Source organism: Saccostrea cucullata, unplaced genomic scaffold (genome assembly GCF_032062105.1).
Source record: "Saccostrea cucullata isolate Sc308-1 unplaced genomic scaffold, CSIRO_AGI_Scuc_v1 ctg423, whole genome shotgun sequence".
Classification (NCBI taxonomy): Eukaryota; Metazoa; Mollusca; class Bivalvia; order Ostreida; family Ostreidae; genus Saccostrea; species Saccostrea cuccullata.
In genome coordinates this window covers 319,299-387,500 of record NW_026930750.1, presented here as the reverse complement: position 1 = coordinate 387,500, position 68,202 = coordinate 319,299, and the positions used below count along the sequence as shown (strand labels likewise).

At 32.9% G+C, this 68,202-nt stretch overlaps 5 protein-coding genes across 7 annotated transcripts in view; 3 read left to right on the top strand and 2 right to left on the bottom strand.

Moving 5' to 3' along the window:
• The window catches only part of LOC134229952 (anoctamin-4-like), a 25,543-nt gene extending 15,497 nt beyond the window's left edge, over positions 1-10,046 (top strand). The window contains exons 18-25 of the mRNA XM_062711732.1: positions 387-520; positions 4,134-4,214; positions 4,320-4,411; positions 4,938-5,105; positions 5,637-5,702; positions 8,682-8,737; positions 9,089-9,118; positions 9,378-10,046. Of these exons, the coding sequence (XP_062567716.1) occupies positions 387-520; positions 4,134-4,214; positions 4,320-4,411; positions 4,938-5,105; positions 5,637-5,702; positions 8,682-8,737; positions 9,089-9,117 (626 nt within the window). The 3' untranslated portion in view covers position 9,118; positions 9,378-10,046. The remainder of the gene's footprint in view (positions 1-386; positions 521-4,133; positions 4,215-4,319; positions 4,412-4,937; positions 5,106-5,636; positions 5,703-8,681; positions 8,738-9,088; positions 9,119-9,377) is intronic.
• A 5,045-nt stretch (positions 10,047-15,091) lies between these two features.
• On the bottom strand, positions 15,092-30,218 carry LOC134229937 (anoctamin-7-like). Its single transcript, XM_062711719.1, is given in 25 exon segments — positions 15,092-15,294; positions 16,257-16,368; positions 16,673-16,749; positions 16,845-16,961; positions 17,084-17,179; positions 17,280-17,320; positions 20,946-21,026; positions 21,156-21,289; positions 21,495-21,624; positions 22,010-22,190; positions 22,524-22,651; positions 23,107-23,216; positions 23,371-23,407; positions 23,591-23,836; positions 23,972-24,093; positions 24,205-24,278; positions 24,417-24,470; positions 24,679-24,818; positions 25,035-25,219; positions 25,546-25,629; positions 25,877-25,958; positions 26,092-26,192; positions 26,470-26,554; positions 29,684-29,963; positions 30,214-30,218. Coding segments are annotated over 25 exon segments (2,721 nt in total). The 3' UTR covers positions 15,092-15,275.
• Positions 30,219-32,629: 2,411 nt separating this feature from the next.
• LOC134229949 (WD repeat-containing protein 47-like) lies at positions 32,630-46,218 on the top strand. Of its 3 annotated transcripts, none has more exons than XM_062711728.1 (10): positions 32,630-34,223; positions 34,750-35,145; positions 35,254-35,502; positions 40,347-40,450; positions 40,663-40,829; positions 40,936-41,102; positions 41,280-41,450; positions 42,649-42,771; positions 42,942-43,160; positions 43,410-46,218. In XM_062711728.1, exons 1-10 carry the CDS (start codon positions 32,762-32,764, stop codon positions 43,553-43,555), a joined length of 3,204 nt encoding a protein of 1,067 aa, XP_062567712.1. In that variant the 5' UTR covers positions 32,630-32,761; the 3' UTR covers positions 43,556-46,218. The 3 variants fall into 3 exon arrangements, with proteins under 3 accessions (XP_062567712.1, XP_062567711.1, XP_062567713.1); XM_062711727.1 differs by having other exon boundaries at positions 35,242-35,502; XM_062711729.1 differs by lacking the exon at positions 35,254-35,502.
• LOC134229951 (negative elongation factor E-like) lies at positions 45,981-50,601 on the bottom strand. Its single transcript, XM_062711730.1, has 10 exons — positions 50,475-50,601; positions 49,660-49,732; positions 49,189-49,247; positions 48,554-48,625; positions 48,327-48,407; positions 48,184-48,238; positions 47,522-47,711; positions 47,276-47,330; positions 46,862-46,970; positions 45,981-46,366 (listed from the first exon to the last, which is right to left on the bottom strand). Exons 1-10 carry the CDS (start codon positions 50,556-50,558, stop codon positions 46,290-46,292), a joined length of 855 nt encoding a protein of 284 aa, XP_062567714.1. The 5' UTR covers positions 50,559-50,601; the 3' UTR covers positions 45,981-46,289.
• Positions 50,602-50,843: 242 nt separating this feature from the next.
• LOC134229934 (queuine tRNA-ribosyltransferase accessory subunit 2-like) lies at positions 50,844-59,695 on the top strand. The gene is made up of 11 exons (XM_062711717.1): positions 50,844-51,066; positions 52,590-52,671; positions 52,839-52,902; positions 54,145-54,249; positions 54,454-54,624; positions 54,988-55,087; positions 55,188-55,276; positions 55,484-55,584; positions 56,179-56,304; positions 57,324-57,449; positions 59,383-59,695. Exons 1-11 carry the CDS (start codon positions 50,934-50,936, stop codon positions 59,489-59,491), a joined length of 1,206 nt encoding a protein of 401 aa, XP_062567701.1. The 5' UTR covers positions 50,844-50,933; the 3' UTR covers positions 59,492-59,695.
• The last annotated feature ends 8,507 nt before the right edge of the window (positions 59,696-68,202 follow it).

Sequence of the window (68,202 nt, the reverse complement as noted above, 5' to 3'; positions counted from 1 at the left end):
GACATGTATGCGGGAAAATGTCGCTATTTAAATATGGATTCTCATTATCTGCACAAAAAAAAAAGAATTATCACTATTTTGTACTTTAAAATATTTTTTTCTCCAGTTTGGTCAGGGCTAGTGGTTAAAGGGTCAGGGCTAGTAGAAATTCACCAGAGTAGCCCGACTGGTCTAGTATTCCAAAAGCTTAATGTCAAACCCTGCACAGTGTGCAGGACATACGTATGGCTGGGTCAGAATTACTATGTGTATACACATAATACTTAGTAATGAATGAAAGTAATTGTGCTGTTTTAATTTTTCACTTCACTTATCAACTTTACATAAAGTTTTTAATGTATTGCTTTTAACTCTGGAATATTAACATTACCTGGAATATCCTATAGGTAAATGGTATGGGATTCTTAACTTGGTGAACACAATAGGAGTGATAACCAATGGATTCCTGATTGGGTTTACATCCTACTGGGCCTCTGACTTTGACACAGCCACCAAACTCTGGATTGTGTTAGGTTTTGAGGTAATTTCTTGCCATACCAACAAATTGAATTTGAGGTCAATGTGATTATTCTGTGTTCAGGTTAAATAAGTTTTGCCTGTAAGCATGCAGCAATCTTGCAAACACACTGTGTTCTGTAAACCAACTATTATTCGTGTCATCTCTTGTTCACAATTCATCAGTTTTCAAGCATTCCAAGATGATTAATTTTCGCGATGAAAGAAATATTCTATACCAATACATAGCAAAATAAATGGTTTGCGGCGATTAATGTCTGGGAGTTTAAGTAAGTAGCAAAGGGAATATTTCTCGCCGGGGAATAATACACTGTAGTTGGTTTACAGTATTAGATGTTTTGATTGTGGACAGATACATTATGTCAACTAGATAACAAAAAATAATATATGCATACTTGTAGATATATACTATGTATTACTTATAAGGGTCAAAATTTTGTTAATCAGTATTTATAGCAAAGGAATTAGCATGTAATTTACAAGAACTTAATTTCTGAACTCAATAGGATGAATAAATTAAAAAAAATTTTACTATTATATTTAATTATGGTCTTCCGTCTCCGGGAGACCCTTCTATTATTCTATTGTTTCTTTTTCACTTTTATTATTAAGGTCTTCCGTCTTCAGCGGAAGACCTTATTGTTTTTCTTAGGTTTCTTTTCCACTATTTTTATTATTATTGGTTTTTTTTCTTACCGATTTTGTACGCGCAATTTCTCGAGAACGGCTCAATCGATTTTCATGAAACTTTCAGGTCTGATAGAACATCAAAAAATCTAGATATGTATTTTTTTATTTTGATGACGTCACTTCCGGTTCGGAGTTTTCTGCGATTTAGTGATTTTTAGAGGGTCACTTTGTCCGGCAGTTTTCTCAAAAAGCACTTAACACAGAAGCTTGAAATTTTCAGTGATGCTTAAAGCAACTTTTGGAGAAGTGCACTAAGTATATCACAACTACCGGAAGTACGAAGCGCCGACGCTCGCTATGGCCCGAAAATAGTCCTATTAAGAATTTCAAAATTTTAAGCACCTTTTCAACGATAACTTTTAACCTAGAAATATTTTGTTAAAGCATATAGAACAAAAATGGTGTAGAATTTCACGATCTTTCAAATGATACCTCGAAAAAAGGGCTGGACCCTTAAATCAGGGGCCGAGAGGGGCCGAATGTTTTTCCTTTATATCTCAAAAAGTATTTAGAATTTGTAATACGTCAAAGAAGCAAAAATGTTCAAAATGTCAAGCTTAATCTATTGGAGTCATCAAAATACGTCCGTCGTCGTCACTTCCGGCCTAACCGGAAGTAGTCGGAAAACGCGTTTTTTTGCTGTTCTTGACAAGTTTTTGGGTTACATATATCTCTGGGAGCATAAAAAGTAATTTTTCCGTCCGTCGTCGTCACTTCCGGTCAAACCGGAAGTAGCAAAAAATGGCTTATTTTGAAGGTTTTGATGCAAAATTGAAATTATAAAGTCAGCGGAGACTACTTAGCTCATTGCTTTCTTTTGTTCCGTCACTTCCGGCACTTCCGGTCAAAACCGGACGGAAGACCTACTCGTTGCTTTGCAACGAGCTTTGCTCTAGTTATTATTATTATTATTCCTTTTTTTCTTACAATTTTTGTGCAGAAGATATCTCGGAGATGCATGGACGGATTTCTTTGAAATTTTCAGAGATGATGTATCATGATCTAAACCTGATCCATTTTTTTTAATTTTTGAAAAATCACTTTCGGTCGGAAGTTATCGCCCTTTAATTGAATTTTTAGTGACCATTTTGTCGACTCAAAAACTCAAAAACGATAAAGGCTAGAGTGCTGTAATTTTCAGCGAATATAGACGACATGTTGTAGTTGTGCACATATATTTTCAAATCTTCCGGAAGTGCCTAGTATGGAAGCTCGGTAGGGGTCAAAATTTAGGACATGAATCATGACTGAATTTTTGAGACATTTTGCATCATATCTTTTAAAGTATAATTATTTTTTTAAAACATACTGAACAATATTTGTGCAAAATGACAAGGTCTTTGATATGATATCAGCAAAAAAGTGCTGAGTCATCAAATTAAGGGCTGAGAGGGGCCAAAAGTCTTCAATCGATAACTCTTTAGCATTCAGTATTTTGTTATACATTACTGAAGCAAAAATGTTTATCCTAACAATCTACAACTATATATTATAATTTTTATGTCGTATGGTACATAATTAGGGGCCACAAGGGGCCAGAATGCTCAATCTTTGACGCTTTATATCTCAAAAGTGAGAAATATTTTGATAAGTAATATTGAACAAAAGATGTTCAAAATCATGTTCTTGACAATATGCAACCTTTCATTTTTCGCTAAACGACCCCATTAAGGAGTTGAAGGGTTGGCCCCCAAATATTTCTTTTGCAAATAACTCGAAAACTAAAAAGAATTTCTGAATAGTTGTTGAACAAAAATTGTTCAAAATCCTGAAAGCTTTAAGATGAGATCTATAAAAAGGGGCTGGGCACTCAAATTAAGGGCCGAGAGGGGCCAAAAGTCTTTAATCGATAACTGTTTAGCGTCAATATTTTGTTATAAATTACTGAAGCAAAAATGTTTATCTCAACAATCTACAACTACATATTATAATTTGAATGTCCTATGGTTCAAAATAAGGGGCCACTAGGGGCCAGAATGCTCAATCTTTGACGCTTTATATCTCAAAAGTCGGAAATATTTTGATAAGTAATATTGAACAAAAGATGTTCAATGTAATGTTCTAAACAATATGCAAGCTTTTATTTTTCGCTAAACATCCCCATTAAGGAGTTGAAGGGTTGGCCCCTAAATATTTCTTTTGCAAATAACTCGAAAACGAAACAGAATCTCTGTATAGTTGTTGAACAAAAAGTGTTCAAAATCCTAAGACCTTTAAGATGAGAACAAGAAAAAGGGGCTTGGCACTCAAATAAGGGGCTGAAAAGGGCCAAAAGTCTTTAATCGATAACTATTTATCAGTTAATATTTTGTTAGACATTACAGAAGCAAAAATGTTAATCTCAACAATCTACAACTGTATATTAAAATCTTAATGTCGTATGTTATATAATTAGGGGCCACAAGGGGCCAAAATGCTAAATCTTTGACGTTTTATATCTCAAAAGTGGGAAATATTTTGATAAGTGATATTGAACAAAAGATGTTCAAAATAATGTTCTGAACAAAATGCAACCTTTCATTTTTCGCTTAACGTCACCTTTAAGGAGTTGAAGGGTTGGCCCCTAAATATTTCTTTTGCAAATAACTCGAAAACGAAAAAGAATATCTGAATAGTTGTTGAACAAAAAGTGTTCAAAATCCTGAGATCTTTAAGATGATATGAAGAAAAAAGGGCTGATCCCTAATATAAGGGGCTGTGAGGGGCCAAAAGTCGAATTTTTAAGTCTTAATTTTCAATGTCTGTTTACAGATTATGGAGGCAAAATCGTTCTTCTTCTTAATCTTTATCATTATTTTAGAATGAAAATCTCAATCAAAGTCTTATCTCATCTTATCAAGAATCGGACGGAAGACCCACTCGTTGCTCGCAACGAGATCGTATCTAGTTGGTTTAATTTTCATTAACTCATTATGCTTAATTTACAGCATATTGTGTTTGCCCTGAAGTTTCTTATAGCATACCTGATACCTGATGTTCCAAGGGAAGTTCAGCTCTCTATACGAAGGGTATGTTGAAAACAAAATAGTGTGCACAGAGTATGAAACTGACTACAAATATTGTCTAGAAGCTTCTAAATTCCAATTCTGATAAAACAATTAATTATATTACAGGAGAAATATCAAGTTGCCAAAATCTTGGAAAATGCGATGTACACTGAGTCCATTAACTACAACGAATTGGTTCCGAAGCACAAGAAGAAAAGGTAATTGGATTTAATTATGTCAGTGTGTGTGGTGTGTGTGCTTTTTTTTTTTACTAACGAGTGAAATTTCATTTGATCCAGATTCTTCTGATGACTGATATATAACAGGTATTAGCTGGGTGTTAGAGAATTGAATTGTCCCAACTTTGTTTGAGTACCATATTATTATATTAAGATCAGCTGATGATGGATATAAACATGCAGGTGTACTTCAGAGAGTGGTTCTTTGGCAGTTATTTTCCATATGTAGAGTTGAGTTTTATTCAAATTTGCATGAAGAGAATTAGTTTTAGTAATATTTTTTCTATAAGGGCACACCTATGCTGTATAGTGCATGTTGAAACACATCAAGGAATGCAACTATGGAAAAGTAAATTTCTATATAAAGCATGGGAGAATGTCCCTGAAATTTTCTATATAAAATCTTTAGGCTTCCTTTCTTTTGCTGAATCCTATAGTTATTGAAGCTTGTTGCACACTCATGTTTTTTTCTTTGGCTAATGCTTCACTCCTCACTTCTTAACAGAAAGCACCGATCATCAAATTATGATACATTCGTTCAGTTGGATGAAAATGTGGGAAAGCCAAAGGGAGATAAGGCAGATTTAAAAGAAGCAGCAATACCAGAAGAAAATGTGTTCAAGGAGACTAGTTCAGCCCCTCATGAGATGGCTGAATTCAGTCGCCCGGCATCGTATGTATAAAGCACATAATCCATCACCTAGTGTTATATTTTCCCCCTAGATTTATCTCTGTTTGATAAAATAATCAACTTTTAATCTGATTTTTTGTAACTCCTTTAAATTAACTTTAAAATCTTTTTGTCTATTTTTGTGTTGTGCTGTATTAATTTGAGAGATTTTTAGACATGCTTAATGATCTCGTGAAATAAAAAATGGTGGTCATGTCTTACGCCCTTTTGTTACAGATCTTATAGAATAATAATTGATGCCCCCGATCTGGCCACGGGTAAATTGATTAGACAGAAATCCAATTAAATTCACAATAGTTTGAATCTTAACATTCTGAAAAACAAAAAGGAGTATTTTATACTGATACACAAAGTAATCCTCAGCATTCGTTGTTCTAATTCACACCCCTTGCACAGACACTAAAATTTAGAAATATTAAACTGTCTCATTAACTATATTATTTCTTTTAATTTTCCTTGCTGACTGATTTTTTGAGTGGTGTGTATCTACTCTATGCATGTCTTCTCTATCAGGGCCCAGGATAAATCTGATCAATGGTATATTGTTAAGAGAGATATATCTACCCCTACCATTGCCAGGTAGGCATTATAAGACTGCATGAATTAATTATTGTTGCTTGTTCTACTCTGTTGGATGTTATTTTACTTTCAAGCTTGTTACTTGCATTTATATTTACCAAAATACAGTTATAGCCAGGCCACGAAATATTATCTATCAATATTCAAATTTGTATTAATCCATTGCTTGAAGATCATCAAGCTTACCTGTCAAATACACCACCATGTTGCATTGTATTAATTACCAAAGACATGGAAATCTTATGATATGACCTTGCTTAATGGGGACATTCCACTATCTGTACACTTGGCAACCAAATGCAGAAAATTGCATGTACATAAGTATAGACAGTGGTATGTTCTAGTTAACCCCCTAGTAGTCTGATTTGTTATAATAAAAAATAAACATAAATGGGAAAAGCATATTAATTCTTAGCTTAACTGATCCAAAGCTTACATGTAATATACGAAATCATTTCATAGTGTAGATTCAAGTTTATTCAAATCATGATCCAAAGGAGTAGGATTGGGCCACTGTAGGAGATGAAATGTTTACATTGGAAGATTGGAAAATCTTTAAAAATCTTCCTGAGGAACAGGTTGGACATGATTAGTCATATAAATATCGAAGCATTCTCAGATAGTGTATATTCAAGTTTGTTCAAAATGCGACCCCAAGGAGTAGGGCAGGACCCCAAAAGGAGGTTTAACTTTGAATGTCAGCAGGGTCATAGTGATTCAGATGAGCATTGTGACCCATGGGCCTCTTGCTCATACATTAGGCTTTTTGTACCCCCCGCAAATGAAGTTTGGGGGGGTATATAGGAATCACCTTGTCCGTCTGTCCGTCTAGCTGTCTGTCCATCTGTCTGTCTGTGCAATCGTGTCCAGTCCATATCTTTCTTACCGAGGAACATTAGAATCTACTACTCCACACAAAGATTGCCCATGACCTAAGGGTGTGTCATGATCTTGACCCAAGGTCATTTGAGGAATTTCAAGGTCACTGGAAGAAAAAAATTCATAATTCGTGTCTGGTCCATATCTTTCTTATGGAGAAACCTGGTAGGTTCTAATTTCACACAAAGATTGCCCATGACCGAAGGGTGTGTCATGACTTTGATCCAAGGTCATTTGAGGAAGTTCAAGGTCACTGGAAGAAAAAATTCATAATTCGTGTCCGGTCCATATCTTTCTTATGGATAAACCTGGTAGGTTCTAATTTCACACAAAGATTGCCCATGACCTAAGGGTGTGTTGTGACTTTGACCCAAGGTCATTTGGGGAAGTTCAAGGTCACTGGAAGAAAAAATTCATAATTCGTGTCCGGTCCATATCTTTCTTATGGATAAACCTGGTAGGTTCTCATTTCACACAAAGATTCCTCCTGACCTAAGGATGTGTTGTGACTTTGACCCAAGGTCATTTGGGGAAGTTCAAGGTCACTGGAAGAAAAATTTTATAAATTTGTTTCCGGTCCGTATCTTTCTTTATTATGGAAAAACTTGAATCTACTACTTCACACAAACATTGTTTATGACCTGAGGTTGTGTCATGACTTTTAACCAAGGTCATTTATGCAAGTTCAAGATCACTGACAGAAAAAGTTCATAATTCGTGTCTGGTCCGTATATTTAGTCTAATTTTTTTATTAGGCTGCGCCTTCGTTTCATTTATAAAAAATATAATGAGCAATTACATTTGCACTGAAAATATTTTAGCATTAATTCTCTCTTCTCTTAGATCCATAAAATATTCATGATTTAGCACTTCTGAAAAACCCAGCGGGGGGTATTTTGTCCCGTTTGGACAGTTCTAGTTTTTCATTGGATTGGCTTGAACTTAGAACGAAAACCATTAAAACCATTCAACAATAATCTGTAAACAGATATTTATTTTTTCTAAATCGGCAAAAAATCACAGGTTGGGGAAATAAGTACTGACCATTATGTAATTTAAAGATTTAACACAAATTCTATGAACTAGACAAGACAATTTATGTATCAAATATAGACTTTTATATGACTCAAGGTGGGGTTTTACATTAAAATTACATGCATGTATGTACTAAAGAGTAACATTTTGAAGTTTTATTTGTAACACTTGTATGTTCAGGCCTGTTACAAAGTCTTTCATTTAATTATCATTATGTATACATGTTTATGAGAAAGAGGTGAACTTTGCAATTGAAATTTCAAATGATTGTTTATATTAGGATATTTTGTGCATTTAAATATAATCAAGCATATGCATGCTGAATAGAGGGCAGTCACCAGAAGAATGTTAACAATCTGCTTTTAAACATAAAGCTGCTTGTATTTTGAATGCATGATTCAAATTGATTTGAAGACCACTTCACCAACCTAAACTTTGTGTTTTATATTAATTAACTTGTTTGGCCTATCTGTTACATCATGTGGCTTTCATAAAACTTGTGCAGTGCTGCATAAATTTGAAAAAATAATGTCAAAATGATCGAGCTCATGCTTTATACATCAACTACAATGACCTTAGTGGTATTGCATGACCTTGACACAAGGTCACTAGTATGTCACCAGTATGGTCTTTTGCTTTGTTTGATTATCATTAAAGAAAAACTGAATGCGCCTTAATTCTGAATTTGTACTGTTTGATTATACTGTTAACCAGTTCTTAAATACAGGGGTAATGATTTTGAATCTGTTCAACAAAAAGAAGCCATCTTTTAAAAATTGTTTGGTTTCCCTCTCCTGACAGACTGACTAAAAATGGCCCGACTCAAAACTTTTCTTTTAGATTCCAGGGCATGAAATATTTTTTTTCTTTTTTTCCCTCTTTTCTCGTCAACAAATATGTTGAAATTTTCAGGATAGGATCGATCGATCGAGTTTCCCACCTATCTACCCACCTAATAATTTTTTTCCAAGTTGGGAGAGGGCAATCAAATATTTTTTTAAAGATGGCCCCATGAATTTTTTATATACATTATACTGTGGAGTCAATATTTTTTTTTATTTACAGTGCTGGAACAGGAAGGGGTGTGAGTATATCAGGAGTGGATCCAAAACTAAACAATGGTATGTCATTAAGGATGATGTTCATCCTTTTGTTCACACTTTTAAAAAAAATTCATGATCATATCAAATTGAACTTTTTACGTGCATTAATTTTCATGGCATTTGTTTTCCTGTTTTAGTAGTCTTGAGTTTGTACAAGTATGGATCATGCACTGAAATGTACAAATGACATTCCTTTCATGTCAAGAAAATTTAAGGATATCTACTAAGAGCTTTCAATCACAATAAGCCCGAGACAATATTATATCTTATCTGACTCACCTGCAACGATCAGAGCTAAATACATTGTATGCAAAAGATAATATTTTTTGAAGACTATTCACTGAGTAAACAATGTATTCTATGTTACAGGAACCATAACAGCAGACTCCAGTGTCTAGGGTGAGATTTTTTCAAACTTCTGTAAAAGAAAAATAAAAATTGTGTACAATGCATATACATGCATGCATGTTCACATTTGAAATATAAATTTGATTTTTAAAGACTTGAGGATTTACAAAATGATTAAATCCTGAGAAATATGGATATGTTTGTAGTCCTAATAAGGAATTCTGGTACGGTACTAATTATAGTGATGAGAGTAAAAGTCATTTTACATATTGTTTGTTTAATTATAAAAGTAAGTTTTCTTTTCCCGCAGTAGCTAAACATGTGATAAAGTGGTCTGCGCTCGCTGACAGTCTCAAGAGAGATGGCAGACAGAAAAGGAAGAACCACAGTGGAATAAAATTTCCAGGCACTTGTAATGAGTGTGTGACCAAGAGATTTCCTTAAAAATTGTAGGTATATATTAAGGGTTTTAGATCATTATAGAGTGAAAAAGGTGTACACTTTCACATATCTAACACTGTAAATGAAAGTATTTCATGACCCTTGTTACTATTTTATTGGATTTCTTAGATTATATTTTTAATCTAAGTGTTCTTTTGTTTTAATTAATATGGCAGGAACATGTAACGTACAGAAAATAATACCAAAGACATTATTATGTAATTGCGTTATAAAGTGCTGGTTAGGACTTTTTAAACAAACTGTGGTAATTAGAACACAATTAAATGCATACACGTAATTACATGTGCATAAATGTAATTACATGTATTGCTTTTTAGAGTGATATAAACTTTTAAGTGCATAATAGTATGTCTTTACATGAATAAGTAGAAATTTTAAGCATAAAATAACAATATTTTCAATATAGTGTATATATTTCAATAAATGATGCAGAAAGTATTGAAGTGCTATATATAGATAGTATTTTTTCTTTAATAAGAAACCATCTTAATTGTTACCAAGTTTCTTTGACATATTTAAAAATGATATATTTTTTAAATCTAAATTGATGTGTCTTAAATATATTGAAAAGCATCCTTTATTATCAGAAGACATATTTATAAACTTTAAAATTTTCAATACTGTGTTTTTGTCAATACAGTGCCTGATCTTTATACTCAAGTTTATTGTAATCTAGGTACAATATACTGTTTGAACCCTCCAAAAGTTGTATTTTCATCAAGTTGTATATTTCTTTTTTATATAATAAATATATTGTGTATTCCTTCCAATGGGTATTCTTGACCACAATTTTTTGTGGCTGTGATTGATATTAGATTTTAATTGATTATTTTTTTTTTCTCTTTTATCATTTTTTGGTCACATGTTACAATGCAAAACTTGCTGTATGTATTATTGTTGACTTCCTTCATTTATGTGAATGTTATGTTAAATAATTCTCATAGATTTTGTTAACATACTCTTAAATTAATATAAATTCAAACTTCACAGGCAACAGAGGATGGAGGATTTTTAAATACATCCATTAACGAGGCTGGGGTGTGGCAGCCATTTTCAGACCATTTTGATCTCCTGTAAAAGAAGAGCTCCATATAAAGATATATAAAAATGATCAAATTTTAAAACTAAAATATATGATTTTTTTCTTTGCCAAATGATAGATGACAGCTTAAGATACCGTATCTAAAAAAATTAGTTGAATCTGGTGGTTAATTTATGATTAATTTGTTGACCCCCCAGCCTCCTTAAGGCTTTCCTTGGCCTTGACCTTTGACCTCATTACCTATTTTGTCATGATTTACTCTGTCTAACATCTTTGAACATAACATATGAATATATCAGGATGATATTTTTCAAATACATCAAAGTATATGTTATATACATGTGTTTGAAAAAGAATTATTGGATTGTAACATCTTAAATGAATAAGTCTGGAAAAGATGTTTTAAAAACTTACCGTAAATTGAAATTTGTCTTTGACCTTGAGATCACAATTTGTACATTTATCTTTTCCACTGGCCTTGACCTGTGACCTTGAGTTTTGTAAATGAGATGGGCATTAACTGATAAGGGTACATTTCAAGGTTTTAAATTACCACAGTAGGATGAAATTTTTTGAACAAGCAAAATTGACAAATAGAAATGGTAAACAACTTGCAGGAATATTGTTTTTGTGTTTTCGGTAATAAGCTGCTAATTCAAGGATGATCAGGAATAGAGATTTTGTGTTGTTGAATTATCAATTTCACAGTTGGACCATTTCATCTTTATTGATTTTTATAAGGGTTAAATTTAGGTTCCTTCTGGACTCAAGATATACCAATGATCAAAGCTTAACTAACTCAATGCTGACAGGATAAAAAAAAAACAGGTTTGTTCCTACTTAATGGGAAAAAGGAAGGGGGAAGGGGTTATTCATGTTGAACTTATGAGTATGTAGTATCTTTTGGTCTTAAGTTTCCGTCCAAAACATATCATTTTTTATTTTTTCCTCTTTTTATCTGTTGTATTATACGATGCCTAGCAGGTTGATTGTAGGGCATGTCCATGTGCCAAATATATGTATAATTGTACTAAATGTTTCCACTGAGCTGTTTTGCTTTTCATATAATTTTGGGTTGTGAAATATAGTGTAAAAGTTTCTACTTTAAATTTATTTCAAAATGTGAAAGGTAGGTTTATTTTTAGTAAAACTGTAAATTTCATTTTATTCAATTTTTGGTGTTTTATTCGTAATTATTTGAATAATTATTATATTTACGTGTTGAAGGTTGTAGTGCTGTTAAATCACAATTTATTATGCCCCCTTCGAAGAAGGGCATATTGCTTTTCTGTTGTCTGTCGGTCAGTCAGTCTGTCTGTCAGTCCATTTAGTTACCGTTCATTTTCTTCACAACCGTTGCACATACTGAAATGAAATTTGGTATACAGGTATATCAGATGAATATCTAGGTCAAGTTCTGTTTTAGGAATGATTGCGCCATTTTTGACAGTTTTGCCGCTTGGACTTGGAAAAAATTCCAATTATTTTCAGTTTCCGTTCATTTTCTTTCCAAAGGTTGCACCTATACTGAAATGAAATGTAGTATACAGATTTATCAGCTAAACATCTACTCCAGGTCAAATTCTGTTTAGGGTACAATTGCGCCATTTTTGACAGAGTTATGCCCTTTTGGACTTTTGGGGGAGGGGGCATAAGTGTTTTACAAACATCTCTTGTTTTATTTTAATTTTTTTTACAATAAGTGGATCTATACCATTCATTAGTGGTTTTAGAGGACAGTGATGGTTGAAGATATAATCACTTTGTATCATTCGTATTTTTTACCAACTATAGGTACATGCAACTTTTTTTACTAAGTCATGCACACATGGTCTTAGGATAAATTAATGAAGCTGTCAAACCTTTACATGTAGTATTAATTCAAATTACTAGTACATGTGTATTTTTTAATCTTTTTTTCTAAGATGAATTCTGCATTTATAGATAAACACAGCATATCTGATAATGGCGAATTTTTATGGCATAGTTTTTCCTGCATGTACTGGGTTTATGCTCAAATATTGTGTCCATTAATAATGATAATTTTTCATAAGTCATACACATGATGTTAAAATATATTTTTTACACTTGTTAATTATCCTTGTAATAAATTGTAGCAATGAAATCTGTGTTATATTATGACATTTAGTTTGGAAAAAAAGATACTGTAAAAGCAGAAATATTCTCTGGGGATTAAATTTATTTCATTATCAACAAAATTATAATCCCACACAAAATTTTATGGGACTATATAATGAAAAGAGTTACATTTTTAACAATAAATTTAATGCCCACGGAAACTCTTTTAGACGGCAAATGAATGAAATTTCATCCCCATGAAAATTTGTTCTTCTACAGTAATCATGTCATTCTATAGAAATGGTTTTATATGATAAAATCCTTTTTTCTCTCTGTATATGCTCCCTCCCTACCCCTTCCCCTTAAAAAATGGTTTATATTAATATTTACTTGAAGCTGTCGGAACTCGCCTGTCCATTTAATGGACATCTTGACATTGTACTCCTCTGTGCATATGCATGCACTTTACACTGTAAATGCACATTAATTGTATTGAAAGTGAAACTGACAGACCTAATAGCTATACATTCATACAATATATTTTCTAAATGTCCAAAAAACAGTTTTCATTACTTTTTACATGGGTTCTTAAAAATGGAAGTCTTGCAAAATATGCATTGATTTCCACTTTATGTCAACCAAAGTTCAAGGTTATTCTGGATTGTCTGAACTGTATATGCTTAATATCCCAGGAATGTCAAAGAAACAATTGCCTCATGATCAAAGAAGTCTATTAATCATCTTTATTTCATGTATGTATATGCAATGAACTTAGATACCTCTATTCTACCTGAATGTTGTTGAGAGATTTGAATTTCTATTGAAAAGTTTTCTTGAGGGCTTTACATTTTGAATAGAGTTTTTAAGTTACGGCTGATGAAATTTGAATGCGGTCACAATTACTTATCCACATGAAACTCCATACTATGAAGAAAAAAAAACACTGAAAAACATACAATATATTATATAGAAACATTTTTTTAATAAAAAGGTTTTACTATATGTTTAACAATTTAATATCAAAACAAATCCTAAAAAACAACAAATTTATAAATATTTTATCTGTCACAGAATTGCTTTTAAAGAAGACATCTTTAATTATGGAATTTGAGTCCAATCACAACTATAAATGTTTAAAAACGATAAAAAAAAATACAACTATACATTCAAATTAATTGCCTAAATGTTAATATGGACGGAATTAAAAAAAAATTATATAGAGAGACAAACTACATAGTTTGCAAAAATATTAAAATATTGATTTCTAGACTGATATTGTTCAACCCATTACCTGTGGTAAAGTATTTTCTATTTACATATTGTATTACAGAAAAACAGTGTGTTTAAAACTAGATCTGACTAGGTTGTACACTAAAGGTGGTCTATACCAGGTCCTCGCTCCAAAATCTGAGTATTCTCTATTTCATTGATATTAGTTATTATTAGTTGTTGAAATATGTTATCCATTAGTAAATTGCTAACTCTTTACAGTGGATTAAACATTATATAACTTAAACATTGTGTATCTACTGCAGTTTTTATATTTATCTAATTTTTCATGAGTAATTTATAAGCACTATCACATATTATATTCATTAAAATTGTACAACATTGAGCAATGGTTCAAATAATAAAAAAATTATAAAATCAAATTTAATTAACATCTACTATATTGAAATATAAAAATTCTAAGCTTTGAGGACATTACTTCAAGATGTTCAAAATTTGATTTAAAATTACACAGACATGCACCTTTTCAATATATATATTTATGTCTTGTGCACTGCTATAAAGTCATGGTGGTTTGAAAGATCTCATATAACATATAACTGTTAAATAAATATCAAATGAGCACCAGGGTGATTAATTAAAGACAATGATATTAAACAATGTTTTCAAAAATACACATTGTACATACAATGAAATTATCTCAAAGTAAAACATAATAATACATTACAAACAAATATACATGTACACCTTTCAGTCTAACAATATTGTTAGTGACAAATAAAAAAGATAATTAACCTCAAACAAATATAATTTTAATAAAATACAAAATAACAAATAAGAAAAAAGGTTATAAAAATATGAGATATATATATAAAGAATGTAGTATCAAAACAGAAAGTGCAATACTCTACAAGAAAATATGAAATTTTTTGGTAGAGTATTTCAGTATATTTTACTTCAATTAATGTAACATGTAAATTTTATTTTGTCATGCATATTTTACTTTGTCATGTAGCATAATGTATATTTTAATTTGGAATGTAATATATATGTCTACAGCAGATGTAAATTTAGGTGTCAAAAATGTTATAATTTTTCTTAGTCTGTTTTATATTATGGTAGAGACAATAGAAAAACATATACAGTCAGACAATATCCTTTCATAAAAATAAATATTTTTTTTAAAATAAAAGAACATTTAAAATGCTCAGTAGGTAAAACTGTGGAAGATATATGCAAAAAGAGCAGTGATGATTGATGAAATATGTGTAGTATAAAAAAATAAATAAGTAAATAAATGCGTAAAAATCCTTATCAGAAACTAAACAGTTCTTGTTGTTATCATTCATGGAAAACACTTGAAAGGTTATAATTTCTTTGCTGCATTTTCTTCTTTTAAACATCTATATCTGACCTGAAATTGGACCAAAAAAATTCAAAGTTAGTTTTCGTGTGACTTAATTTGGTCATTTATCAAATTCAGTGAGTTGAGATGGCACTAAGAGGGCATTTGTCTTTTATAAAATGCTTTCTGGAAGTAATGAAAGAAAAAGTGAGCTAGCTCACATACCCCACGCTCCCCCAAAACTTGACGGTGAAACACATAATGAAAGGCACAGTGCACTTTAAATACATAGTATAGATCAAAAAGGGCAATAATTGCAAAAAAATCTTCACATCAAAATGTCTTGCATATGAGGACATTTAAATGTGGAATGAAGTTTCTAGATAAATAATGGAATCAAAATTTCTTGGCATTATACAAATCCAAACATTAATTTGAAGTGGTTGGGGGGGGGGGGAGGGGAGAAATTTTCTTGAATAATTGGCAAAACTCTTTGGGATAAAATGATGGAATGTGTCCTAAATATCTGCATAGGTTGACGAAACTATGTACAACAGTTTAAGAGGAGTGGTGCTGACAAACTGTGCATCTCTATATTCAAAATATGGCCAAAAAGTCTAAGTTGGAAAGTGTGGAAATTCCCGGAAAAAATAAAGGAATCAGAATTTCCTGGTAATATGCACATCTACATATTGTGTCCTAAATATCTGCAAAGTTTGACGAAATTCTGTGCAGGGGTTTATGAGGAGTTGCACTGACAAACTGTTCATCTCTATATTCAAGGTATGGCCAAATGCCTAAGTTAAAAAGTTTTAATGGAATGGAATTTCCTGGTAATATGCACATCTACACATTGTGTCCTAAATACCTGCAAAGTTTGACGAAATTCTGTGCAGCGGTTTATGAGGAGTTGCGCTGACGAAAAAAAAGGACTGACTGACTGACGGACTGACTGACGGACGGGTCAAAAACACTATACCTCCCGCAACTAGTTGCGTGGGGTATAATTACTGTACATTTGATGCCTTTACCTGTCCCCGAGGACCACCCTTGCTGAGCTTCCCACAGGTATGTTCTCATTGTAGTCCCCTGGATTTCTGTATCCAGAGTCAACATGTTCTCTGTCTTCTGACAGGTCCTCCACTAAAACAAAAACAGGTCAAGGTCAGGTCTAAACAACACTTATTAAATGTGAGAGGTAGGGAGATACATTGGAAAAACTAAAACTTGTATCAATGATCTCCAATTAACTGAGCACCTAAACAAAAAACTTGAACCCAGAATATCCAATAAACTCTACAAGTGCTCTTCAAGGTGAGCTTTTCAGGCTTTTATGCAGAATCCCAGTAAATCAAGCTGGTAAGTCCAGTTCTATTATTGCCAAAAAAGATGACTGAGTTATAGTGTCGAAACCATTGACTGGTTCCAAATAAATACATGTATATACCTGAATTTTTCCTGGTCCTTTTCTTCTTTCTCTTCTTTAGTTTCTTCACAGGAGTGGTCACAATGTACTCCCTCGGTCTGAATAAAATATAAATGATTAGAAACACAAACTGTTTGTGGATCCGAGTTGTTACAACCAGACAAATTAAGACCTTGTTCACTTAAATACTGACTCATAATCCCTGTCATATGCTCTGTTGTCATATCCACCATCTTGGTATTCATAATATGTCACCTCCCTTGGTCTCTCTATGATGACATCTGTAGCTGTCGTAGCAGAGGGGGGAGACCTGATACACAACAAAATAAACCCTCGTCAAAATCATAATATAATAGTTGTGTGATCTAGAATGACCTGTAAATGACACATCTGTGTGATCTAGACTGACCTGTCTGTGTGATCTAGACTGACCTGTATGTGACTCGTCTGTGAGGTTCTTGTCTTGGTACATCTTCCCATTCCTGGTCTGCATACACATACTCTCTTTGGTTAGATTCCTCTATTGATCTGTCATTGTGTAAAGTTGACAATGTGAATGACAGTATACAGAAATCAGTATTGTATTTACTATTGTTAAGATACTGTTTACATTTTTTATATGACTTACCTTTGCAAATTATCAAGAGCTTCCTCCATTTTATACTTTTTCTGCAAAAATAAAAAAAAATGAAAAGAAGCATGTTTTAGCATACAGTAACAATATGAGAAAAGATTAAAAGAGTATCATTTAACAGTATTTGGTTTAATACCAAGCAACTTTATCTGTTTAGGGCTCAATACACGGATGCAATGTACACAGTTCAACACTGGTTGTTGGTGCAATATTTCCTTCTCAAAAGTAAAAATAAGTATTCAATAACAATATTTAAAAGATCACTGTGAAATGGACTTGGTTGGAAAGTAAACAAATATTTGGTCTTTAAAGGATTTGATCACATATTTCCAACCAAGTTCATTTCCCTGTGAACTTTTAAATATTGTTATTTCTGAAATTTGTATGGTTTATTCCCACTTAGCCAACATTTTGAAAAAACCTATTCCCACATAGCCAACATTCTGATTTTTACACCTGAGCGATCAACAGGCTATAGTCTGTTTTCAGGTAAGCGTATATATGGATTACCTGAGAACTACTGTACTACCATTGAAAAGTGTAAAAATACATAAATCAAAATTTTAATAATTATAAAATTAGAGTAATAAAATTAAAGTTCCAAATATTTTTTTTTTAAATAAATGTACTAAACTTCGCACACATCTGCATTTTGAAAAAAAAAAATTAAATATTAAAAAAATCAGTAAATATTGATTTTAAAAAAAATAAATATCAATAAAAATTATAAGAGTGATTTTTATATAAGAAATAAAGTATTTAATGATAAAACAAAAAGGAAAAGTGAAAGAATTTTGAATGCTCTAATATGATTAACATTTGAGATTAGAAATATTTATCTGAGTATGTCATAATATTTGATCATGGTAATGCATGAACAACAGTAAAAGAAGCCCACACAAAGTGATTTATTATCTGATGAAGAAATCAACTTACATACTGTTACAGCTAGTATTCATTCCATACTTGATTTCACAACCCTGCTTATTTAATTATATATTGAGTTCCATTTTGTCCTCAAATTTACTTTTTTGAATTCCTGTCATTTTGTTTTATCTGTACATACACTATAGTTTTACTCTACTATATGGAAAATGTACAAAAATTATTTAATTTCTAGTTAGAAAAAATCAATGTTTGTACATTAAATAATCCATTGTGTAACATATTCTGTGTTTTTCATTTTTAAAACAATAAAAGAAGGAAATACTATAAACAATTTATAAAATTTATCTATAATCATACATTTTTATTTTATAAGAATTATACCTAAATTTACATGTTTATACACATATGGCATATCTATTAGCTAAAATATTAAAAGAGATTAAGTGATGATGTACATGATAAATGCTATTTACATTCAAACATAAATTCTTACCCATTTTGAACTTGTAAAACCTAGCGTTTCTAAAGTTTAACTGACTTAATTTTATTCTGTTTACTAAATGTAAAGTCGAGAAATAACTGGGTTATTGTTTTAAATTCTTGATATCTATAATTTACAAAAAGGCCTTTTTACATAAAATAATTTGAAAGACCTTTTTAAATTTGATTATCTGGTGTAACTGTTCTTTAATACATGCCTCAAATTAATAAAGACTAAAATTAATAAATAATTTATTCACCTTAAAACAGACTATAGCCTACCTGTAATTTTTTTCTTTTGTTCTCTACCTGTACCTTATTCCCACTTAGCCAACACAGATTTACCTGTGTTTTACCTGTATTTTTTCAAAATGTTGGCTAAGTGGGAAGACACCATTTGTATTGCATTCTTGAGAGGGTTTCAATTTGCTCAAAAATAAGTGGTGCAATGCAAGTACTATAAAAGTCTAACAGTATTTAACACAGTGATTCAGCAACACATTATTTCTTAACATATGTAATGCGAGTACCTGCATAACAGACATAACACTCTACATGTGTGATTTGTGACTTCTGCAATATACATGCAGGTTTCTCTAGAAATTTCAACTTTGTGGGCTCCAGGAATTTCCAAAGGTATGTGTTGTGTTCAAAAATGAATAACAATATCAATGCAGCATAATTGTGTAAGTCTTCTGGGAATTGTAGCTCATTGTTCTTGCATTATAACTTGGTTCTTAAGGAAACCTATGAATGTTACCTTACATCAGAGGTGATTTATTGGTATCTTTGGCCCAGGTGATTAAGAAAATAAATGATCAATAGGCAAATGCAGATTTCCATTTCTTGCTATTGCATAAAACAAAATGTTTAACCATAGGAAATCAGACATTGTGTCACATTCTTTCAAATTTTTATAAACTGCATAAACTGCAGTGAAAGGTGAAATTTTGCAAAACATGATCTGGATAATTGAACATGCACCACTTTGTTTTTTTAACATCGATATGTTTTTTTTGTTACCCTTAATTCCCTGTAAAAGCATTAAAGTTTAATGGCATATTAAAGCTCTACTGTTTAGTAGAAATACACATGTATTTCTACTTAGAAATACACCTCAATTATGAACTTCAAATATCAATGAAAATGACTACATTAAGAGGAGCTTAGAATTAAAATTTTGACTAAAAAAGATTTTTTTTAAAAATTAAGAATTTTACTAAAATAAATCTGATTTAATGTCAAACCAAAAAAAGAATATATACATGTACCAGTAATTCAAAAAATGAATTAAAGCTATTTCCAGATGAATGAAAACTCCAGAATATACTAGATTCAAGTCATCATTGAAACATCACTATTCAATTTTTTTTTCTGAACTAAAATTAAACAAGAATTAAAAGTGAAAAAAAAGAAACCCAAAAACATATTCCTGCAATGAATTGGGTGTTGTGTTATGAATAAATCTAAAAAGTCTCTTATGTGTTTTGTTAATTGACATGATTCAGAGGGGGTAAATGGAATTCAGGTTAAAAAATTAAAAGTATATACAGTGTGTATTTATATACCCAGTTATCTTCTATTTAAATACTAACACATAAGTCATATATACATATTATTATGATGTTGAACCTTATACATGAAGAAATTTTATTGGAAAAAAAATCCTTATATGCATTAACATGTATTTTGTGGCACCAATAGGTTGGTGAAGATGTTAGTCTGTAAATATTTGCTTGCATGGTTTAACCTGAACTCTCAAGCTGCCAAAATTACATAGATAATTGTATTATGTGCAAACAAATCAAAACAGGTAAAAAGATTTGCTTTTGCTAGGCACGAGAATTTCCATGAAACCCACAGTCATAAAAGGCCAGGAATTTGCCTGGCTATGGTTTTACAATGAAGATTAAACACAATGATGTGCTGATTAAAAGAGCTGACATTTAGTCACATGGCGACAGGAATATATTCTAGACAAAGACATACAGAATACTTGTGAAGAAGTAAAGAAGATTATTTGAATTTGAAAAAAAAAATATTAACATCTCTACTCTGTAGGTGCTTTTTCTGAAATATAAATGAGAACAAACTTTCAGGCACCTTCTCATATGACTGAATTTCATTTTTTTTTAAAACTTGCCAATTACATAATTTATTTTTTTTTATTTCTTTTAAAATATAAAATATGTGGGGTACCAGAAATAAAGCTGTAAAGTATCAAAAGGCAGAGAGTTTATTTCTCATGTCAATCAGTTAAGACACCAGAGTTAGAGACAGCTGGGGTATTACCTTTCTCTTCTTTAATTGGATGTCTGCTGGGGTATCAGGTACAATATAGGCAAACACAAACATGATGATCAAAGCGATGTGCTGGAAAAAAAATTATCTGTGTCATCTATCATAATTTTAAGAGTTCATTTGATTGGAAGAAAGGAAATGAAAGAACACTAGGAAAGTACATGTATTTTGCATGTATTCCTTTGTTGTCTCTTTCTTTACCTCAAACCCGATGACAATCCAGAGTTGTCCCGTTATGGAGAAGGAATTTCCCCAACTAGAAGTGAATGCCACAAGGAAACCATTAGAGACAACACCACAAAAATTCATAAAGCTCAGGATTGTGTACCATGTACCTGCAATGTAAATCATATGTGAACATGATGATAGTTGAGATGCTATACTGATGTAACATTTACATGAAAACCATGTTCACAAAAAAGGGGGACTATTGTGTTCAAATACCTGGTCACCTTTTTTTCAGCTTTCTCATGCCTTTTTTTCACAAAAAATAAAAAAACCCAAACATCTGTTAAAGAAGAAAAACCACAGTTTACGTACCTATGTCCTGAGCCATGTAGGCTATGGGTCGTTTATAAATCCACAGTAATCTCCAAGCATCTATCCTGATGTCTATGGCTCCAGTAATAAGGGCCATCAAAGGAGCCAATGGGAAAGAGGCAGCAAATAACTGAAATTGTCAACCTAATGTTAACACAGTATCTAGGAGCATTATGTATGGCAATTAAATAAGAAAATTAAAACTATATACAGATCAAATATGATGTGTTTGTGAATTGATAATAGTCTTTGATATTTTGTCTACAGATAGCATATGAATCTTTAACACTGACATTTTTTAGGCTATAATTATGAAGACTTCATCTTGGACAGTTTGAAATTGATAACCATGGTTTAAGTTTAGAGAAAATGGACAAACTGGTTAAACTGATTAAAAACAAAATTCCATCCTTGCTTCATAGGATATACAAAGATACAAGCATAGTTACTTATTCCCTTGTTCTGTAAATCTGTAAGAGGGAATCAGTGTTCCATAACTTTTGATCAATGTTTACCATAAGGAAGCCGAAGATGATGATTTTTTCTGTGTATTCCCCGAGTGTGAAATCCCCTAGGTTTTCTTTTTTGACGTGTTTCTCTAGGAATGTCTCCTCTCTCCTGCTTTTCTGTGGTGGCTCCCCACCAAAACAACGGCAGCACCAGGAGGGTCTCTTTCTCCACCACTTCTTCAAAGCACTGATAAAACGGGGGATAAACATTATCAAAAAACATTTCTGGTAAGTCATAAGTCTACACTAAGGAGGAGTTGACATTCATCAGCATACATGTAACAGGTGCAAGTAAAACAAAGTTCTAATCAAAAATGCAATTGAATTATCTAGAAAAATGCCATTTGTACGTACATGTATAATATGGGGACTGATTTAGTGGTTTTCAGGTCTAATGGCATCTTTACATAACAAACATTGTTTGGTTTTTTATCCAAATTAAAGAAGATGTATGCCAGAATGGCATCTGTTTTTATTGGCATCAGCTCAAATTTAGGAAGAATAGAAGATTGACTTATGCCATAACTTGGGCAGTGGTTTAGTGATCATCAATGTAAGGACTTGGAAGGAGAGCTGAGACATACAGGTCCCCTCACACTGGTCCTGGAACTGTGGTCCAAGTCCCACGAGACCATCAGCATCAAATCGCTGCAAAACATCACAAATAAGGAGGTCGTTAAGAAGCTTCATTTCTCTAAAAATACTAATTAGGCCATTCCAAGTTTTTTCTATGTTTAGCGTCCACCCATCTTTCAAAAACCTACCTACCTATTTGCAAAAAACACACAGGAAAACACAGTAGTCATAAAAGTGAAGATTGATTGACTTACGGCAGAATTTTATTGCATCTGTACATAATTTTCTTTTTTCCAAGGGAAGTGGTTTTTTTAGTGATATATTTCATCAATGTAAGGACTTGGAAGGAGAGCTGAGACATACAGGTCCCCTCACACTGGTCCTGGAATTGTGGTCCGAGTCCCACGAGACCATCAGCATCAAATCGCTGCAAAACATCACAAATAAGGAGGTCGTTAAGAAGCTTCATTTCTCTAAAAATACTAATTAGGGCATGGAAAAAATTGATTTAACAAATTTTGACTTACCCCTCTGAAGAAAGCAATGTAAAAGCAGGAGGAATAGTTATTTACAAATTGGAAGGCAAACAGTTTCATGATTAACGAATCATCATATTTTGTCTGTGTTCTGTGGTTTTCTAAAAAAAAACAAAACATTTTAATAATTAATTCAATGCTTTTAAATACATAAGCTCAATGTTCTAAGACTTGAGTGAGAATTTATCATGTTATTTAAAATTACCGGTAATAGAATCTTGAAATTTATTTTGCAAATGTATTATGTCACCTTACCCCAATCTGTTAACTTCACAGCCAAAAAGTCATAAAACTAAAGGAAAAAAATGAGTAAGTAGGAAGTGTTCTTCAAAGGATAAACCTTTCTGCTTGGCAAATTAAAAGACTGATTTAAACCTTTTTTTTGTTACAAATGTATCTAGATGTACATGTATGTATTACTTATTCAAAATACAAAGGAAATCATGGAATAAAATTTAAAAATCTTTTTACCCACCTTGCCAAGTACAAAAATAGAGAGTGCGTTGAGTAAGGAGGAGACAACTGTGGTACTCAAAAGGCACTCCTCAGGACTGACACCTGGACAATAATCCACAGTAACGAGTACACGATAAATGATGACACCCATCACACTCGCCATGACAACCAACACCATAAACAACAAAGTCACACCTGAGGTAATGTACTTCATAAACTGGTATCTCGCAGGATATTTCAGGATCTTAAAGCCATCCACAGGATTCTGAAAAAAAAACATCAAAAATGTGAAAAGTTAAGAGTTACAAAAATAAATATCCCTTAATCCAAACAAGGAGAACAATTCCATCATGTCTAAAAAGTCTGCTGAAAGATTATATCTATAAGAAATTTCACATACTATTTCTGTTGTGGTTCCATAAAACTCTGGTCGGTCAGGCTCATTTACTTCATATTCTGTCACGTCCCACAAAAAGGCCAGTCTCCTCTCCTTCCGCTTCCAAAATTCCAAAAATATAGTCCCTATAAAAACAGCATATCATTTTTACCCAGGACATGTATTAAAAAGGATTAAAGTGAAAGAGTGATTCAATTTCAAAGCCTCAGAATAGTATTGATAATTTAGTAATTTACCCCAAATACAGATGACCATAGCAAAGTATGGAGTGACCTCATTATCAAATGACTGCTTTATTGTATCCAGTAATCTGAAACAGAGGTAAGATAAACATTTTTTAATAATTGTCAAAACTTTCAAAGAAAACAAATAAGGGTAACATGCAGTGAATACATGGAAAGAAAAAAGCTGACCTGAAAAACTTGACAAAATATTTCCGATCTCTTACCCAGTAACATTCCCATTTGAATTGCTGGTTTCATATTGATATCTTCTGTTGATGCTGAAATACATCAAGATAATTCATATGCTGTTGTTCACTAATAAATACATTGTATTTTCATTTTGTAGGACATATATATCAAGATAACAGTTTAAAATAGAATCTCTGCAATATTTAGGCATGAACAGTTTGTGACGTACATCAGTGTTTTAAAAAAATGTCAAATTTTATACAAAATATAAATTTCAGTACAAGTCTTTTTATGCACCTTTTGACTAATCCATAGATAAAAATGGCAAGTCCAAACAACATTGGGAGCCAAAGGGAGGTAACCAAGTGTCCACACCATGCAAAGTACAAGGCTATCTTCTCCCCAAAATAGTTCCTAATCCTCCATATAGGTTGAAACTGGAAAGCAGTGCTGAACATTAACTCAAAAAATATCTTGCTGTCTCAAAAGTGAAAATTTTTTAAATAATTAAGCCCCTTTAACGTACAAAATATCTTAAAATAAAAAATTCATTCATTTCTAATATTTAAAAAAAAAAAAAATTTCTGACTGTTTGTAACATCAATTCCTTTGAAGATCAAAGAAGGAGATGGACATGATAGACCTACATGTACCTTGAACAATTTAGTCCATGACCTGTTGAGCTTAGCCCGGGGGTCATCAGCTAATCTCTCCTCCTCTCTGGGGTCAGGGTCCCCCTCATCAGCTGAATCCTCGTCGTTGTTTTTCCCGACCGCTGAGGCCTCGTGAAGCACAACTGACTCCTTGTAAACCTTCTTCATTATCAAAAACGGAAGATCTATCGGAAGAAGATCACAAAAAGATGAAAATTATATTGACAAAGACAGACAGATCTCATTATTTCAAACTCAATAAAAATCTTTAAAATATCTGGGGATTCCGGATATCAAGGGTAAAATACCGAAATAATAAATGGTTGGGAATCTCCAAATTACTTCAACATATCCATGGTATTTCAGTTATTAGTGTTTGACATAACGAAGTTCAACTGTAATGAATAGTTTTCTAATTTGCAATCACAGTCAATCTTCAATTCAAACACTGAGGAATTTTGTCAAGCTGTTTTGATCCCCTCAGATCATACACCTGATGCTTAATTCTTACTGATTTTCTGAAGCTCCTGATCAGAATTTTCAGCTTCACTCAACTCTCTCAGGGTTTTAGCTCGACCACAAGAACAGCAGTGGTCTGAAAACAGAAACAAAATACCATTTAGTACATACATACATACATGTATACATTAAAATCAAGAGGTTTTTTGAAAATCAAGTTCTTTCATTTTTTTTTTTTTCAAAGGCATAAAATGATATGTGTTTGGTATATATCTTCAACTTTTAATTTTGTTCCTAATTATATTTTTCTCAATCTTGATCAACAGCTAGGGGGGAAACCTTCTTATAATTTTGATTTTTTGTCATGTTGGAACATTTCTCACCTTGACCATCTTCCAAGGAATCAAAAACATTGTAGTCTTTTAAGTCCTTTGAAATGTCCATATTTATAAGAATTTTGTGGACCTGTAAAAAAAATTATTTTATAAAAAAGCTTAGCTCTTTTTACGTAAATTTTAAAATATAACTACTACATGTATACACTAAAATGCAGATCTAAGAGTATTTGACTGATACATTTTTAAAAAAGAATTCTTACGAGGAATGAGCGTGTAGCAGGACGAAAGAATTTGGTGGGGTTGTTATAATTTTTATACATAGTAATTCTGTCCATGTCAAAAAGGCCTGTATAGTCATCCTCTGAAAAAAAAGAAAAGGAACATTAACATGATTCAAAGACAATGAATACAGACAAGCAGGGTTGCAATTTTAGTAATTAAAGATGGAGTTCCCCAGTTACTGCCCAGTGTTAGTCAAAGGTGTAGCTGGAAGTCAAAAGTAATTATAGCAATATCAGAGCTGTGGGTTAAATTTTGGTAAAGTTTTTCAACAGGTTGGGTTAAAATTGGGCTACACAGAGATGCTGTGGACTAGGATAACCTGATAAAGAGTATACTTAAAAATAGTAAAAGCTAACCTGTTTCATCATCAAAGAAGTAATCGTTGATAAATTTTTCCAACCAAATACAACAGCCTTTTTCTTCAGGGTTCTCATCAGGAGGCTAGATCATGTTAAAATTTAAAAATATTAATTATGTGAAAAATTGCAAGTTTTTTTTGTTTTTGCCTGCTACCTGGCCATTATGACAGTCAGATGCCATTAAAGAAGAAATAAGATTAAACAAATATATTTCTATATAACACATTAAACATAAAAAAGTCTGACAGGTATACTAATTAGCATTTTCATTTTGTTCACCATTAATTTCATAACAAAGCATAAAAATCAACACATGTGACAGTGTAATTGGGAAAATGAGGTCTGTGTATTCTGTTATTCTTTCTTTTATCAGCAAAAACTTTGACATAAAAAAAATAGTATTACGTAGATCTGGTTAAAAAACTATTATTTGTTTTCTTAGACCATCTTCTAGATATTGATAAACAATTATATCTAGGATTAGTACAGGCATTGAAATCTTTGAAATAAATTCATTTGAAGACTTCATACCTTATATATAATGAGTTAATTAATCCTCTAATGCATCAACTCATTTTAGAGCTGATTTCAATAGACCTAACAGATTACGCTGTTTGTGACGTGCTAATGCTCTGCTTGTTGAGAGATTTAAATACTACGTCACATTGTCACCACATCAAAGGAAGTGGCCGATATCGCTTCTCTCCCACACTAAAGTCGGTTAGCTGCAACATACAGCTTGTTTCTTGGGTAAAAAAAGTGGAGCACACAGTCCCGATCTCGTTTTCCTGAATATTACCAGCATAGTTAAATGTCTTGAACTTGAATTAATCAATGAAAGCATTAATTTTTATGATTTTTTTCAGTCCATTACGAATATTTAAATTGGTCGATTATTTCATTCTATCGCAAAATTTATCTTTTTCATATTTGCGTACATGTATAAAAACAAGTAGTACATAAGTCATTGATCATTGCACTTATTGGTTACGGTATCAATCCAAACCATGCATTCTGAGATTGTTGCAATTTAATACAAAATACTGCTGAAAAATAGACTCCCCTCTCTATGCATATATTCGAGAGAAATGGTAAAGAAGGAAGGCCGGGAGAAACGCTAAAATTTTATTGATTAAAAATGCATATAATATAAATAATGCTCTTTTCCAACTGTTTAATAAGATTTGTGCTGTTTGGCCCCTTTTGTAAACCGTTTAATGTCGGCGATGTGTATTGCAGCTGACCGACTTTAGCGTGGGCTAGAAGTGATCTCGACTACTTCCTTTGATGTGATGTCAATGTGACGTAGTATTTAAACCTCTCGACAAGCAAAGCGTTAACACGTCACAAACAGCGTAATCCATTAGGTCTATTGAAATCAGCTCTAAATTTATACCAAGCACAGATACTTTTCATGAACTTTAACTAGATACAAGCATTTGCAGAATATCTCAGAGGATTAAATGATATAGCCATATTGGAATTTTAACGGCTATTATTTTTTATTGATCAATTGTGCTAGGTAAATGGTGACTTGCCATGCTACCATTCTAGTGAAAGCCTTGAGGTGTCATTCTGATAGCAAACCAAAAACTTGACCAGTGAATTTCACATCTATTTTCAAAGCTACATGTATACTAAGTACCTTTGAGCTTATCAAGGGGAATAAATAATACTGTAATTAAACAATATTTGATTCATGATTTAAGCTACATCAGTATAAAGTGAATTTTCTGACAATTTATTTCTTGCATCATTGCATACATTTGTTTCTCAGCAGTAGAATGCACATATAATGTGCAAAACATAGACATTGATTATCACTGTACTTTGTTATTTTTGATATCCTTCAAGCTAAAAATTTTCTCCACCTACAAAAATTTCAAAGGACTTAATATTTTAATAACACAAATTATAATTCTCTAACAAAGTACACTGTCTGTAAGTTAAGGTAAATATTTAATTTAGTCCCTATTTGTCATTTAAATCATACTGGGAATGTATACACAATGATGTTGCTTGGTAATTTAAACCTCAAGTGTTAAGTTACAGAACAAGTCTTCCATTTCAATTTTAAAATTTAGAGATGATAACATTATTGGAAAAAATGTTTTTGTTTGTGTGTACTAAGAGTACATGTAATAGAAAAAAAAACTCAATCATGTAACTGCCTCTCTCCCTCTTTCCCTTCATTCGGTATGTTTAAATCTAAGATAGTATCTCCATGAATGTATAGTTCACCACTTTGAATGTTTTTAAATGTGTGGGTTTTTTTTTATTTTTATTTATAAATGTTATTAACTTTTTAAAAATCTACCATAAAAGATTCTGAAAAAAAATTATGAAATAAACTGTAATTTGACTACATCGTTAATTTAATATCTACAGTGAAACCTGTCTAATCCTGATGTTGTATATCTCAAAATCTTGTGAAATCTGATGTAAAAAGGCTCTATAAGTAAATTCATTATTGTATACACTGTTATTTAATCTGTATATGTAATGTTGTCATCCGGCTGATTTCTTTGGATTGATTGATTCTATGTTGTCTCTGGAGAACTTTTCACTCATATGGAGATACCAACACTTGCCGGTGGAGAGCTACAAATTTTGTCCTATACTCGGGACATAGGGTCATTGATCAGTGAGGTATCTTTTTTGTGCCAGCACCTACTGCAACATGGGACCTTGGTATATACGGTCTAATCTGAAGGACTGGTCTCCATGTCCCAGAGTGGGAATCGAACCAGCAACATAAGAATCAACTCCTTACTTCGCGACTCTAGAGCAGACGCTCTAACCACTGTGCCATGCAGGCAACAATTTTTCTGAAAATATCTTTCTTAATTATAGGATATTCTGAATCATGTCCCTTAGACAAGTATACAGTGTAGGAAGAATCCAAACAAAAACAGCCGACATTCTTAAATCTTTGCATACCATCATGGACACGAGCAAAACAACATAAAATTATAACGAAATGAAACAGTTTGTGACCAATAATGGGATCTTAATTATCTCAAGCACTGTGAAGACTTACCACAAATTAAATGCTACAAGTATTTGCAAGACCTAAAATATAATATCTGAAATTTTACAAGTAAACAATAGTCTGATCTGATAAACCTCTCTATCAATTTGTTATTTTCAAGTAGTACTACATATAAGCATGAAAAGTAAGATATGGCATAAAATTTTAAAATGACCATACCTCATTTAATGGCATTTCTAGATTAACAAACTGAGCGATTTCACAGAGACTCATATAAAAGGGCATTGTAAAAGTTGTGTTAAGTATTCATATATAATGGTTTCTTTTATATAAAAAAGTTTTTCTATCTCCTGTCTTTTTTGTATAACACTTCATAATGATTGTAGCCTCATCACAAGTATCATCCCTGTCGTGGATCAGAACCATGTCTATTCGCTGTTTTTCTGGCAATATACCTATGTGGGTGCCTCCTTTTTGATTGAATAAAATAATGTGAAATCTGAATAAAATCATTTATTCACATGTTAAATTTCTCTTATATTTTCTTAAATTTCTTTTTGCATGGCTTTTTGACAGATTTTACACACGTCTTTCGGTGACATTCGTATCTTTTCCATGTTTTCTTTCAAAAATATTTGTGTTGAATTGGTGACTCTTCAGGATTCAACTGTTAAAAAATTTTCAATACATTAGTACTACATATAAGCATGAAAAGTAAGATATGGCATAAAATTTTAAAATGACCATACCTCATTTAATGGCATTTTAAACCCCCGCCTCGATTTTTTTTATTTCTGTTTTTCTTCATCTTAAGGGCAGTGTAAAAGTTTGTAATCTAGTTTCCCAATGGTTCCTTTTTTGATAACAAAGTGAATGTCAACATGATTTTGACAGCTGAAAAGATTGTAATTGCTGTAATACATGCATATATTTTTTAAACAAGGGTCATTGGTTGAAAAAGATTGGTGATGATGTAAAGTAAGAGTTAATGGAACCTTTACTATGACTTTTATTCTGGTTTTATCAAATTACACCGACTGATTAGGTCAACAAAAATTCTGCAAAATTTTCTTAAAATTTTTGCTGAAATTTAAAATTTTAAAATCTTGCTCTTCTTTATCTTTTCCATGTTTTCTTTCAAAAATATTTGTGTTGAACTGAGAATCTAGCAATTTATTTATTATGGCCTTATTTAGAATTTTTTAAAAATTATGAAAAAAGTAACACAGCAACTATTTATGGTAGCTTATTATACACAAACTTAAAAATTCAAAGCACTTTTGAGGGTTTTCTTTTTTCAATGAATTGTTTGATTTTTTTTTACCAGGCTATCAAGAGACTGTAACAGGTATGAAGAATGCAACGGGTGAGACAGAGTCAAACAAGGGGCCCCTACACACCAGAAAGGTGCTCTGACACTTATAATTTATTAGGATTTGGCAAAATGAACTTTATCTCTTATCCATAAACAACTGATTTGGGTTTTTTTTTCCTAGTAAATCTGATGAGATAATATAGAGTGGGACAGAATGGGATAAAATGCATTGGACCAGAATTTGAACCCAGACTCCCTGAACTCTACACTAATATTAACTAAGCCATTTTGTTCCATCAAAATAATCTGCTGAGCTGAGTGTTTTAAAAACTAGAACTATACAATTATCTTCAATTAACCATTTTAAGCCTACATACATCCAAGAATTCCTTATGTTAGAGATGGATAGTTAGAAATGTTTGATAGCTAACAGATCTTCTTCCTATGTAAGAAGCACTCTAGGAGGAGGAAGGGGAATCCAGACGGTGAGCAGAAGCAGGTCGGGAGGGGGGGGGGGTCAGACCTTGGCCTTTTGGATTTTCACAGTTACCAAATTTAGGCCATAATAAATAAATTGCTAGATTCTCATCCGACTTTTTTTAAAAATCGGGGCAGGCGGGCGGCTTTTATTTTAAATTTTTTATTTTTTCAATTTTGCAGAATTTTTGTTGACCTAATCAGTCGGTGTAATTTTATCTATAAAACCAGAATAAAAGTCATAGTAAAGGTTCCATTAACTCTTACTTTACATCATCACCAATCTTTTTCAACCAATGACCCTTGTTTAAAAAATATATGCATGTATTACAGCAATTACAATCTTTTCAGCTGTCAAAATCATGTTGACCTTTTAGAATGGTTTCACAGTTACCAAAATAAAAAAAATCGAGGCGGGGGTTATATATATAATTATGGCCTTATATATATAAAAAGGACCAATAACATGACTTTGGACTGTTACCTCCCACTCCCTTGGTTTCTTTGTGTTTAAGTATATAAGATTAAGATAATTCATTTTTTTAAAAAAGAGAGAAAACTATAAGTGTTGAAATACATTCAGTTTCACAAAAATTAACGTGATTTAGAGGGACAAAAAGTTAGAATAGATTATTAATAAGAATGATTATAAAATGTTAAAATTTTAGACATATTTTTTTTTAAAATTCCTGGTTTATATTTTAGAAATTTATTATTTGCATCATTTACAGCTAATATACTGATATAGGTCCAAAAGTATACCCAGTAAAGGCATCCATTTTTGTGGCATCTGTCATCAAAGCAGTTAGGATAAAATTATTTCTAGATATTATCAGTACTTCAACAATATTATGTATATGAAGGATTTAAACATACACTCCACTTATTGATTTCTCAACAGGCACCTGGCTTAGGTGCCTGAGATTTGTATAGGCAGATAGGTGGCTACATGACCAAAGCAAACTAAACTGAAATCTACTTGATCAAAAATGATACCTGCCTTAATGAATGCAATAATTCACATCCTCATTTTTTTGCAGTCTCTGCATAAAAGGCACTGAGGCACGATGCCGCTTTTCTTTGTAAAACTTTGTTTATCAGTTGCCACGATGAAGGGGACATAACTCTCATGAACGGAAGTCGTTCTCTACAAGTCAAACAGTTTCGGTGACCTGTATGAAAATAAATCTTTTAAGTTGAATGAATGAAAATTAAAATTCAATAAATAAATGAAAATATATCTCCTAGTATAAATTTCTGAAGATAGCCTTTCAAATTCAATTTATTAAAGACGGCAAATTATGCCGGAAAAATATTTTCTGTTTTAAAAAAAAAAATGTTTACGAGCGCCATCTATCCTCTATCCTAAATATTATTCAAAATGGTGGAGAAAATTCAGACGAAGACGTTGAATGGGCTATAAATTTACTTTCGTTTAGAAAATTTCTATACCAAAATGTAAAACTCGTACAGACAGGTCGTCTATCTTACAACCAGTATTAAATATGCCTGCTCCCAAGGTAATCGTTGACGAGACTGATGTCGTCAAACTAGTATCAGAATTTCTCCTCAACAGAGATCTGAATATCTCCATGCTTTCGCTAGAGCGAGAGACGGGCATTATCAATGGCGAATTTTCTGATGACATGCTGTTTCTTAGACAGCTTATTCTGGATGGCCAGTGGGACGATGTCATTGATTTTATTCAACCTCTGAGTTCCATTGAAACATTCAATTACACCAGATTTCAGTATATCATCATGAAACACAAGTACCTTGAACTTCTGTGCATCAAGTCAGAACCTAGTGTGATGCAGAATTATGACTTTACAGTTGAAGAAGTTGTTAAATGCTTAAACAGCTTGGAGAGTCTTTGTGTATCCAAAGAAGATTACAACAATTTGTGTCTGCTCTTAACCATTCCTAAAATATCAGATCATCCAGAATATCAAAACTGGAATCCCAGTAATGCTCGAGTTAAGTGCTTCAGAGATGTGACACCCCTAGTGGAGAAGTACCTGACACCTATGGATAAATCAAAACACAACTCTGAGACAGCTGAAGAAGACCGCCTGCTTCAGTTGGTTCTGAAGGGAATGCTTTATGAGTCATGTGTGGATTATTGCCAGCAGCGAGCAACAAGTTCTGATCCTTGTGATGAAATGACTTTTCCCTCTCTACTCACAAATTCTGGCTTTAGTGATGCAGACCTCAGTCTTATTTCTTGGTTACAGAACATACCTAATGAGACATTCTCTTGCCCCTTTGAGCAGAAATCTCTGAACTTTGATATTAAACAACTGATAAAGCCAACCTTGGAAGCTTCATGGTCAGAGCAGATCTTGGTGACACCCATCAAGCCTAAGCTGTTCCCACACTCAGCTGTCCCCAATATTAGACCCCGTTCTGCTGATGTTATGACAAGATCTTTGAATCCACAGTTCGATGGATTAAGCAGAGGGCTATGGCAAGGAAGAAAGGACATGTCAGCTTCCATCAGTGGACCAAGTCTTTCTCAATCAATATCTGTTGTGTCAGGTGTTGGTTTGAATGCTGCTAAAAAAGATCCAATGCAGATGTCAATGGACAAGCTATTTTCAGAGGGAGAGATGGTGAACACTCAAAGTTCAGTTGTATTTGAGGAGACTTCCCCAAGACAGAAAGTTCAGCAAGGAACACCCCCAAAAAATAAAAACGAAGCAGAGGAAACTAAACCAAGCCCACCCATTGCAACAATAGCCCCACAGGATAAAAATAAACCAAACCCAAAGGCCGAAGATGAACTGAATGAGAATAACTCAAACTCTGAGCTATTGAAGGAATTTCAGAGACAGAAACAGGTTTGTAGGGAGCAGATTGAGATGTATGAACAACAGAGGGAGAAGATGATGAAAGAGTTAATGACAATCGAGAGCAAGAGTAGCATGATTGACAATAGGGAGGGGCCTGCTGCGGAGGAACAAACAGGTATGGATTGTGAAAATGTTTGTTTATGAAAAATTCAATGTCAGTATACCATTTCAATGTTGTTGTTTTTTTTCAATGTTGATCATCAAGTAGACTTAATTTTTTTTTGTTACCATGTTTTTTGTAGACCAACTTTTCTTTTTAGCTACTTTGCAGATTTAAACAACTTTCTTCCAGAATTTTTTCACCCTACTAAAGTTGTTTTTACTTTCAAGAGATAGATAATTGGTGTTTTTTTATAATGAAAGTTGCTTTTCTTGAAAAGAAAGTTGGTTTGCAATGATTGTTGTTTTGTTATTCATATTTAGTGGAAGTCTCTTACATTCTTAGATTTGTTTGCTAGATTGAAACCATGTATTATATATAAACACAAGCACTGAAGGTGGAGGTGAATTCAACATATAATATTATGAACCTGCTAATGACAGACTTCTCAGTCTATTTAGAAGTTGTGAGTTTGTATGTAGACAAGTGAAAGTGCATGTATTTCAATTTTGTTGGTTATATTTGACATTTTATTTTACAGCATCGGTTCACCCACAAAATACAAGTTCTCATCAAAAACAAACCAACCATACACCGCATTTAAATCAGTCAAACAATCATAACAGTGCACCTATCCAAAAAATGTCAAATAATCAAGCAAACATTATCAGTCAGAAGCCCCAAAATGTCACACCACCTCGTAATGGGACCCCTGTCACTAACAAACACATGGACCCAGTAACCCCCATTTACCAGGCCGATAGTCTAGCTAACACCCCGACCTGTGACTTTACTGTTGGTGGTTATGAGCTGGGGTCAGAGAGGAGCATTCTGACACCATTAGGTATAGAGGAGGTTCCCACAGGGTTACAAAATCCTTCAGCAAGCTTAATTCCTAGAGAGGCTGGTCCAGTGGACTCCTCAAAACAAACTGCAGGTAATTTTGTGATATATTTTTAATTGTTACATATTCTAACATCACTTAGTATATAAAAAATGTACTTTCACACTAACAATTTAATATGGGCTTTAGCTGTTGCCACAGGTCGTACCCCTAAAAACCCAGTCAAATCTGTCAAAGCAAAAGAAATGCCCACTAATCCAGGTCGTTCTAAGACTGCAGCTGTCAGAAAAAACAGCAACTCAAGCACAGTGGGTAGAGGAAAACAACTAGAATCGAGGCCCACTGCTGTGTCAGGTTCAAAATCTGTGGGGCGGGGCACTGCCACAAGGCCCACTACTCTGAACCCAGGAGGGTCCAGTAAACTAAGGAAGTCCCCAGTTTGCAGTAAAGGTGATTGCCTGGTGCATGAGTAAAGGCATTTGATGCATATGAGGAATTGCTGATTGAATGCAATTTTAACATGAATGGCATCTTAAAAATCATTGCAGAAATTTAGAGTTTTAAGTGCACAGCAACAAACATGTACATGTTATTTGTAATGCAGTAAATGATATTCATACAGGTTTACCAAGGTTGCACTATTGAAAGCCTTGGGAAATATCTTGCTTCAAAGTTTACCAATACATTAACAAAATATTAAACCCCTACAACAATGTATTATAACCTTGAGTATTTTTGTTTGATATGGTTTTTAATGCCGCCCAGCTAAACACAACTAAACACAAAAAATTACTAAACTTGAAAAATATACTTCCATCTGAAATCAATGAAAGTGATGGTATGATTATTATATGAGTATTCTAAATTAGATTTTTGTGTAATTTATGATATTAACTGCTATGTTTAAAGCTTGTTAGTTCCAGCAAGTTTTTTTCCCTTTTGTTTGAATTTTTTGTTGTGACTTGTCTGTATGTACAGTATATGTGTTGTGTGTATAAATCAATATATCCTTGCATATGCTCTATCAAAGGCTCTGTCGGAGTCTGTCCAGTGTTGTTTAATATCAGTGCTCAGGTAATCACTCTCCTTTTGGGAAGGGAGACAGAGTAACTTGTTTATATTAAAAGAGTATGTTGAAATGTATTTAAGCTTATGAAGAACAGTAAAATGTGCAAGTTTTCTGAGAAAATATAATATTTGGAATATATACGAGAGTCATTAAAAAAATACGTAGACAGTGTTTCTCATCATATTATTATTATAATTATTACAAGATTATAGATCAACACATTTTCGTAAATAAAAACGTAATTTGTCGAAGTGTGAAGTTTCATTCCATTCGATTAAATAGAACCCATGTTAGCCAATTTTTAAAGCAACATGTTTTGTTACCACGGAGCGCGGTTAACCAACATTGTAATGTCAACAACTATGTCGAGAAATTTTCTCAAAATTGCTCTGCTTTTTAATTTCACACACGGTTTGTTGCGACTTTTCCATTCATAAATTAAAAACGTATCGTTAACCAGTGGCATAGCGTCCATTAAGGCAAAAAGGCAAAACAATGCCTACACATAATTTTTGGCAAAATTGACGGTCATGTTTTTAAAAAAATAAATCAATGAAATAAATTAATTGGTCAATAATAAATAAATTTTAAAAATAAAATTCTGCATATTTATTTTATAGCTGTAAAACATAAATTCTAATGCAATTGTTTTGTAAAACGTGTTTTGATTGGCTAATGCACTGGTGTTTGAAGCAGTAAAACGAGCATTAACGAGCATGAAAGCTTTTTCATTGTGACGTCATAATAGAGCGACGCAAAAACACAATGCTCCGTGACGTATTTCATGTAACAAAATTCAACAAAATAAGACGTAAACAACAAACAAAATGCACGGATTGCATTAGAATACGAGTAATTTGGTATTTGCGACCGTTAATGCTGATTTAACGGTCGCATTACGCGTCGCCGGTAAAACTCAGTTTGCGACCGTTAAATCAGCATTAACGGTCGCAAATACCAAATTAGAAGATAGTTATTCCCTAATTTACAGTCTTGTTTCTTTTAGTGGCATTAGCAGTCAAACTGAGTATCCCATACAAAGACCCTGGGACATTCTTGCAATCCTCTTTGACAAATAAAGAAAAACTCGAGTTTCTCACAACAAAGTGGGAACCATTTGATGTTTTAATCCCAACCAAGTTACTCTAGTGTAATGTATTACCGTTCAAATTAAACCGAAATTTAGTATCAAACTAACATGCAGTTCAATCCCTTAAAACTTTCTTTCCCATATATTTCCGTTCGCTCAGCAGCATTCCTGATATATTAAAATCGGCTCAGACCGATCTCTCTCTCTCTCTCTCTCAGTAAAATTTATCTGTTTCTACAAAACAATGACAACACACAGGGGTATTAGTTAAACACCATTTTTTTTTGAAAATATTAATTTAAATTTAGAACAAATAATATAAATGCCTAAATGTATCATCGTGTCCAAATATTCAAATCACGGGGAGGGGTATCCAAAGATAGTAATCTGCTTAATAAATTCTTTCTAACTACAATAAAGATTTACTGGTATGTACATTGATGTACATGTGATATACATTTTGGGGGTAATTTCTAAAATGATAAAATAAATACTGTAAACCAACTTTTACTCACGACGACTTTATTTCGCGATTTACCGGGGTTAAACTAGTTCGCGACGATTAATTTTCGCGATCAAATTTTTTTTGATCTGGTGTTAATAGACAAAGATACTTTAAGGACTGGTTTGCAAAGAGAAATATTCGCGATTACCAGACTCTCGCGAACTTTGTGAAAATTTCTCGCCCGCGAATAAAAGTTGGTTTACAGTAATTTTAAACTAGCACCACATATTTTGTTTAAATTAATTTTCTTTTCTCAAAAGTGCTAATTTTGCGTCTAATTTTCAAAATTTTCTCGGGGGAGGTCCCCCAGATCCCCCCAGCAGGAGGGGGTGACCCCCTCCCGCATCTTCCCCCTTTCCGCGCTTCGCGACTCATTTTTTATGGTGCCTACACATATATTTGATGCACGCTATGCCACTGTTAAAGGGGGAGGAAATAAGCACCTCCTTCAAATTTACCTGGTCTTAGAACCCCTGTCAATCATCTGAAATTAAGCATGGGATTGGATACTTTGATTTGATTGACATTTAGTTTGCTGCTGTTGTGTATATCTTGTGTACCTTGTCTGGAGATCGTACCGACCATCGAATTAACTTTCAGGCTTTTGATGCCTACCGCACATGCACAGGCGCTTGTTCGCACATGCCAACTTGATAAAGAAGCAATCGTTCTTTTCTTTTTTAATTCATAAGAATATGCCATAAATATAATCAATCTTTCAAATAATTAAATAAATGACAAGAAAAACCATGGCTAAATAATATATATTATAAATTTAATTTTAAAAGGGAGGATTTCATATCAATATTACGATTACAATCGATAATTTTAATTTCCGTGTCAAAACATGAGTTAACGTACATTTATTCCTCCAGCAAACCGACCTGCGTTTGAAGCTAGTATCATGGAATTAAATAAAATTATTTTTTAAAACAAGTATGACAACATTGTAACATTGGTCATGTGTCAACATGGTCAAGCGAATTTATATTTATAAGACAAACCTGTACGTGTCGTTTTTCTTCGAGATATGGTGACGAAGTTGCGGTATAATAATAAGTTTTAGAAGAGAAATTACTCGGAATATAACATCTCGCTTTGTATTAATGTTTGAAATTAATAATGAATCACGAAAGAAAAAAACGATGCAGATGATTCCATTCCCGTTTCATAGCTGTCGGGGAATCAACCCCGGTCCGAACCCTGGCCATTTTTACCGACCATGCGTTATGGAAAAATCAAGTATGTTTATCTTAAAAAGATATCTGTTTAGACAATAATATTTCTACTTCAACATTTTATTCTCAAAACATCGTTTCTAAGTTTCATTGCTATTTACCGAGAGACTGTTTTATGATTCACTTTTTTCTTTCTTTTTGCGTAGACGACGTGTAATTTGAATTACTTCCCTTTTTGTCGCCAGAATACAACGACAGATTTAGGTGCTAAATGTATTTTCGTTATAACACTTCACTAAGAAACACACTGTATATAAAAATGTCGAATTATGAAAAATATCAATTATTTTTAAAGAAAGAAATTGAGAAGGATTCTGTCTGCAACAAAAAATGCTTTATTTCGCATTTCAATTCATGAGCTAAACGTGAAAAAAACGTCCTCGGTTAACAAAGTCGTAGGAAAACGCATGTACAGGTAATACATTCAGGGGCTCAGGTAACGTCCTGTGTATATAGATAGTATACACAATCCAGCGTCGTTCCCTCGGGGCTTCTCAGCCGCTTCGATTAAGCTCCACCCCACACCCAACTTACCTGAGGAAAACCGTACGGTTGAAAACCTCGGCCTTTAACACTTCATACTTAATTTGCTAACAATTGTCCAAATAGCTTTGAACTAGATTGTCAGTGTTTTCAAATTCTTAACCACGTAACTCTATTAGTTCCACAACAGTGAAGCACACATCAGGTTTAATGACATTCCTAACTCTTTTGACAAGATTTTTAACTATAACCTGTTTCTTTGCAGACCATCCCTCGTCCGATTAAACTCGCCACCACTCAAAAATTGTATTTTCCATTTTATACAAATACACGGCTCATTTTCATACGTTTCCTGGTTTATACAGAATTTTTTACTTCTGTTAAAGAAGTTTCCCGAATGCAAAGCAAAATTTTATTGCTACTGGCTGTACTGCAATGTCAGGTTTTTTACCTTTTTTTAATCAAGTCCATATGTATTTAGAAACTGATATCTTTTAAACAGAGTGATAGATTACATTACCTGATAGCATCTTAAGTTATACAGCAAGACTTAATCTAAACATGTAAATTTTATTTTGATTAAACTCCATTTATTAGAGGTATGACTATAGAGACTATAAAGTGAAAATTAGTAAATTACTCAATTTTGACATTGCTCTGTGACCCCATTTTTGCTATTCTAAATCTTTGATAATTTTCATAAATATGAAGATATATTCCAAATTTTTTTAATCAAATTGTTAAAATATGTATACCAACTTTGGATATAATATGACGTTAAATAAAAAAGTTAGGACAAATGTCTACGAACTTTTGGAATGACTCGTTTTTGATTCTCTCTCTCTCTTTGCTTAACTTCAATGGAGCCATAGTATGACCTGTTTTGAATATATGCTATAATTTTGCAAGACAATAAACCAGCTGTCAGTGGAGGTGTGGAACCCAAACCAGTGGGACCCGTCGTATCCCAGAGTCCCAAAAAGACACCCCGACCAGTCAGTCAGGCAGGAATTGTAAGTAGAGTCATATAGCTTCATCCAGTCTAGGGAATTCTGCAAAAATTTATTTCAGTTTTTGTACAAATACATAGAATGATTTAATTTTTTACAACATAAATATGATCTAGAATGTTTAAGAGTTGAAAAAAAAATATCATTGAAAAATGTTGTCAGTTGGGACAAAAAAAATATATTATAGTATGTAAAGTTTATCTTGACATTACCAGATTGGAGATCAGAAGATTTCTAGTCCCAAGTTTGTCCCCATCTGTACTCTGGAGGACATTCAGGCCATCAGAACTGTGGCCTACCATCCATCTGGAACCATGTTTGCTGTGGGCTCTAACTCCAAAACTCTGAGAGTGTGTGCCTTCCCAGATGTCTCTAATCTGAGGTACGATAAAACACCCATAAGAACAAGAAACATGATTCTTAAAGGGTTATTTCTGATAGAGGACTTCGGATGCCTTCTTCTCAAGAAAGAAATTTGTGTCTTTCAGTGAGAATCACCAGACCTTTGAAACACAGACAATGTACCTCAAACACAAACACCATAAAGGTTCAATCTACTGTGTAGCATGGAGTCCAATGGGGGACCTCCTAGCCACAGGTTCAAATGACAAAACCATCAAAATGTTCCAGTACAACATGGATATGAACTCACAAGGTATTCCAACACACAAGAATAATTGTTGCATTATTACTTGTAAACTTTTAAGTTAAAGAATAAAGTTAATTAAAAGTTTTCCCAATAATTGAGGGTATCTGTGTGGTATTGTTTTCTTGCCATTAGTTCTGTTTTCAGTGATTGGGTTAATCTTTTCTGTCTGTATTGTACCTGTAGGTCCTGAGATGGAGTTGTCCTTCCATGACGGTACGGTGAGGGACATTGTCTTTATGCAGGACACAATAAATAGGTCATCTCTCCTGATAAGTGGAGGGGCAGGGGACTGTAAGATTTACGTGACAGACTGTGAGACAGGGATGCCAGTCAGAGCCATGGCAGGACACTCAGGTATGAAGAGTGCCGAAAATCATTGTTTTCAGTAATAAGTGTTAACAAAATACATTACAGTTAATTCTCGATAAACCGCCACCTTTTGTAATTTAGAAATCATGGCTTTATAACGAATTTGGCGATGAATTGAATTTCCCATCTTTTAGAAAACAAGAGGTAGAGTTATCATTCTTAGAAATACCATTTAGCGTTTCTATTCTTATTATTACATGTACATGTATATAAAACATATTTCTGATTGAAAATACTTTAAGTAATTTTTTTAATGTACAATTTCGCTAAAACAAAATGTGCAGTTATGAAATAAAGACAAATATTTGTATATGAAAGTAAATGCAAATATGTGTTGCATCATATATTGCCGATAATAAGTAAAATGAATTCTTGAATATGTTCATTGTTTATGGTATCATTGTTGATGGAACGTTCACAATTTATACCGTATAATTATTTTTTCCAGCAAACGTTGCACTGTTTAAAGCAGAGATCAAAATAATATTGTTATCGGCGTACTTTTCAACGACCGCTTTCCTGGCGAAGCCATGACTAAATGATTTTATTAAACAGAAAACAAAATTATTATAACAGTTCATGTTAGAATTATTGTTTTTCTAATTCTTGTTTAATTACTTAATTGCATGTACCTTGTCTGCATTTGCATGCTTTACAACAGGAATAGAGTCAACTAATTAGCCGCGCTTCACTGACCACATGCACCTGTGGCGGTATATCGTGATAATTGACACTTAAAAATGGATGTTTGTTGTGAAAACAGGGTGGCGGATGGCGGTATGCAAATTTGGTGTTATAAAGAGAATTTTATATATCAGGAAAAACGTTCTTGGGAAATCATGGCGGTATTGCGAAAATGGCGATGAATCGAATGGCAATAATTCGAGAATTGACTGTACTTTACTCCCTTCATAGATTTCATTTGTCTTATTGATATGTACCAAAAGCATAGTTAAAACATGTAATAGGGATATTTCAAAATGAGTTGAATTCCAAATCACTTTTCCTTTATGTATTTCAACCTCAATGTCTCAACATATAATGGATATCTCAAAGTTATTTTCTGGCTTACATGAAATCCAGAAAACAATGTTTGACTGTACTAAAAAAATTTGATATTGATTATATTGATGCTACCTGTGTGGTGAGCTTTAATGCTTCAATAACATCTCGCCTACTTCAGGACATGTGTACTCCCTGCATACCTGGGGTGGTTGTATGTTTGTCAGTGGGTCAGCAGACAAGACAGCAAGATTCTGGGACCTCAGGGCCTCTACTGCTATTACAGTGGTCCCCAGCTCAACAGGTAATGTAGACAATGTTCTTATAATGAATCAATATAGAGACAGAACTTCACTATCCTCTTCTAAGACTCTGTTTTTAGTTTTTCTTTTCTGGGGAAAGTTTCTGGGAGAAATAGAGTATATTTGATTGTTAAAATATATTAGATTAAAATTACAATTTTACTTTTGGTAGGAAGTGCTTTTGCGTCAGTGTGTGTTGACCCCTCGGGTCGTCTCTTGGCCTCGGGTCATGAGGATGGGAGTGTGATGCTGTATGACATCAGAGGTTCGCGGGGAATTCAGAGCTTCCGCCCTCACACCGGGGAGTGTCGTACAGTACGATTCTCCATGAATGCTTTTTACCTGTTGAGTGGATCATATGACAAGAAGATCATCATGACAGACATGCATGGTAGGAATAAAATCAGATAAAAATGACAATTTTTCTACCAAAATTACCAAAGTACCAAAAGAAATTTTATTTTAATGAAATTGAAGTAATAAATCTATGAATCAAAATGTATTAATATTTGTTGGAGGTGATAATTTATCCTACAATGTACTAAATCTATAAGTCCCGGCTGATATTGATATCATCGTACACATTGTGAATCTATCTGATAAGGTTGATATTATATACATTTGTATGTATTTTATCCAGGTGACCTACTTAGGCCATTGCCCAGTGTGGTGGTTGCAGAACATGAAGACAAGGTCATTCAATGTCGCTGGCACCCAACACAACTGGCCTTCACTAGCACCAGTGCTGATAGACATGTCACATGCTGGGGACTTCCTGTGGTGTAAACAGTCACATGATCAAATCACATGACAGGCACACCACCTGATGATAACTTGCTGTGGAGTGATTTGAATCTGTGAATGCTGGGCTAGATATTTAAGGAGTATGTCATTGATCCAAAATATGTTATGTTGTTATTTGATATACATGGCAAAATTATCTGATTCAAGTATTTATACAAGTACACTTTAACATTATACAAGTATTGACTTTTGATGAGGTCTACTCGTAACTATACAGACCTGGTCAGGTATTGGTTGACCGAGGCCGAAGGTCAAGGTTAACCAACACCTGACCAGGTCTGTATAGTCACGAGTAGACCAAATTCAAAAGTCAATAACCGTTTTATTAAATGATCAGGAATTTTACAACACTTTTGATACTTTCAATCTTGTCTTCCATCAAATAAAAACACCCATAATATAATTGTCACGACTTATCTAATTAACAACTAGTAGTTAAAAATTGAAAACAATATTATTAAACAATAAATACTCAACCATTTACTTTCAAAAGCGTTTAATCTCCTTGGTACTGGCGTCTGACATGTTTACATTCACACCGACACATGCTTTGAAACCCGCAATCTGATTGGTCGAAAAAACTAAGCAAATATATGGTTGGTCAGGAGGGAAAACCCGAATAAACCTCATATGAGGTGAACTCACTCTGACGTACATCTCAGGAAAAGGCGTCTAGACCAATCGGAGAGCACTAAAATTCCTGGTCATTTATTAAATACAAATGTAATTCAAAATTAATACATGTATAGTGGATCTGTGGTTTTGACTTAACTTCAACTTTGATATCACAAGCCTTTTAGCTTGATGTATCACTCCCAAGGAGTTCAGGACTTGGAGGGGGTATGTTGTACAGGTTTTATTTTTTGATGATGATTATGAATAAGCACACCAACTTCTTAGCCATATTAAGAATCCTTCTTATTATACCTGTACTTCAAATTGGATATTTTCTCAACACATACTTGTATTATCAAGGATAGTTGAATTTTTTGACATTGATAAATCTTTCTTCACATTCAGTATACATCTTATATTTCAAAAAATAATATTGCTACTGTGCTTCCCAAGTGCTTCATTTCACCCATAGAATCATTAATATACATGTAACAGATAAATTTAAGCTTTACAAATACATTTATAAGATATTTTGGACTAAAATTCTGTTACAAGGTATTTGTGGAACTGTTCGATAAAATTTTGTGCACATCGTAATCTGCTTTTATATTTATATATATACAAGTAAAATGAAACCAGTGTGCACTGCCCAAGGAATGTAAATCACTATAAATATATTGATGTTAGTATTTTTACACAATTTAGAAGTTCTTATATTAGTGTGGTCTTCTCACAGGACTCGAATGGAATTAAAGATTATCGGGTATCATCTTTACATTTTTTTCCAAGAGCTTTGCTTACAATGATGTGCTAATTATACTTTATTTTGATGGTGCATATATTGTGTTTGTTTTGTTTTACTCTGTATTTATCGCAGTCATACAAATCATGAAGCACATTTAGATCTGAGAACTTGTACAAAACGATGCCATTGTTATCTAGTCAATTATTTTTTTTGTGTATGGTATTTTATTTTTCTTTTAATTTTGCAGCAACTTGTACACTATCAGTTGTGGGAATATTTTCTTTTTAAATCTATTATTTTGAACTCATCCTGGTGGATTGTTTTGTTTGCTTTATTTTGATCTTTTTTTGTTCATTCAGAATGATGAACATTTATGAGTAGCCATCCTTACAGAAATGATTTGTCCCATGGTATTTGCTTTTCGTCTGTGATTTTTTTTACTCTAAGGTTGGGTTACTATTCTGCTTTATTATTCATATTCCCTCCATTTTTGTGATGGTATATTTCATTCCGCCCATTTAGTTTTTTTTCCCTCCCAAAGCATTCTTTTATATTTAGCATTACTTTGTGTACAAATGTATTTATTATTTTGGTATTTAGTTTATTTTTTAAAAATATTTTTGAGAATTCAGTATACATAAATACATATTTGCAAATATACAAAACATAAGCTACATTGTAACATGAAATATTGTAAGATTTCAGATAGTCATCTTGTAGATTGTTTACATTTATTAAAGAAGTGTTTCTTGTAATCCATATAAATCTGTAGATCTATGGTACTATTTAAGCTATATTTCATTCACTAGTTCCTATTAATACATGTATTACTATTTGAGTTTCTCTAATCTTAAGAAGAATTTAAGTAATTTTCCGACTTTCGTCAATATTTTTTAAATTACCTACTACAAAAAAATATAATTATTGGTAAAAAAAAATCAATTACACAAATATGTTTATCAGCAACATTCATAACTTTATTAAAAAACAAATCAATTACATTTTGCATCTCTTAATAAATTTCAAATTTCTTAACAGCAACCACTTTTTCATAATGATTGGTTTTTTTCCCCTTGATATTGATTAATGCTATTTATGTTACTTGTATGTATAATATACATACAAATTAATCAAATATACTTCTGAATGTACAATGATGTTTTACTATGCTACGCTTTACATTTTTTGAGAATTCAATGTTTCTGCAAATTTCTTTCAATATCTGCTTTTTGTTATTTTTCTTGTTTCACAAACAGGAGGTAGAATAAACTTGATCATCAGTGAACACAGAATTCTTATTCTTTTGTGATCACAGCACATTAGTATCTGTTTGTCAAGTTGAAATGTCTGAGGTGATCAGAAGATGTCATCAGCATCATAACTGACCACTTCTCTCTTGTCTTTGTATGAGCTCTTCTGGGAGTTACTGGCAGCTAAAAAATAAACATTTACATCATATTGTGTAATTCTATCAACCACGTCAAAACTAATGAAATTGTCAGAAAGAAAAACGTTCTGACATTGTGCACTGCAGCATGTTTATTTGCAACATCTAAACAAGTTTTATCAGTGTAAGATTGGAGATGGACCTGCTACAAGTCCGTCCTTGCATGGATGCATTATCCAGTTATATCACTATAGGGCTTATAGTTTCTTGATAATGAACCTGCTCTTAAAACTTTAAACTGGTCACTCATCTGGAAAATGTAGGTCAAATCAGCATCTACGTTTGTTTGGTATTGTGTAACCTTAGATGCATCATCCATGCATATTTTGTCCAGGAAGAGCTTAGAGTTACTTGGAATGGACTTACTCCTAAAACTTTAGACAATTCTTTTTCAAATACATGTAGTTGATTGACCTTTTATTGCTATTGCTATGCTGGTCAGTCTTTTTATAGACCTATGTCTTTCTGTAACTATTTTTACCTATTGATGACCATGATTTTGTGGACTGGTCAGTGTTCTGATCAAAAGAAGGTTGTCTTCTGGCCATTGTCACCTTTAGCTGGATTCCCTCCACCATGGCACCATTCACCTACAAAACAAGCAATGACCCAAATGTGGTAAAACATTTCAAATCAAAAAGGACTCGTATAAGTGGAAATTTTAGCAAGACGCAAATTTAGCAATTTCTCCTTCAAAATCGGTATTTTATTTTTAGCGATAAGTAATTTCAGCGATTTTAAAATGCTCACTAAAGAAGCCATTACAAATAAAATGCAATAAATATTTAGCGATCTGAGCACCCTCACTTATAAAGCCAAAATTAATTCCTTGCTAAAAATTCTACTTATACTTATCTATTAACTATGAAGTATACTATAGCAGTGAAATAAATACCTCAGCTATAGCTGTGTCTGCAGATTCCATTCTTTCAAATGTCACAAACCCAACGCTGAAACAAGAGGTACATTATAAACCCAAAATATAATCTATGATACATTTTCTAAATGTTCCAGAAATAAAGGAGCAAAAGTTGGCTCATCAAGAAGACTGAATGATACAGACTATGAAAGCTTTCTGTATTATATACACATTCTAGTACCTATATAAAAGATTAAAAATAATTAACAAGATAGGCTTTACTGTTTGTCTCTCTCCATATTGATGTTGAGTATAGTTCCTATGTTGGAGAAGGCTTTCCTGAGAATTTCCTCAGTGATACCGAGTCCGTTGACGTAGATGGTGTTGCCTTTCTTGGGTAAGTCGTAATCTCTGTCTCGTCTTTCCTGCTGATTTCTTTCCTCCCTTCTCTCCTCTCTGTCACGATCATAACCTTTAAACAAATTTTGACAGTTAATAGTTGTGTATGCAGAGAATATTGATAAATGTCAATTTTAAAGGTTCATAACAAAAGGATTTTTAATACAACTGCTGAAGTTTATCTACTGAATGATGCAAGAAGTTGCAAAGATCATAAACTAGTATAATCTTGGATTTTTTAAAATCAAATATGCAAATTATTTAAGATACATTTTTGTTTATATTCTCCCTACATAGGGTTAATCCTTTATAGTCTCTGTCTTTTACTCAAAAGACTCATAGGGATTTATGCAGACATTTTTTGAGTACCATGTTAAACTGAACAACTAAAGAGATACATAAAGTTTGTACAATACCTGAAATATTTTAGCATGAGAGAAGAAGAGATAGAGATAGAGAGAGTACAACATTAAAGACAAAAACAAACCTCCTTCCCTGTGAAATAATAAAGACAGAAAATACAATGTTTAAGAAAGGTAGATTACCCCCACTGACAAAGCTGTCATACAGGCCTCTCATCCTTGGTCTCTGGGAGGACTTCTGAAAAGAAGGAAGAAACCTCTTTAATAATAGACCTCGCTGATGCAAGGGAAACATTCTAACATTATTGTTTGATAAGTTTCCTTACATTTCCCTCTTTATCTTCTTCATCTGGATGTGCAGCTGCAAATGGCTGAAATCCAACAGCTGTTGGGGTCTTTTCAGGATCCTAAAGAAAAACACAAAAACAAATATAGATATTATTGAATCCATATCAGATAAATTTCCACAAGAAATAAAGACTAAATCAGTTGCTTTTTCTTTCCAAGATAATGGAAAAATGTTTACTCTTTAAATTTCTAGAAATATTCTTACCTTTAATTTTCTCTCTTGGTTTTTCGAACGTTTAAAACTTTGTTTTTCATTATCCACTTTTATTTTTATTGACTGGAAAATAAGGAATACAAGATGAAGAAGCGTAAAAGATTATGATTTATGAGTCTAATTATGACTGTGTCATGTATATAAATGCAAGCATATGCTTCTAATTCCTAATATTCTCTATGATTCTATGCATGTATGAGTTTCTAAAATTTCATTTAAAAAAATAACTATCATCTAGTAGCATTATTATTAATTTTAAAATTATTATAATTATCAATACAACTGGTAGAAAAGAATGTTGTCATGTATATAACATTTTACATTTTCAAGTGGACATATATTTCACTGTACATAGTTCTACCCACTGAGCTACCAAATACTTTGACAAATCCCCGCACAATTTTTTTAAGGCTGTATACCTAAATATATGTGCAGTATTATGCTGCCCGTTTTTTATTTGCCACCAATATAAAGGCAACAAAATAAGTTGTAAGCCATGATGGAACTCAAACCCTGGTACTCCTGCTAACCATGTAACTTCCCTAACCACTGATCCCATGCACACATAACCCATCTCACATTCTAATTACACTCTAATGTTTTAAAATTTGATAAAGCTTCATTACCCCTGACTTGAGAAGTTTCTTGGCTTGTTCTTTGGCATCTTCTGCTGACTCTGCTGCAGCTATAACAAATAATTAAAAAAATTAAGTTAATGTACATGTACTACATTTTTAATCATAAGACTTTCCTTTCTGTTTTCCTCTTTAGCAAGTTTGAAACATTATAAAGAAAATAACATCATTGTATTTTTTTCTTTCATTGTATTGAAACATTTACTCGCACAAACTTGAATGTTCACTCATTTCAATTTTTGCTTTGGAACATCAATGCAAAATTATATTCAATAAACCTTCTGTTTTTGCCTTATGGATTTTGCAAATTCAGGGGAAAAATCTTTCTAAATTACTCTTTAGTTTGCATAATCAACAGGAATATAGTTCTTTGTAAATGAATAGTTGTACAAAAATCTGCAAGTTTGGCAGTAATCTGTTGCCTTGCTGGTTTATTTTACTGGTAAATTTTTTTTTACTAACGTCTTTTAGCAGGTGCTGCCTGTGGTTGTTCTCTCTCTGGTTTGGCTGTTCTTATTGCCTGCAGTGCCTTTTTCTGTAAAATATTTTGAAAAAGTGTTAAATTCCTTTATACTAATAAAATAGCCATTCAATTAACAAGAGGGAAACAACCAAGGACCGATTACTTTGCGTTCTGTGTCAGTCCAAATGACTGGTAAATGTTGACAGAGGAACTTGCGCAAAATCTGACTAAATTTCTTATGAATTCCCTATAACGTCCGATCATAATCTTTCAAACTCTTTTCTGCAATCTTGTGTCAATCAAGTGTCAAACTTTGATTGGTAAACTGATAAAACAGGTTTGTTGACGGTGCTACGGTAAGCCAAGCGAGAAAATCAAACTAGATTAAAAACCTATATAGAAAATCGACCCCAAGATAATTCAAGAAAATCGACAATCAAATTAGCATGAAGTGTGCAGTGTTTATTGAAACATGATGCACAATGTGTTGATAATAAAATCGAAAAAAAGTTTTCATCTTTTTATTTAATTTTTTTTTGACTGATAGAAACAAGGCAGTCGGTCCAAATGACTGACAGCGGAAAAAAGATTTCAAGAACTCTGGTATCTAGTCTTCAAGATTACCGAGAATAATGAATTAAGATAAAAATTGAAAATTTACATGAAAAACCTACAAGCAAGATCAACATCAGGTAAGTACTAAGCAAGTAACAGGGTAAGGCCTACCCATGGAATTTTTTATTGAATGTTATTTTTTAAAACCACACAGACATCAAGAAAAACAACACATAATCCTAAAACAAGCAAAAGTCACCTTCTTTTTCAGAATTGCATATTTTTGTTTCAAAATAAGCTCCTCTTCTGTTAAATTCTGAGGAAAGTTTACATGATTAACCATTTTCAAAATAAAAATATTTACAGTAACTCTTCTGCAGAGAAGATTAATTTGGTAGAAAAATGATCTTACTAATTTACGACAGAATGGGTGAAAAAAAAATTTATTATAATTTGGAATATTTGATTCAAAATTACTATATATTTTAAATATCTGATATTTGTTTTAAATGACTATATTTTTACAATATTTGGGATGATTATAATTTCAATATTTTAACAATGCTCAATATCTGTTCTTCACTCTTGGTTGTGCCTTTGTCTCAATTAGTCCAACCTAGCTACCTAACCTACTTTCATTTTGTCAATACGCGTGCCAAGTACCGAATTTGTGTAGTCTACAAATATTCTTAGAGAAAATTGCACTTTATTTCAACATATGATGCAGTTTTCTTTACGAAGTGTTAAACAGCGTGGTTGCCGCCTAGGAACTCTGTCATTTCAAAGAGCAGCTGAGGATGGAAATAATGGGGAAGTTGAGACTCCCATGTGTATGTTATACACTAAGAAGGGTGAGTTACCTGAATATGCTATAGCCAAGAGATACAAATTATTTCATAGGGTTTATACATCATTACATGTATATCGTGATTGGTGTTTTCGTTTGACTTTTCGTATATGAAATCGACTATCATTCACCGATTCTGTACTTTGAACAGGTCCAGTCCAAAGACTATTTCTACCTACATAGCTAATATGTTGACGGAGCGACTGTTAGGGCCAGTGCAGATACTTATTCAGTTTTCATTTAGATTGGGCTCGTCAAACCACACGTGACAATTGGACTATGATGTCACATGACGCCATATGACAATCCTCGGCTGACTCCGCCACACTTCATTCATGATATGCGAGGTACGAGTCATCCGAGGAACTCCAAGTATCATATGCATGTTGCTTTACCAAACTGAAGCCTGAATAGGGCTTATTTTAAGGAAGATCGATTCGTTTTATTTACTATTTCTCTGCAATAAATTCATTAAATCAATTAAGGCAAGTTCATTATTTGTTTAACTTTTGCTGTTTTTCTCGTGAGAACGTTACTTTAGCTTTTGTGTACTAAGTGTTGCATTGTGGGTCAAAATTACTGCGGAAAAAAATTCTATCTAATGAATGTGCAGTAGTCCGAATTTTCTCTTTGCCCAGGTGTTGTCGTTAGAGCTCGCAATGAGGAGCGCAACGCTCACTGAGCTCGCTATTAATATCTACGTATGTATTTAAACCTACCCAAAATAGCTTGTTTTTACCTACTTTCTGCTTTACTTGCATTTTGTGGCCAAATAGAGGAACAGCGCAAAATGTTGAGCACAAAATTCCTTTATAAAGTCACACTGATGATGGATATAACAAAAATTTGGCCAAAAAATGATACTTTCGTATATTATCAATTTCGCATAGAAAATAATGTAAAATTGCTGATTCATGAAGTAATCATTTTTTGGCCAAAATTTTGTCTTTTTCATCATTAGTCTGACTGCATGTATTAAAAAATATGTTATTCACCATGTTGTGTCGTTCAGTTTTTTGGCCACAAAATGCAGATAATACAAAAAGTAGGTAGAAATAACTACTTTTAGTAGGTTTAAATACCTACGTAGCTACATGTATTAATAGCTATGTAGGTAGAAATAGTCTTTGGACTGGACCTGTTGAAAATGCCTAAGCCATGGCCTTGTAGAACCATAAACAGTGATGAAAACCCCATTAACTGATAAAAGAGATTTATGCATGGTATGTTAAGTAAAAGAAAAACTGAACTAGTTACAATATACACTTATTTAATGACTACGAGGTAAACAGTCAAACTGTTGTGCCGAGGTAGTGGGGAAGACCTGGAAAACTGTTGCCTGAGGCCGTTTTTTTTCTGACGCTTTAAACAGGCAACAGTACATTCTGTGACCCGCTCAACAGTTCGACTATTTCATGATCACACAAAAACATAAAATACACTGTGAAACAGTTCAAAATGCCTAATTACAATTTATATTGTAGGTTAGGTAATAATAAAAGTTATCTATTATACATGTTTCTTTAGGAAGTGCTCCATGGTTGTCAATCGATATGTTGAAGAGAATAGAAAAGTTGCCTCCCATAGCACACATGCATTTATCCTCTCTGTAAGTATCCTTTATATCTGTTAAAAAAGTTATATGCCTATTTTTTTTAAATTAATGTCTATTTTTTCACCATTCTCCATATGATATGATATTATTTTGATTGCACTAATAATTAGGAAATCATCAACTTAATTTTAAATGTATATAAAATGTTTATTTCCCCTCAGCTCAGACCATTGTGAAGCAGTAGAGAAATTTCAACAAGGCATTTCCAGATTTACAGCAATGAAGGTATTAAAAGACTGCGGAACATTAACTGGAAAGATTGGAAATATACAGCTTACGTCATTTCTATCTGTTACAATCAAAACATTTAATAATAGACAAAGAAATGGGCGGGTACAATTCGACGCAGACATGGGGAAATTTGAGTTCGAAATTCATTTTCAATCCACCTGAGATGTTTTCAAAAGCAAAATATAAATGTATAATCCAAAAGACAATAATTTCAATTCCAAAATACATGTTGGTTGAAAGTTATATTGATATGAGTTTATTAGCCTATAATATAGTCTTAGGACACTGATAAAAGTCATAGTTAAGACATTTTTTTCAGGAGACGGCCATTTGATTCTAGAAGGGGGGTCAAAAATTGTTGAGTCAGATCATGCTTTGTATATACCAATTAATTTTTAGGATGTCAAGAGCTTTTTTTAGTTTTGTCCTCAATGAAAAAAAGTTTGACAGCTTTCATATTTATTTCCAAGATCATTAATCCCCCCTCCCCCTCCAACGCACACATACATAAATTATACCAAGTAGAAATCAAATATTTGTCCCTTCATATATTGTTTTAAAACGGTGGACAGAAAATTCTGATTTATATACTATTTTCAAAATTGGAATTATTTGTCTTCTGGGTCAATCAGTAATTATAATGTGCCTTCTGTTCTAGCGTAGCTGAGGTGGATTGAAAATGAATTTCAAACTGGAATTTCAATCCAATGTTTTCCCCATGTCCGCGTTGAATTGTACCACCCATTTTATTGTCTATCATTGAATGTTTTGATTGTAACAGACAGAAATGACATAAGCTGTATATTTCCAATCTTGCCAGTTAATGTTCTGCAGTCTTAACATTTTTAAAACTATCTTATGAAAACATACTGAAAAATTAGATTTATTTTACTTTTTGTTATCTACACTGCCAATGTTTATTTGTACATTAACATGAATGTCATTGACCTTGTAATTATGGAGAGGACTTATATAGGCAGTGCCTACTGCCCAATCCTATTATGATTATTCATAATAAAATATTGTGTACCTAGGTAAATTCAATCTACACTGCTATTTTAATTTATCACTTGAATACTCATATAAGAATCGATCATTTAAGACTTATTAATTGTTAAATTCTGATTAAATTAGTAAGCGGTTATCTATTTTGTCTGTCATACTTTTGTTCATGTATATTAAGACTGTATATTAAGTTAAGTTGCTCTATGATGACTATTTTTTTTTATTTTGCAGGATTTCTTGTCATATATCTCTGTACATGACACTGGAGTGGAGATTCCCTCAGGATACAACACAAAGGCTGGAACTGCTGTCTGGAACAAGGCTGGAAAGAAACTGGTTAGTTCTGAAAGGAATCTTATATGATTTATTCATGATATTCATACATGTATTTATTAATAAACTATCTACATGTACATGGTTGTTTACAATATTCTGTGAATTTACTGGGGGGTTTTTTATCACAGGGAATCTGCCATCTACTTGTTATACCTTTTTTGTTTTTCATAAGATAATACATCCAGATCTGAACTTTTCTTGTAGATAGACCCCCAGCAATTCATTAAATGTCAGGAGGCTTTTCGTCCAGCATTCTACCAGGCTCTCTCTGACAGTGATACTGACAAGAAATCGGGGAACAAGCGAGCTAAGAAAGCAGTGGACAGGACACTCAACTTTCTTGACACGATATTGGAGCTCCATAAAAAATCAGAGGTCTATCATTTAAATTATTTAACCTAAGAATAGATAGAGATGAATAGGATATCATTTGCTTCTGAAACTTAGGAATGGTCAAACTTTAGACATTTTTTTCAAAGACATATACAGACTGTACCAGTATATCCTTCAGTATTTTTAATTAGTGAAAAAAAGTGTAAACAAAGGAAATCCATCTTTTGATAAATGCATCAAGTTATAGATATGCTGTATAACAGCTAGTGTACTAAAATTAGCATAATACATGTATAGATACATGAAAGGCAAAATGTAAAATGAATATTGACTTTGGTAGATTTACAGGGTTAGATGCTGAAACAAGAATTCAGAGTTTATAATGCTTTGTTTCATGTGTTTTAGAGACTTAAGGATGTCAGTATATTTGGCTGTATTGAGGGTGGATTTAATGAGGAGGAGAGGAAAAGATCTGCCAGAGAGACTGCTTCCAGGGATGTGGATGGTGAGTTACTTTTGTATCCCTTGAAATTACCTTTCTTGGAATATCTTGGAGTTATCTTTCTTGGAACATCTGATTTTCAGTAAATGTTCTAATTTTGCAGGATTCGTCATAGAAGGCTTTTATGCCCAGAGTGAGAAAAATGACAACTTTAATGTGGAAGAGATAAAAGATATATGTAAAGTTGTTTTTGTAAGTACATAAGATTCTAAAAATTTCACACCCATGGTTTAATGGATGTTTAATGGCTAGAGTATATAAGTATACCAGATACACTGTATATGTATGTGTTAAATCTCAAAGAAGGAAATATGCTCCTAAGAGAAAAAAAAAGTCCAAGATAATTAATTATTTATTGAGTAGTTTATTCTTCTGATTGTATTTACTTCTTAAATCCAGGAAAACTTACCAGAAGAAAAACCCCGATTAATGCATGCTGTTTGGTCACCTGATCAGGTTGTTATGGCGATGGAGCTTGGCATTGATATATTTGACAGCTGGTATCCTTACAAAAAACAATTGTGGTTACCATCCATTCACATACTTCATCAATATTTACTCTAGAAAGTAACATTGTGGCTGGTAATATTTTCATCATCATTCATTCTGAAAGCAATTTGAAGAGCAAAATTTAGGTCAGCACAATGAAATATGTTCTAAAAGTGTCAGTTTATTATGAATGTAAAGTGAAAACCAGAAAACATTTGTTTTCATGTTCTGAATATAAGGAAAAACAATTGAAGGTTCCAGTTAGAAGCATAATAGTTTGCAGTTTGCATTTTCAAATTCACAGTTAACTTTTTAAGATATATTGAAATTGTTGAATATCTAATAAAGGGAAGACAAGTTTAATTTTCCATTAATTACAACTTGGATTATTTTATTGAAGAATTTTAAAAGCAGTCTTTATTTGGTAAAATTCAACCTGTCAGGACTGAAAATTCTTCAAGTAAGTTTAAGAGAACTTTGTACCCTGGTACACCTGCCAAATTAAAATTGTACACTGCCGCAAATCCACATATACACAGGCAAAATTATGAGTAAATGTTCCCATAAATATACAACACTGTGAATATACTACTTAACTGTCTAAGCTACCCTTGGTTGGTAACAGATAGGGGTGAAGCCCTTGTCTTCTCTTTTAATTACCACAAGAATCCTGAAAATGAGAAAGAGGCTGGGTCATCAAGAGGGTATAAAATCTCACTCAAAGATAAAAGGTAAGCAACAGGTGGTTACAGAGAGGCAGAGAGTAGAGTGGAATTCCAGACTGTTGGCTCAGTGATCTGAGGATTGCACAAGTTCAGTGTATACATGTATACAAATTCCCCAAACTCTGATTATATACATTCTGAAGAACTGAATGAGTGGTACACTGGTTTACCTTTCTCATACACATTTCTGCATCATTTTATCATGGATTATTTGTAAATATAGAAACTTGCATGGTTTGCAGTTGGATAAGGTATTTATTCCATAAGTTGTGTGATATCTATCCCTAATCCTTGGCAAGGGGATAGGAAACACATCAACTTTCTATAATTTAAATATTAAAAAAATGGCTTTCCACTAGTTGGTAAGTGAAATAGACATACTCGGTATTGTTTATGCCCTGATTGTACATTGTTTTCCATGAACCCAAAATTCTTCATAGCATTTTGATCCTGATATGAGCATTTGTAATAAAGAATGAAAACAAAGGTCAAGGTCAATGGGTATCAAGGGAAATTGTGTTCTTTGGACCCTTGACTATAAAATAAAATGAAGCTATTGCTTTTTGTTATCCAGCTTAAGAAATTTTGTTTTGATCTAAAAGTATTTAAAAGTATTATATTCAGAAGGGTCAAGGTCATCTAGGAATGTCAAGTTTATATGTGTCTGGAGGCTACAGTTTTTGACTTTGGTTTGAACAGTTTCAAATTATGATATATTTATTACATTTTTTGAAGACAACAACTTTTAAAATGTTTTTAATTAAAATGAGATCACTGTCCTTTTTATTGGACATACATGTACTTTTGACAAATATCAAGGTCATTATTCAAGTCATATTACCGAGGCCATGAATGGTTGGTAAAGAGAATAATGATTGTAGAGGAGAAAAAGTCCCTGTTTGTTTGTTTAATTATTTGTTTCTATTGATAAAAAAAACTGCAAAGGTCTGATAAGTCAGGTTTTAAATTCTGCATATTAAAAGAGAAGGCATAAACATCAGGAGGTTTTAATTTTTTTTTTTCAGCATGTTTGAGGATTTCCAGGCCCCCCTTCCAGGTTGTTCATGTTACACCTGTCAGAATTTTACTCGATCTTACATCCATCATCTCCTCAACACCTCCGAACTTCTAGCTCCAGTCCTGCTCATGATGTAAGTCAAACCTACATGTATTCATTATTAACTCATAGCAGAGAATTGTAACTTCATATAATGCCTGACACTGAAATCCATTTCCTCCTAGTGGTTGTACTCTTGTTAGGTTGGTGAAATGTCATGTACTTCTGAAGTTTAAGCACTTTTTAAAGTTTCTGATACACAAATATTAGATACTCTGTTTATCAGATTTTTTTAATCAAAAATATAGAATATAGAAGCTTATGAGAACAGGACACGTTACAGTTTAATCCAAAAGGGTTTCTCACTTATATACATTCTGCCATTTAGAAAAAAAAAACTCTTGACAATTAAAACAATTATAATGCAACACAATATTATGCAAAATGCTATTTTACAATTTTATATTTTAGTGAAATCACTGTAATGCAAAAATATATTTGATGGGGGAATAAATTAAACAAATCTGAAAGATAGTTAAGATTTTTTTCTGTATACAGTAAAACTCGTTTAGTACGAACACGGATATTGCGAATTCACGGTTATAGCGAAGTCATTTTGGATCCCCACCTATATTAATTAAATTAATTTCTTAGTCGTTTATAACGAATTACGGATATAGCGAAGTAATTTCATAGGTCCCTGTGACTTCGTTATAACCGAGTTTTGCTGTATTTCATTGATTATCATTTTAAGATGGTGTCACTTTGTTTTCAATTCATTGTTAACCTTTCAAATGACAGTGTTTAATTCAATTCATTGTTAATAACCTTTTGCTGTATTTCATTGATTATCATTTTAAGATGGTGTCACTTTGTTTTCAATTCATTGTTAACCTTTCAAATGACAGTGTTTAATTCTGAATGAATATGCATCTCCTTTTAAAATTTTTCACTAAGATTTTAAGCAGGTATATTGTATGCACTGTAAATTAAGGCATTTGGGTCACTGTGCACATAACTAAATACTGTGTTCATAAGAGATATCATTTCAAGGTCATTAAACTAAAGACAGCCCAAAAAAATTCTTTATGTGCTTGCACTGTTGATGTCAGTAAATTTGACACCATCAATATGTATGTAATTTTTGGAAAAGAATGAAAGCTCAGGTATTTTAAATATTGAAGTAATATCTATGTCTATTTTTATCTACAGTGTTTATGCTTAAAAGGGAACTGAAAGGACCTTTCATGTCAAACTGATTTAAACACAATGTAAAATTATAAAGTGAAATCTGAAGACAGAGCTTTATGAGAGGTTTTGTAATGTATATAAAGATCAAGATAAGATTGGTAGAGATAATCTTCAATAGAAAGGGATGTAAAATAGATTTCTTCATAGGCGTTAAAGCCAGTCCGCGATGGCACATACCTGAAGAATGTCAGTTAGACGTCTAAGGTGGACCTCTGATGGTTATCTGTATAGTATCAGGTGCAACTTTCGCACCAAGTGTGCACAGAGATACTGAATTAACTCAAAAGTACAAGGAGAAAAAATGTGTGTAAGATAAACCATGCTTTTCTTTTCTTAATATTTTTCATGATACATATTTATTCATGGGAAATTTTGTTTAAGGGATTTTAAGTTATTGCATTATGTTTATTATTTTTAAACATTATTTTTAAAACTTTAATGCATCTTAATTCAAACTTAAATAAGTTTATGTCTAAAATAAATCTAAAATATTAAAAAGGATAAAAACAAATAGCATGCGTATGCCACCTATATATTAGCCCTCTCAGAAAAAAGAAATATAAGTGATTTTGTTTTTAAGCTCTAATGGTCAAATTATCAAAACACTTAAATCAGAAATCCTCTTATCATTTTGATCTGATTTTGATAAGATTAAAATTCAAAAAATCAAGTCCAGATGAAAATTTTAAAGTATTAACCAGTGGAGCTACAGTCTCATAGGAGACTTCTAGTTTAAAGAAAAACTGATATATTTTTTTGTTTGTTTTTTTTTTCAGACACAATTTTCATCATTATTTTGAGTTTTTCCATGCCCTTCAAACATCACTAAAGGAAGATCAATTCCAAGAGCTAAAGACGTTGATACTTGAACAAAAACCACATTGAAAGTTAAAATGGGTAGGGGATTATGATGCCGGTAATAAATTATTATAAGTGCCTATGTAGCAAGTTTCTTTTCTATTTAAATGAAACTGAACACATCTACAAAAAAAAAGAGTCATCGGTGGAATAATTATCAGATCGGGGTCACGAATGGCTGAGATTTGCTTGATTAGAGGGCAGACGTGTAAAAGCATACCGTTTACTTTAACTTTTTCACAAATTGTTATTTTTATTTCAAAATAAACAGCAAGATGGAATGTGTAATGTGTTTTCTGATCAAAATTTACACAGGTTGCTATTTCCTTGACTCTTTATATACTGCGTAAGTATTTTTTAGGTGCAAGATGCTTGAAGAAACACGTAGTATCTTTTTACTCTGTTAAATTCCAGATGTTAAGTTTAGTGTAGCTTTAGTTGTGTTGACACATTCTCTGCCTAAGCCTGTCATGCGTTGCTTTACCGCCATCAACGTGTCTGCGGAATTTCTCTACATCGTGATGGCTTTTACGGTGTCCATACCGCAAAACAACAAATTAAAAGAGCATGAAATGAAACCTGAAGATAATTATGTAATCTTGTTTGGCATACTCTAAAACCTGGCCTGGCCCCTTTGGCCTGGCCTGGCCTCTAAGTTGGCCTGGTCTCTATTTTGGCCTCTAATTTGGCTTCAAACCAAATTTTGGCCTGGCCTCAAAAGTTGGCCTGGCCTCAAATTTGGCCTCTGTAAAAAATTTTGGCCTCAATTTTGGCCTCACTCAAAAATAATTTCTTTTTAAGAATTTGATTGATTTGATTGATTTTTTATTGGTTTCATTTTTTTCAAAGATTAAGCAGTTAAATTATATATTTCTGTTGATATGTAAATGTGAACATTAAAATAATAATACACTACTACCAATCTGATTTATTTTTATTGATTTTCTATTGATCAGTTGCAATTCTGAAGACTATAACACAGAGCATATAGTTTTACTTTCAATAAGATACTACCGTATCTTAATGATATAAATAGTAAATGTGATTTTAATTTTTTTTCCATGGTAGGATTAAACAGAGTAAAACATTTAGAAACATCAATTTTAATTATCAAGACAACAAAGAAATGCAGATGGGTAGTAATTACCTAAGAACTAAATAGAATTTAAAATTTGCTATTTTAGGTATTACTTGTTACAAGTTTTTTAAAACTGTCTTTATTCAGAATAAAAAAAAATCTTTGAGGACGAGGACTACTTTTAAAAACTGATAGAAAAAGTGTCAATACTATGATATGCAAGTAATTGGCCACATTTTATATGATAGGGTTCTAATGGTCTGGTTGATAGGATTCAATTGTTTTACAGCACAAATGTTAATAAACTATCATCAAACTCATTTTTTGTTTTGATAATTGTAGGTAGTGAAAGTTGTAGCAGGAATTTTTTTTACAAATCATGGGTGGCTTAACAGACTATACACATACACATTTCATTACTGATTAACATCAACCTTAACTCCCTGTCAAGAACCATGCTGCAGGATTTTTTGTCATTAGATATCCAATTACAGTGTTACCGCACAGGAACAGAAAGTTACAAATTATCTGATAAATGTTATTTATATCCATTCTTTAAATATCAACTGTTCTGAGATTAAAGTACATATGAATTTTGAACAATCAAATCAGTATATTAATATAAATATTTTGGTATCTGCATTGGTATGTGGTAGTATATTTATTTAAAAATTCTGTAGTGCCTGTATTCATATATCACATTTAAGATAATGCAAGACTCTACAGTGTGTGAAAAGTGATGATTCATCACTTAACAGGTGGAATTTTTCAAACATCTGACATAAATTATTACTAGAGATTTTTTCAATATACACAATTTGGAAAACAAAAAATAAACGCTGATACTTTTTTCCCAAAATAATTAAGCAAGAGTGTCGGTAGTGTGTCAGAATAAAATACTGGTCATCAAATCATAAAATGAAATAAGTGTACACTGACCGATTGAAAATCAATAAAATAAATCATATTGGTGGCAGTACTTGATTACTTTTAATGTTCACATTTACATATCAACAGAAATATATTATTTACCTGCTTAATCTTTGAAAAAATGAAACCAATAAAAAAATCAATCAAATCAATCAAATTCTGAAAAAGAAATTATTTTTGAGTGAGGCCAAAATTGAGGCCAAAATTTTTTACAGAGGCCAAATTTGAGGCCAGGCCAACTTTTGAGGCCAGGCCAAAATTTGTTTGAAGCCAAATTAGATAGAGGCCAACACAGGCCAGGCCAAAGGGGCCAGTTTTATTCTTGTTTAGCAGAAAGACAATTTTTTTATGTAATGCTAGGAAACTTGACACATCCTCGCCGAACTCCGACAGTCCCGAGAATGATTAAACTGAAAACGACCATGTATTTTTGATGTACTACACTAAATCAATCTGTTCATGATACAACACAGTTTTTTTTTGGACATTTTTTATGTTTCCTTAGTTTTATCTAACTGTTACATCGAATATATGGCCACATGATCATTTAGACGCACGTGTTTCTTCCATGGTGGCAAAGCATTCAAATCACGACATGGACAAACCGAAAGTAAATATTTTCACCGCGGTGTCAAGTAACATTGTACAAGACTTGGTTCTGTTTGAAGACACGTTTTATACCTTTCGTGAATTATGAAGATAAACAAAGTTTAACAATTGTTGCTACAACATTTGGAAAAAAGGGATGTCTTGTACCAGCTACATTGCACATTGACAATGTATTGCTCTGCTTTGCTGACGAGCAATTACTGCAAAGTCGTGACAATAGGAGAAATTCTTTATGCTTAACAATAAACATACAGAAAAATTTGAAAATAAGTTGTTAAAGGTCTAAACTAAACCTTGCCAAATCTGTTGAAAAGGGCCCAATTATTATGAACTGTTATTCATAATGCGGGGTTGAAAACGAGCACTATAACTTGACAAGAACGACAAAAACTGAGGAAGAAACGACGACACAGAAGAACGACTTAAAAATAGAACAAAACGGAGTTTGAGACAACAAAAGAGAAACAAAACGGAGAACCGCTATACATGAACGATAAAACGGAGTAAGAAACGACAAAACGGAATGAGAAACGACAAAGGAACGACAAATCGAACTAAGAAACAAAAAAAAAAAGGCGACAAAACGGAACCCGTAAATGAGCGATAAAACAGAGTAGGAAAAGACAAAGAGAGACAAACAGAATAAGAACCGTCAAAAGAGCAACAAATCAGAGTATGAAATTAAAATAGAGCGACAAAACGGAGTTAAAAACTATTAAGAGTAAGAAAAAACAAAAGAGCGACAAAACAGATTGGAAAACTACAAAAGAGCGACACAACAGAGTAAGAAACGACAAAAGAGCGACAAAACGGAGTAAGAAACTACAAAAAGCGACACAACGGAGTAGAAAATGTTAAGGTTGGACAAAATGTACAGAGCGAGGGCTTTAGAGCATAAAAAAGCCAGCAAGATTATCACCACCCATGTCGCCGTCGCTTCCTCTCATTGTCGCCATTGCATTTGGCTATGCCGCTCTGATTTCTTGCTTACTCGGTCTAAGAGAGAACGGGAGGCCCATCGTCAAGATGATTGACTGTGCCTTCCCTCTCTTATACGTCTCTGCTGTGTTCGATGGCAACAATATGTTTTGTCGGACCCAAGAACAACCAAACTGTTTGCCCGAGGCCTTTAGGATGAAGGCAAACAGTTTGGTTCGAGGGATGGACATAACGCATTTTGCCCGAAAACACAGTCAATAAATGTTTTGTCATACCTTTTACTTTTTATTTTGACGATTCATTGTGTAAGTTTCGTTTACCCGCACTACAGTTCCGTCCAACTCCAATTAGATATATAACTGACGTACTCCACCTACTCTGTGACGTAAGCGGTCCAATATCTCATCAATCGGTCCAACATCTCACTCTGCGTTCAAACATTTTTTTTTATGTCCGCTCAGTAAAACATTGGAAATATTCGACTTTTTTTGGTATAGAATTGTAAAGGGCACAAATTTGAAAGGTATTTACTAATGTATAGATTGTACACCATTTGCATATAATCCCTCGTCTTTTACTTCTTTAAAAATTTCAGGTAATAGTGAGTATGTCTGTAAAATTCTTGGCGAAAGGTTTCATCCTTTGGAGTAGTTCATTTCAAAGGCAACTAGACTAGTGCACACCTTCCGACAAAACTGCTGACAATACATATTTAGGCTTTTAAATTTAAACAGGATACATTTTAGCTTGATGGCCTATGACAATAGGTTAGGAAGGGGAAAAAGTGAGATATGCGTAAATAATAAGAGGCCCCCACATATTTATGCAGAGTGAATGAATGCGTAATGAAGTAAGGTAACAAAGGTGATCCCCCTGTAGATCTCTGACGATCAAACGAACAAAACTGGGTCGGGTGTCTGCTCCAAATGTCAACGGACGGGTAGGACACCATCGTGTGGAGGCTTCAAACAATGACGGCATTAGATCATTGTAGATAGTAAATCCCTCAGTCTTTGAACTCATCTTTCATATTGAAACTGTGTCAGTTTATTTCCTTTGCTTCATTGGATCAAAAAATTATATTTTTAGTCATCTGATTCACTAAGGTTATTAAATAAATATGTACCTCTTCGTTTTAACCTCGTTGCTTTGGTTGAAACTTATATGAATATTTTCAGTTTTTTTTTCAATGGAACCAAAAACAGCTGAGACTAAAGAGAAACAAAGTAAATTTATATCACTGTGACCAAAAAGCCCTTTACTCATGGAAATCATGCAGATATTATTACAGAAAGAGTGAAATTTATTTCCCATTCGCATTTGGTTCAGGTCCAATGCAGGGTGTTTAAAATAGGATTATCTATTTTGAAATTTTAGAACACCTTTGAAAATCTCATTTACTCATTAAAATCTGGTAGCCAAATTCGTTTTGGTGATTGTAAGTAACATTAGTCTTGCACTATAATTGTAAAGTTCCTCCTCCTCCAGTTCAGAAATCAGGGTAGGGCAAAGTTGCTTATAATTTGAAAGTTCATAATCTTTTAAAATCTTCATTACTCACTTACACGTAGCTGGCATTTTTTTTTTACATGAGCTCTTTCATGATGTAAATTGAATTTACTAGTATGTGGTTATGATGTAAATTGAATTTATTTGGTCATGATGTAAATTGAATTTATATGGTGACAATAAATAAAATTTATTGTCACGTTGAAAAAAATGTATACACTATTAAGTGGTTAATTCAGATAAAAACAACAACACGACAACTGAAGATACTAGTAAATAAATCTAAGTATCAAAATAATTTTAAAAATACATCAAAGGTTGAAGAAAAGTTAATTTTCAAGACGAAATTATTGACCGTTTCCTCAATTTGGAAGCCTAAAAATTAACGGAATTTTGGAGCTAAAGTTGAATGATTAGTTCTGATATACAGTTCTACTGGATTCAGTAGTTCCTAGCTAGGAAAATTAATCTATACTGAAAGGAAAAAGAAACGCAGGGTAGCATTTCTTTTGACAACATCTTTTCGAAAATTGGTAATTTAATTTCATCAGTTTGTTAATAAAATTTATGACGTCACGTAGGGAAAACGCTAAAAAGCAAAACATTTCTTAATTGCATTATTTGATGCATATGAGGTATGCAAATTGTTTTTCAATATGTACATTAATATTTTGCTTTGCTCAGTTTACATTATGGTTACATTATTTAATAAAAAGGCAACACAAATAAGCATTTTTGAAATTTTCCCCCATAAATCTTGTTACCCGTTGTCAAAGAGGGTCTGGAATGGTTTTCAATCAACCGTGACGATGACGTTAACGCAAAACAGAGCCATGTAACTTTTTGGTCCTGTCATCTGTTGACCTTAGGACCGCAAAAACAGCTATTTATAATCAATTAGAATTATTACATTCATACGAAATTTGAATGAAAACAATTCCGCAATTTGATTTTTTGAGCCATTCAACTCACTGTTTTATTCCCCTCAATGGCGCATGCGCGCGCCGTTTTATGTAAACAATCAGTTAGGCTAAGCTGTGGAGATGCAAAGGAGAAATAAGGCTCTGACAGATGCACGGGAGAGACATTGAAGATAATGAGAGTTTTCGATTTTGCACTTTTTGAGGGTATCTTTATATGAGTTTCAGTAACTCATGAATTATAAGACAAAATCAAATGGGAATTTGGTTATATCTTTTTGAAAGATGATTTTAAAAGTTAGATATAAAAACTATAACATATTTTATGAAAAAAAATTTAATTCACCTCAAAAGTTTACCCTGCGTTTCTTTTTCCTTTCAGTATACGTATTTCTTACACTCTTTTCGCTTTACTTTAATTTCATTTTGTAATACTATAGGATGCCAAAAAATTCTTCATTGCTTTCGCAATTTTCATGTACAAATGTGAAAAAGCTTTGCTTGTGGTTGTGGTTACATTGTGTGGTACGTTCTTTTTGATTTACCTTAACTTCCTGTCAATGTTGATTAGGACCGTGCTAAAATCAATGTCTGTCTCCAAGAAAAAAAGTGAAAAAATTAGGTTCCCATCGCCCTGGATGCCGTTTTATGTAAACAATCGTTAGGCTAAGCTGTGGAGATCGGATCTTATCGGTCCATCAGTAGCTACAGCACTTGTAGGGCGTCGCTGATAAGGCGGGAGACGTGGAGCTGTAGCCAGTGGCCCCCGCTCTGACATCTCACCCTCCTCAGTGGTTGTGGGTTATTGTGTGGCGTTTATTTACCTTTGTAATAAATTGGCCAGAGTGATGCATCCCTCAACAGGTTTCTATTGATGCTGGCTTCTGATATTGCATTTCTGCTTTAAGTGTTTTATGGTTATTGCATCTCTCTCTCTCTCTCTCAGAAAGTTTTATGATTATCGTAATTAATCAGACACAACCCATGACAGAGCTCTGAAATCTTCGTCTGTATAGAATTTATTAATGAGTTCGAGTTTCCTCTGCGCTTTACTTTGATCCTCTCATCCGTTATCAGCAAACTGATGAGCTGCGATGATGTTGACTTGAAAACTTCAGAAAACACAGATAAACTGGGCTTCAGTCGAACTCTACAAATCCTAGCAACTCTAACAGCTGTCAAATTTAACTTTATGACTTTTCAAACATCTTTTGATATGATCGCTTGATTCCACATGGCGAAGATGTTTATAAAGATTTTTGTTATGGATATCGGAATTGGCAAAGATTCATTCAGAAGCCAATAAAGCTGTAGTAAATGTATGAACCCGTGTCATTCCTCGATATGGTAGATGAAAATGAGCAAAAGAGATATGTTTTGTTATGGGTTTTTTTTCCCTATAGTCTACTGGGAATTTTCTCTATGTTTTATCAATATCTAGATGCATGTTTATTGTCATTTTGCAGTCTATGGGTTATAACTACATGGCAAACATTATGGTCCGTAAGAAAAGATTACTAAGTAAACCAGTTATGTTACTATATGTCTGTTTTTTGTGTGGGGTATTGGGTTCTGAAGCCAGCGCTAGGAATCTCATTCATGCTGATAGTGTTGATGTTTTCTCTGTACCTGTTTTCACCATTCATACGGCATATCATCCACTGATGTTAACATGCAATCTCAGAGCTGCAGTAATTTCTCACGCAACATTATCTTTTTTCACTGAGAAAGTGCTTATCGTTCTACAGCCAGCATTTCCGGACAGTTGTTCAACGCTTCCGACTCTCACACTTACAATTCCCGCCCTTTATCCACTTGGAAAAACAAAAATTTCAAAACGATAGATGTTCACTTGAAAAACAACATAATTTGTACATTAGCAACCAGAAGTTATTGGTTGTATACATCGAAGTGAATTATAGATGAAAAAGAATTTTCAGTCAACGCAAAATGGTAACACTTAAAGAAAAGGTTACTGACTTATTCCCACATGGTTTTTATTTTTATTTCTTATAAGTTTTAAATGCCTTGTATTTTGATTTATAGGAAAATCTTTAGTGTAAATAACTAGTGTATGAAACTGAAAAGTTAACGTCATATCACTGAGAAATGAATTCAAATCCACTTACCACAGGGTACTGCCTGGGAATTATAACAATTCTTAAATTAATGCTTTAATATCCATAAGGTGTTTAAAATCATTACTTCTATTTTTATGTGTGACTTTTGATGCTTAACCGAGCACACAAATTGACTGAAATCGAAGTCAAGCAAACACTAGGTTTAGTTTGCTCATAACAAAATTGATTTAAAGTCAATCTTGCCCTACCAGGGAATGTACTTCAAAAGCGTTAATTGGAAAATGAGTTCGCATTTGATTTTATTATTGTTTTTCCCAGATTCTGTGTCAAGTTTTTATTTCTTTTACGTTAATCTATTACAGTTTTAGTGGGATCATGCTGCAAATCGAACAGACAATTGGATTTTTGTGCAATTTATTTTCTCGAGGAACAGATATGCTAAGATTTGTGACCGTGGGAATGAGGTGTCTAACGTTTTCTATGGGAAATGTTTATGAAATATCATCTAATTCGAGTTGTGCCACTGCCAATTTTTATTATTGACAAGTAACTACGCGTTTGTTTCCTTTTACAGTAATTTTCAATCAATCTAAGCAGAGTTAAAAGTTTGAGCCGAAACTCGTGCGGAGATGATAGCTTATACCGGAATATAAAACTGGAACGGCACGCGCG

Coding starts and splice junctions, on each gene's coding strand:
- LOC134229949 (XM_062711727.1), top strand. CDS start 32,762: ATGCCTGCTCCCAAGGTAATCGTTGACGAGACTGATGTCGTCAAACTA. Junction 40,830..40,935: donor CCAGATGTCTCTAATCTGAG/GTACGATAAAAC, acceptor TGTGTCTTTCAG/TGAGAATCACCAGACCTTTG. Junction 41,451..42,648: donor AGCCATGGCAGGACACTCAG/GTATGAAGAGTG, acceptor CGCCTACTTCAG/GACATGTGTACTCCCTGCAT.
- LOC134229934 (XM_062711717.1), top strand. CDS start 50,934: ATGATGCAGTTTTCTTTACGAAGTGTTAAACAGCGTGGTTGCCGCCTA. Junction 54,250..54,453: donor ACAAGGCTGGAAAGAAACTG/GTTAGTTCTGAA, acceptor CTTTTCTTGTAG/ATAGACCCCCAGCAATTCAT. Junction 55,585..56,178: donor ATTGATATATTTGACAGCTG/GTATCCTTACAA, acceptor TAACTGTCTAAG/CTACCCTTGGTTGGTAACAG.
- LOC134229951 (XM_062711730.1), bottom strand. CDS start 50,558: ATGGTTAATCATGTAAACTTTCCTCAGAATTTAACAGAAGAGGAGCTT. Junction 49,733..50,474: donor ATGCAATTCTGAAAAAGAAG/GTGACTTTTGCT, acceptor AATATTTTACAG/AAAAAGGCACTGCAGGCAAT. Junction 46,971..47,275: donor CAGACACAGCTATAGCTGAG/GTATTTATTTCA, acceptor CTTGTTTTGTAG/GTGAATGGTGCCATGGTGGA.